Raw genomic sequence first — 54,632 nt, 5'->3', positions numbered from 1 at the left:
TTTTCCTGCCACTAAACTGTCGCAGACGTCGAGTCTCCAGTCTTCAGTTTTCAGTCTTCGCTGTTGGTCTTCAGTTTTTGGTCTTCCGTCTTGGCTGTTTTTCCCAATCCTCGAATGCGACATGCTAGATATGCGTTTGAGCCGCTTAATTGCCACTTTTATGGACAGTTAGAGTTGCAGGAGGAGGGATAATAACTTTAATGCATATTTGATGGATATTGGCTGTGTGCCGAGTGTAAACAGCATCGTAAATTCAGCAGAGTCCCGCCTAATGAATGAAAGTCTACCCAAATTGATAGCGAATTTGTCGCATAATGAAGCTGATCTCTGTCAAATCCTTAGGTCAAATCGGGCATAATCGCTTCGCTATCGACAGGCTGTCATTAAATAATGCCACGCAATAAAGGCCCCAAGAAACCCACTCACAGCTGTGTTCAAATTTCTAATAATGTGGTTAAAAATAGTTTACTGTAAAGGTATTAGAAAACATTTCATATCCGGCTATATGTGTGGGGGCATATCACCAGTTGTATAGCCGTGCAGTTATTGAAATGCTTGAACGGCATTAAAATCGGTTTCCTACATGAGAAAATATCCTTCGCTGGGCATTAAAACTTTGATTTATAGCCTCTAAAGTATGTTTTCATAGACATTATACAAGTTCCACAACTATTAATTTGAACACCATTGTACATATGAAAATGCAAAATGCTTTCAAAGCAATATTTCCACAATTTATTAAAAATTGATTGTATTGCCACGCTACAAAAATGGCAATTGCATCGGGCAAACACTTTGAGCTAGGCCAACTGCACTTGTTGAGCGGGCGAACATGGCGCGGTAAAAGAGACAAACAAAAAATATATGTGTCTAAAATATGGGAAAAATAAGAGAAAAACCGCCACTCGCTATGTGAAAATGGCATTTTAATAAATTCAGATCGGGCCTCTTTATCGGTGCCGCTTGTTCGTTGTTCGTGGCGTGCGATATGAGTTCCATAAATGATTTTAATGCGTGAGTGGGCCAATAAATTTGCGGCCAGGTCTTGAGATAAAGCCCCGATCCGACCCGATCCTCAGGCTTTAATTAAAACCCCTGCACTTGACCCGCTTGCGAACTTATGGGCGAGATTTATCTTTCGATTTACTGAACGTCTAGTGCGGCTTGTCAAAATACAGAAATAATTTCTCACGTTGCAGCACCGAAAATTATGACAAAATATTAATAAACATTGCTGTCTCTGGTCTCAAGTTTATTTATCTGGGCTCTATCGATTTGACCCGCTCTAGAAATGAGCTTAAATCCAAATTCAAATCAAAGTCCAACCTACAGTTGGCCGTTTGCATGTACGAATTTAATTAAAATCTGAGCTTGCGTGCATATTTCATAAATAATTATTATCGCCCGATTCGCTGGCTGATTTCGTTGTTTATATTATTTATGAGTCGGCGGCGGCGGACTGAGTCTAAATCATGTTCGGATGCTGGCCAAAAAATAATATTAATGAGAAACCGAGAGATTAAGGTTGTTAACACGGTCGCCGATAAACTTGATTCGGGCATTTCGGCTTGATCTATTCGAGCTGGAATCTGTGATTTAAGTCAATTAGATCTGATCTGATGCAGAGGAACAAAATCCCCACGTCTTGGGATGTAACTGCAATGTATGTAAAGCAAAAACAATTACATTTCATCTAAATAAATATCTAAGTCTAAAGGTTATCTCATAAAGCTAAAATATACATTAATTATAATAAGACTAGTTCACTTAAAGTTTTTTCTTCATGTGCTCAACTTCCAAGAACTATTTTTCAAGATTTACCAAGTTTTTGCAAGTGGCTTCATCGATACCTGGCAGTCATGCGATTCCAATGCATTTAATTAGCCATAAAAAATGTCTTCTGATATTTGGTAATCTTTCCGCTCGACTTCACTCCACTCAACTCCACTTCGATTTCGAGTCGGAGTCCGCTCCGCTGGTAAACTGGCAAATAAAAATGCCTCACTTGTTCAATGCGGACGCCCGATTAATTATGAACAGCTGAAAGCGCGCCATTAACATGAAAAGTCAAATCTATCTAAATATTTGCCATGGGCAACGAGTTGGCCCGGACTGTCCGACATTTTTTCTCGAGAGTTTAGAGGCTCCCCCGAATCCGAATCCGAATCCAAATCCGCGGAGAGCTCTTGGCCAAATGTGCAAGTTGGCAAGTCATTTTTATCGCCCCGCAGTAATCTGAGCTGCACGAATGTGCCGACGTTGGGGAAAAATGAAGGAGGACGGACGGAAAATATATAACATGGCATCATTTGCTGCCAGGCGCGCGTTTGCTTGTTGTACAATAGTTGGCTAACCTCCGGCCCCAACCCCCATCCCCTTCTTCATCCCTCACACCCCGCCGTCCAAGCTCTTTTATCGCGCCTCCTTCGCAATGATGATGCAACTTTTTTGGACCAACAAGTGCTGCGAAGACCAGTTCCCGTTCCCTCTTTGGATCTTAGCCTTTATCTGCCAGCTAGAACATGTTTGCCAAAACAAGTTGGCTCGGACCTTTAACTGGGTCACTAAGCCAGCCATGATCGGCGGTAAAGGTGTGCAGGAGGTGGCAGGAATGGATGGTGGTGCTGAAGGAGAAGCTGCCTAATTAGCACAAAAGACTTGGGCAACGAACTTGGTTGGGCGAAAAAGTCGAAGGGCAGACTGTTGAATACACTTTTGGCGAGGGTTCAACACATATTAAGTTATTTATTGAACCTAATCAAATTGAAAAAACTATATGATATATGATATATATTTTTGTATTAAAAAATCAATTATGTTTTTTTCGGTAACTCATGACCAATTTGAGTTAACGTCAAGAATTTCCTGTACATGACTGGTGAGGGTATTCGGCGGATACCCACCCTGCACTTAGACGTGTTTTATGGCGGTCCACGAGCATGATTGTCAATTGGCCAGCGGCACATCCTGTCCAGATCCATGAGATTCCATGTGCCAGATCCCAGATCCAAGATCCCAGGCCTCAGCACGAAGTCGAACGGCCGACGGCCTGCAGCTTGTTGTCTTTATTAGCGTTTTAGCAATAAATCAAAGCGCCAGCTCTCAGCGACTACGACTCACCTCCACCTCACATGTGGCCCTGGTGCTCGAGCTCATACTTGGCCAGCTTGCAGTGTGTATTTGTGTCCCCTAGAGATACCTTTCTACCCCCTTTGCGGCGAGAGGTTTCGTTTACTTTACATGCGCATAAACGACGTTTGACTGCCCGGCAATATTTCAAAATTAATCCAACTGCCAGCGATGACGAAGTGTGGCTCACTTTCCAAGCGTCGCGTATTTGTCTAGTTCCCCCGATAGAAGAGAAAATAAATCAATTGTGAATTGCGGTTTGCCGGTTAGTCGGTTAGGTTATTACTCAATCTTTGCGGTTCCATGGATTTCCGAGGGGCGATTGCAACCTCCAAGGAGGAGCATTGCTTGCCGTCACAGTACCCTTTTATGGCACACGGAAAAATTAATTGCCCGACTAATGAAGCAAAGCATTGATCGCACAATGAGATCTCCGATATCTGATATGGCTCCAAGCTGTCGAGATGGCTGAAATACGGAGATAAACGACAGCCAGGCCAATTGAAAGGCAGAATGACCGTCTTATCTGGCGAACTGAGGGAGTTAAGAGATTATCAGAAGCTAATCATTTCATGTGATTCTTTAATTCGAAAAAGAGTTAATAATTCGAAGGTTAACGATATCTGCTTTAATTTATGACGTATAAAACTTGCAAACATTTCCTCCATTTTCAGCACTGTCATTAAATTTTCCGCAAGTTATATATATAGTGGGTCATTCCTTGGCGATCCATCACGGCCCTACATATCGCCGTCAGTGCCCGACTTCATCTATCAGCATATTTGAAATGCCCCAGCATCAAAATCAAACTAATTGCAAGACTAGCTTCAACGTCATGCCTTAGTTAACTCAACATGGAACCTTTCCACATGAGGGGCATCTCTGGAGGGGGTTTTCCGAGGGGCACCCAACTGCGTTGGCCCATGTCAATGGGTCCGTTTGTCGTGCCTCGAGACATGAAAAGCGAATTCAAGTCAAACTCAAACCGAAACTCCGGGCTCAAATCCGAAAAGCAAACGCACGTGCCGCACAAGCGAAACAACTTCATTTTCTGATCATTTGTGGAGCTGCAGCGGAAAACCCAATCCCACACCCCGCACACCCCCACTCCTTCACCGGACCCAATACCTTCGGAGTGGAGCTTGTAGAGCACTATTTTTGACATTTCTGTGGCGCCAGCTGAACAACAACGGCCAAGATCCAGCTGACATGCGTCAAACAACAATCAAAATACATTCGTTGTTTGGGTTTTTTATTTCTATGTCCACTTCTCGGGGAACCTCAAAACGTGAGCTTGCTGGGCCGGCCATTCATTAGGAACTCGTTTTTATTCCATTTTCGAGGCCCGAGAATCCAAACGAATATACGAGTCGAAACTCACACTTGTGACAGAAAATCTTTGGGATGTTGTCGGCTGCCAATTAACCGAATGACCAAAAATGCGTACAACATTGTGGACAGCCGCATATGGCGCGTTGAATGTTGTTTTTTTTTTTTTTATCATCCGCCTTGAGATCTCACTTATGAAATCCCAGAAATCATTAGTCTCTTTATTTTACGTGACAATTTTTGGCCAAATGATAAGATCCTAAAGTTAAAAGTACATATGTTGCGTTTTCACTTTCAAGCTGATATCTTAGTAAATTAATTTTGGAATAGACTCCATTTTTCAACGATTTTGCGACTATTTAAGATAATAATTTCTGGTTGTAAGATTCAAATCAAGTCCGATTCGCAAGAGAAAAAATGCAGCTTGTGAATTATTAAGTTGTTTTCTCCGAAACCACGGGACCTAAGTTAATTAAAACATTTTTGATTTAAGTACGAGTTTCTCCCCTCGTTTTTTTGTGGCATTTTAGGCTTTTAGGCCTTTTGGCGCAACACTTTAGCCAAACAATTTCGGTCGAGTAATTTTCCTGAGCCGAAATCAACTGGCAAAAGGCCGCAACTCAAATGCAAAACAGGCAATTTTTCTATAAAATTGTTGGGAGGATTTCTCAGTACCCTGACGAAGAGTTAATCAAGTAACCGACGAATTTGGCGGCCTAGAGAAGTTCCTATCGTAGGAATCCCATAGATAGAGTATCTCCAGCTGGCGGACTTGATCCACTGATTTTGTTAATAGTTTCGATTTTCCTTTTTTTTCAGCAACCAAAGTTATTTGACTTTCAAATGAGCTGAATGCGCTGCCTGCGGCAGTTTTTCAGTATCTGTTTTTTTATGAGTTTTTCCGCAACATTTCCAACTGCCGCGATTTCTGTGGCAATTTGCAATGCAAAACTGCCGAAAACAAAGAAATGTTTTTCGGTCTGCCCAAACGGACGACAATAAAAAGCGACAGTTGACTCGTGTTGCAAGATATATTGTTGTTCCCATTGTTTGACAATGTGATGTGCAAAGAGCCACTGAAGTTAACTTGCGAATAGAGCTGGCAACCAATAGATAATGCTTTCGATTATATCGGCTAAGTAGTTTTAGAGTTCGCACAAAGGTACAATACTTCTAAAATTCTATTTAAAACATATTTTAAAGGCTCCATGTAAGTTAACAGCTTGTTTTCTTCAGGGTAGGCGCGTTTTAAAAGGCTCCGTTGCAACTTAGTGAGCAATCGATGTTGCCTCAACCTAAATACCATCTCTACCCAAAGACCTAGCCAGGAACTCAACTTAGTGGGTCAAAACGCATATGCCCAACAAAGGCGACCACAAAAATGAATAATTACGGGCGAGCATTGCCGGATAATGGCACATATTTATGGTCCCAACGATGGAGTTGTCTCCTCGCCAAGAAGTGAGGTAGCAAACTGGCAAAGTAGCAACTGGTAGCAGAAATATGTCCCGGTAATTTACCAAACATATTATCACAACAATGTTGACGGCATTAACGGTGCTTTCCATACGTGTAAGGCCGCTGTAAAAGCCGCCTGAGAAGCGCGATTGGCTGCCAAAAAAGCAGTAACCTGGCCGAATGAAATATTTGTAACACATTAGCGCAAAGCGATTTCTAATGGCCGCCACATTTGTTAGCCCGAAGTCGGGGATTTAGTCGGTGAACTGTGCAGTTTCGCCGAATGCCAGCCCATAACTCATCTGTTTTCGAGTTTGGATCTCTGCAGTAATTGATAGTTGGGTATCGCCGCTGTAATGGAGATATTTTCCTGAGAAATGTGTAAATTAAATGATTGCTATTTCTGGATCACAGCTGCGGTTGTTGGGCAAGCGGTATAGATAGCCGCAATCAAATCGATTTTTGGGGAGTGTAGAAACTATGAACACCATTACATCTTACATGGATAGATACAAATCTCAAAATTATAGACATTGTGTAAATTTTATTTGATCTCGAGGGATTTCTTGATATCAAGAAATGGAAATTTACATGCCTAGACTTCTGAATAAGTAGTATTTAATAATAAATACATTTTCTGAATTCACCTTTGATTGCAGAGTGAAAGCACGGCGTTTTCCCATGGAGTTGTTGCATTGCGTTTTAAGTGTCTCCAATTCGGTTGAATGCACACTGCACATTCCACATTCCACCGACCGACATCTCTGAAGCACTTCGAATGCCTTGCACTAACATGAGCATAATTAAACAAATATTTACACACTTTAGTTGCCCAGTCACTTACCATTTGGCTTCTGCAGATGTTGCTGCTGCGACATTTGTTTTCCTTTAACTGGCCAAGCTAACCAAGTTGACCAAGCTGTCCAAGTGGCTAACGAAGTCTCGATTGGAGGAGCCCTTTGGGGAAAATTTCCCTTTTACTTGGACGAAATATCAATATGCCACCGTGGAAAAGACAAACAAAATGCTTGTTTGTGGACACTGCTTAACTATGATTTTCCACTGATTTTAATGGTCTTATGAAGGTTTTTTTTTTAATGTTTTTTATTGGATCAATTAAAACGAGAAAAGAAAAGATTCGTGGCTGTGCTGTGAGTGATATTCATATCCGAAATTCCAGCACGCTTTATGACGTCGCCCGATTTCTGTCCAGATTATTCACGGTTCCCCGCGACACTTTTTATATGGATTTTACTTTTGATATTTTTTATGAACTTTTTTCTTATTGCTCTTTTCTCTGGAAATCGGCTTTCAGTTGATTTTTCATTGTGCCCGGCTCAGAAAATATTAAAATGAATCTCGTTGACGAAATCTTTATCGCGGGTAACCCTATATGGCATATGTATATGCAATGGTATGGTCGGTCGGTTGGTATGGGGCTACCGTTCGAAGTGCTTGACATCGTTTTGGGGACCGGGTGAAATCCATCCATCCATTGTGCCCATTAATTTGTCAATGATAATTCGCCGTCTCTTTATAATTGCTGAATGATATAACTCGCCGTCACAATCGATCAATTTGGCATACATAAATTTGCTTTGTCCGCACAGATCGGAGCGAGTGAGTTATATATCCCCGTGTTTATATATCTCCTACCCGGGCACGATCTGCGATCTTAACCACGTCGTGTTGCTGTTGCTGCTGCTGTTGCTGCTGCAACTTGAGTGCTGCACAAATTGCCTGTTGTTTGCTGCAGCCCGTCTTAAAGTAGCTTTAATTAAAGTGTGCGTTTTAAATGTCGACGTTTGGAATTTATTGGCTTTTTATGCTTGAATCTGGCCGGTCACTCTCTAATTTTATTTGCTTTTACGTGGCCACACAATTTGCATTGTCCGTGTTCAGTGGTCGCTGTTTCTCTCCGATCCTCCGATCCTCTGACCGTCCGATTTGCGATCTCCGATTTTCGATCTCTGATCCACATCCCATTCCTTGGCAATCGTTCTGTTTTTATGATATACTTAATTGAACAGCGCTGCTGTCGATGTTAAATTCGTCTTTAATTGTTCAATTGCAATCGCTGGCCACTTAGCCAATTCGCGTTTCCAATTAGCCGGAATGGATGCACGCAGCTGGTGGCCCATTAGCCGCCGGCTGGCCAACTGCCGATCGCCACTTCCCAGGGGCTAGGATTACCCCAAGCCATCCAATACTCACATCCATCTAAGCTTCTCAACCAGAGTGTCAAATGCCCATATTGCGCGCACTGATTTATTGTGTGTGTAAAGTGTCACGCCGGCGACAACAGCCACCGCTGTGAATGTGACTGCGATTGTGACAGTGACTGCCAATAAATACTGCTACAAAATCTTTTTAATAGATCTGTATTTCATGTTCCTGTAAGGTAAGAAAAATACATAGGTATTAACCCTGAATTCCTGAGTGATTTAGTCATGAAAGCTACCTTAGAAATAGTTAAAAGAAGCTTTCAGTCGTTTTTTCGGTAATTTAAACTAAAGTATAGCCAAACTGAAAGTATTTCACCTAGTTTTACAGTCTTTTTTTTTTTTAATAAAACAGAGTATTTTCTCTAAGTGTCGCTATGACATGACACAGAACGAGAAATGGTAGTGAGAAACAGCGAGTCAGACTGACAACTGGAAATGTCATATTGCAATGCATATTAAACGCTGGCTAATAGGAATCCAAAGCTGTGGCAATTATGGCCATGGCAAAAGGTTGGCCCAGACAAACGATTAAAATCGCCGGAGTTTCCATCTTCGGTGTTGGCGTATTTCTTCGCCAATGTGCGGGTGTGTGTCAGAGATTGCCAGCCGCATGATTTGTGGATGATTTCCCACGATTTGCGAATGCTCCTCCAAAAAATGAGTCATTTTTCAAAACAATAAATTGTAAGACCCACCGAAAAAAAGCAGCCAAAAATCTAGATGCCAAAGATTTGCGATTTGTAAACACTGGAGAGCCCGAAAATAACAACAATAACCGAAACTAAACCACAGAAATCAATAAGAGAAGCGCCCGAAAGGGAGCAACTGCAGCGCATATTGCGCAGGCGTAGCCTGTCTGGGGTTAAGGGGACCATCAGCGGGTTAAGGGGAGGGAAGTGTGACTAGCTCCACAATTGGGCAATTGAATTCGCACGCTTGCGCGCCTTTTTTTTTGCCAGCTCTTGCAATTTTTTTTGTTGCTCTTGCTGCTTCAACGGATGTCGCAGATGCATCTCGGAAGTTTGTTGTTGCAGTAAAAAGCCAAACAAAAATGAGTGCCAGCCAAGATATTACAAAAATCAATTACCAACACCTCAAAAAGCTGTTGCCATTGTAGCTCTTGCTGTTGCTGCCAGCACAGACACAGCAGCAACATTAACAACGACGACAACACCAGAGCGGAGGTACACGGGGAGAAATAGTGGTGACTTAATAAATCCTAGTGATGTTAGTTAAAGAAACAAAATTCTACCTTACGTTCTCATCACTTTACTTATGTTACACACCTTTAAATTTGGCATGCATAGTAAACCTGCAGTTGTAATAGTAATAAAAGATAAATATTATTTACTACATTACAGCTGCAAGTTATATTCCAGTGTACAATCAGACAATCGTAAAAGGTGCAAAGGGAACCTTAAATACCCTTATAAATCTAGTTCCTTGAGCAAGGAGACCTCTCCTTTGCCAGTTTGATCCCGCAATCCCTACCGTACCCAAGCTGCAGCCGATCAAACTCGTTTAAAAAACATCCATGCCCCGTGTCATTGGAGTTAATTCGAAAGACGGCGAAACGTGCGTGGTTGTTGGTAATAGACACAATCATAAAAATGAAATATATCTGAGAATCTGCCATGGGAGACGAGGCGAGGCGAGCCGCGTCTTGCGCAACTTTGTCTCCGACGCTAAAAAGACTATATCAAAAATAAAAAGAAATCATAAAAACTTGGCTGCCTCATCAGCAGCTGGGAAAGAAGCAGAAGAAGCTGGCAGGAGTGGTTAAGACTTGCAGCTCGAGAGCAAAAATCGAAGCTGGAGGCTGCCCGCCAGCGCTCGTCGATGTCGATAGCCAAAAATGGTAAATGGGATAAGCCAGATCCGAGAGAGAGCCACGCGTGGGCTGTCAGAGTAGGATCCCCCCTCAGCCCGCCCAAAGCCACCAAACCCCCATGAACCCCCCCGGAAAAGCCATTGCATAAGCCACTCTTGGGGGTGCTCACTGTAGCCTCCCGCTGCTGCCCGCAAATATTTAAATTATTTCATCGCATAACCAAAATGGCCAAAAGGCATGGCCAAATGGTGCGCTATGAGGGAGCAGGAGGATGGGGGATCGAAGATATATATCCTGATCTAAGCTTCCTTGCCTCGCAGACCCATAACTCATGCAAACGCCAAAAGCCTTGTGCTCCACTCGCTTCCAACTCGTTTAACAATTATTATTGGTGATTAACACGGCATGTACAAAGGCTACAGGTGTTTTCCAGGGGCTCTCCGAGGGGGAGGTGGTGCAGGTGGTGGTGCAGCGACAACCTTCGACACCTGCAGCCATGCCACCAAAAGCGGCGGCATGTGGAGCACTCGGTGGCTCCCAGTCGCGACTCACGTTCGCCTTTTAATTAAAATATTAAACGAAAATGCAACTGCAAAAATGAAATAGAAATAGAAATACTGCAAGTGGGACAAGAGTGTTGCACTGCCGGTGTCAGGGGGCTTAGGCGATGGGGTGGTGCACTCAGGGGGCGGTGTTTGTTGTTCTCTATATTGCCAACAAATAGAGAACCACTTCGATGAGATAGAGATAATGGGTTAGCTGTGTGGGAAAAAAGTCATGAATAAATCGGTGTAGCTCAATATTGGTAGTAAGTTGTGCATTTTATTTCGATTATAATAAAAGTAAAAAATTATACAAAAAAAGTAATGAAAACCTTCTTAGTTTTGTTAAAGGCTATTCTGCCCTTTTAGATATGGATTTACAACTGGTTCGATCAATATTTGATTTATGTTATGAGCCATCTTTCACCATGTACCTCTGCCGTTTAACACCCAGTCTTCACTAAAATTTCCCCCGTGATCTCATGGCCGAGTGTCTTAACTGTGTTAACTGATTAACCGGCGATGGCGATCAGGTTCATCGATCGCCCATAATTCTCACTCTGGGCCAAACATAAGCCGACACTCTCTCTGTGGCCTCCTGATCAAACTTGGCATATCGATCTTCGATTAACATGCGCCGACAACTCGACAACAAATTTCAGATGTCTGTGGCATGAATAATGCAGTGATCCGGCCAGATCGTGCCAGATATGCGAGGCATTAACCCAGGCGCACAGCACTATCTTAATTTCGATCATAATTTCGCTGACAACACTTGACTATTTCTGTTTCTATTTCTATTTCTCCTTAGGGGCGATTAGGGCCCACGCAACACCTTTTGTTCGCATACCGACTTAAGCTTCGATTCGGGTTCGGATCTGTGCCAGCATTATGCAAATCGAGGTTGAAAGAACTTGCCTCGGCGACCTCTGCGCCCATCGGCTCTTCTTCGCTGCTCAGCTCTTTTTGTTCTCTCGGGGATTCAATCAATAAAAATTATGCTAATTAAATGCCATTTCATTGAGGGAACATAAAAATCCACACGCCACGCCATCGACTCAGTGAAACTCGAGTTTCGGTTTGAGTTCATTCACAAAAATATACTAGAGGGAATGCACTGACAGAAAAAATTGATATACTTTTAGAGGGAGTAGGTTACAAAATATTAAGGTCGAAAAGACCTGCACAACAATTTAAAGACTCATAGCATTTCTTCTTTCTTCGATTCTTATGTAATCATGTTGTATTTTTTTTCGAGTGTCCCAATATAATTGGTTTCGATTTGGAATCCCGGCCGTTAACAAATTCTTACGCAGCCACAAAACACTTTTTAAACGTGCTGGGTTGCCTCGTTGTGCTTTTGGATCTTTCGGGTTCGATCTCCAGCTGTTATTGAACTTGGCCAACTTTGCGGAGTGACTCATCACGGAGGCAGAGTCAAGAGGTCTCCAGCTTTGGGCCTGAGTTCATCCATCCAGATGGAATGGGCTGGGGGAAAAGCAAAAGTGTGCCAAGTGGTCAGCAAGTCAGCCGGCAACGGAAGTTTACTTGCCCGCATTTTTGCCGGCCGTCGAAGGCCAAGCTTTTGCACTCTTGGCCAACTCAATCAATCAGCTGGTAATGAAGAGAGATATTTTTGCGGATGGGGGCAGTGGTTTCCCAACTCAGGTGCCAGGGGTTAGTCAGGGTTCGTCTGAGGAAACGACGGAGAAACCCATCAATGCTCTCGGTTTCTATCAGTTGCAGTTCCCTGTCTCATAATGATATTGAAATATTTCTATGATTTATGTTCTCTGATCTCTGCCGCTCGCTGCAATAAATCATCCGTCGCAGAAAACTGGTAGCCAATTGGGTGAGTCGCAATTGCTGGTCTTTCGACCAGTTTAACGCACAACTTTTGCCGAAAAATTTAAAGAAAATTGAAACTAAAGTTGTTCCATAGAAACACAAAAATGCTGCTAATAATGAAATACTCAATTATCAATATTATATTTTTCAAGTGGACCAAACTTGTTAAGATCTCTTTATCTACAAGTATAGGATCTTGAATTACGTTGGGAAGATAAAATGCAAAACTCTGCAGCAAACATCTCTTTCTCGCCACTTATCTCAGAGATAGCAATCTCCCGCAGAAGTCGCCTTTCCTCCGCCAGTTGGCCAATAAAATCGCTTCAAGGCTTCCACTTTTTTTTTTGTCCCAGTCCCAGTCGCAAGTCCAGGCCAAGTCGAAATCGAAATCGAGGTCCACCTTGGCCTGTCCCCAGTATTTTTGTATTTCTGCCTCGTTAATGTGTCACCTTTGAATTGTGTCTCCGCGGTGGAAAATCGGACGTGCACTAGTTTTCGCCTCGGTTTATTTTTATCTCTCCGTGTGTCAGCGACAACACAAAACGCCGACTCCTGGCGGCTCCCAGTAGTGGCCACTGTACAGTGTCCACTCACCGCATGCACTGCCCCCGTTGATCAAACGAAAATGTCAAGCCAACTGACAGTTTGACAAATATTGACGACGCAAGGCGAACCTCACGACGACTGGCTGCTCCACTTTGGAGGTGCTTGAGATGGTGATGGTGGCTCCGGCTCTGGATCTGGACTTGGCCACTGTTCCCGTTCCCCACAGGGTAATTAGTAGCCCCTGGTGGACATTTTGGACCCACTTCGTCGCCACTTGCCAACGATGCAGGGGCTTTGATCTCCGCCGGATAGCCGACCAGTTGGACTGCTTAAAGTCTGTTTTATTGGGGGAAAGGCCAAGGATTGCAGATTATGTGTGTTTTATTAGGTAATGCAAATGTGCTGCCAGCTCGGCCGACGAAACACTCACTTCGGGGGAAAATTCAGCTGCCTGCGATACAGTGGTCGGCCTTAGATTGTACTTAAAATGATTTATTCGCTAAAAAAGAAATGCATTTCGAAAGCAGTTTTGTTTTGTAAAGATATATGTTCGAAGAACATCTCATCACCCAGTTTCTTATGATTATAGATACACTGATTGCGAACTTTTACACCGTTCGATAATGTCATTACAAACTGCAATTTCGTACAGTCAGTCAGTCAGTCAGTCCGATTAGTCACTGTACTTGCTTGCCTGTTTGGCCCACTTTGCAAAGTGCGGCATTTGGCTTTCGGATTGGCGATCTGCGATTTGTATCTGCGAGATACAAACATGCTTTTAGCAGCATTATAAACATTTTGTTACCCAACATTTTTGCTACTATTTGTCATCGCTAACGCATTCCGCGAATCAAAATTTCGAGAAGGGGCATTTTCGGGGATCTTTAATTGCTTTTGATAAATCGCCGCTTAATCCGCTTAAGTATTTCGCCGGGACTTTATTTTCGACTAATTTTTCAGTGCACTAATTAAACAAAGGACACACATTTTAAGCCCACCATATGAATGTGTTTTTTATGCGCGGGCATCGAATAAATTGGAGTTTGTCTGATTGGATTTGGATTGGTGTGGGGACTCGTAGTCGGGGTCTGATTGGGCTATGGCTAATTAGCGTGGGGGGCAATCCATCATCAGGCAAAACACCGCATCATCACTTCCCCATAATAGACTTCACAACAAACTCCCCCATTAATTCGGCATTAAATTTCATTTTCAATTGTGGCCGCAACTGGAAACCAAGTCCAAATCGAATCGGATGAATCGATTATTGGGCAATTTCGAGTATGGAAAAAATTACAACGTGTCCATTAGATTATTAACTTGGCTCAGAAAGTCAGAAAACCTGCTGAGCGGCATACATATGTGCTCGGCCTTTTGGAATCGGAGTTGGCTCATTAAAGCGCTCCAAACTGAATTGGAGTCGGCCGTCGCGCCTCCTTAGTTCAATTATAAAGCAATTGAATTAGCCTACGAGTATCCAAATGGCTCTCTGTTCTCCGACCAATCCATCAATCAGGTAATCCAGCGATTACGCAACTCCAGACTGCCAATTTTGGCGCGTGAGTTTCTTGGGCTAATTGAAGGCGAAGTACGCGGCGGCGTGATGTGCAAATTTCGGTATTCGATTTTGGTGTTTTTGTGTGGAAACTGGGTTACCGTCTTAGTGGGTTAAATAGGCCGCACGGGTTAAAAGGTCCCGCAACGGGGAGGCCCCCGAAATTAAATTGCGCAAGTCCCATTATTTGCCATTTTGGGAACCACCGAATTGCAAGGCAATCAAAACACACATATATCTAAATAGCAGCTTCATTGTTTTTTTTTTTTTATAACTATCATTTACCCATTTAAACACATAATCCACTATAGAAAGTTCCAAATCCTCTTAAAATCACCTTTTGATTTCCTCCTAATTATTCAGATCTTCACAGTTTGTAAACTACCAGAAATACGTGTATTTTTTGTATCCCTCAGTTGGAATATTGCGTGTCCCTATGAAGTTACAATTTTGACCACCTTTCAAGTCCACCGGCACGTGCCTCATAAAAAAACATAAACTTCAGTGTCGACAAAATGCGGCGTAATCATTTTGCAGCGAAATCGGAGGTGGATGAGGATCCCAAGTTCCCTGTTTTTGTGTCCATGTGCCATCGGAAAGTCAGGCGGTCATAAAAACAACCCCAGAGGTCAAACAATTTTGTGGCACAATTTTAACACCTTTTAGACCGGGACATAAGCCAACTGTCCGAAACTGTAGCGAAGGATCCTTGAGATATTTATGGGAAATGGGTATGGTATCTACTAGGATAACATGAAGGACACTGAAAGAATAGAAGTTTTTGTGTACAAGTTGGCTGATATCAAATGGGAACAAGGATCTTTTAATTTAATTAAAATTAAACGCTTTTCTCAGAATGTTTCTTGGAAAACCTCTTTACTTGTCTCTGTAATTAAAAAAAAAAAACAGTATGAAAACCCAACAAGTTTATAATCTTACTAATCACATATATAAATACTAGCTAGCTTTTTTTCGCCAGTGTATTTATGTATGCATTTTAATGTATTTTTTGAGTCATCCGAAGTTGGTCAGAAATCGTGGCAGGACACGCGACCCCGAGCGCATAATTTAATTTTCAAGGATCCCCGGGACGAACTGAGGGTTGGAAAATGCGAGGGACGTGCGTGTGACATATGGTTAATGAAAACGTTAACTGATGATAAACTGGCGAACTGGCGGACGGAGGAGTTTTCCTATATTCCCTCTGCATATTAGTTCCTGACATTATCATTAATTAGCGACGAAAAGGGGCCACAAAAAGGCGATAGGCGTAGTGTGATAAATGTTGGTCGCTCTTGAGTTTAGCAACGTTTAGCATGCAACAGTCGCAGCCGACTACCAAATGGGGTTCTATGTTGCACTACCCAAACTGCGCCTGGCAATCCAACGTCCAACGCATCTTCCACGGTGAGTCAGTTCGTGGGCTTTAATGTGGCCCAGGTTTTCTTCTTTTTTCCCCCCTCTTTTTGTTTTGGCTAATGTTTTGGCCTGGCCGCCCATGTGCCATGTGTTTGGAGGTTTCTGCGACACTATATTGGTTGAGGTACTGTCACTTCATTACGTCGCATGTGTTCATCTGAGCTGCAAATAGTAATTAGACTTGCAATCGTTATATATCAATTAGAATAAAAATATATGAAAATATATATACGTTCAACTATTTATTCCAAAATTGGAAAAGGTTTATCTTGGAGTTTTTTAGAGAGTGTTAACCAGCTCGACTTCGCTGGGCAAATCTTGCCTGGTTGTCTTTATGTTTGTTTCTTCCATGTAATTGGTCTTTGTTTGCCATTTGATGTCATGTTCTCTGGGCTTTGGGTTCTCGATTCTGCGGGGTTGTGTAGGCTGCAGGTTGTCGTCTTTTTATTTTAATTTTTTTGTGTTTTTCTTTTTTTAGCTCACAACGATTGTGCAACACGCAATTGCGATTGCTTTCATGGGCGCTGATTTGCCGCTCGCTGGCTGCCATTTGCATGGAAATGGAAATGTTTGGCCAAATTACGCGTGCTCTTGGCTCAGTTTATGGCCAATAACCCCCTTCTTCCCCGCCCCTGGTCGCGTTTATTCGCGCTATATTGTTGTAAATTATTGCGGCTCCTTTGCCGCGCTCAAGCGGATGTGCGCAATTTAGAGAGCTGCTTGCGAGTGTTAGATTGTCACTTGAATTGTCACTGAGGTGTTGGTCTTACTTTGGGCCTAACTTATGGTACGATTCACATAATAAGCTAAACAAATTTTCAGGTCATTTGAGCTATTAACCCTATATTGGTAAACATATCTGCAGTCATAGGAAGAAACAGAGGCAGTATAGTTTTTAACCATTTTACGATGTAACAGGAGAATTATGAAACTTGCGAAAAAAGTATTAAACTTTACCTACTTGGCTTAAAAAGATCGAAACGAAACTGATTTACCTTTATGAATACGAATGCCATCATTACATGCCTTCGAGGAATAAGTGAGGCGAGTGAATAAGGCGACTCCTCCGCGCAGTAGCTATCAGTTTAATTGAGATTGATCGTGGCCAACTTCCGTTCCAGTGCCCATTGCGAGTACATTCCCCAGAAGACCCCGATACTTGCCCCCGATAAGGGACTCTGTGTGGGCACCAGTCGCCCCGTGACATCTGCGACTTCTGGGGTCGACCAAGATTTATGGCTCCTGTCAGCCGCGTCCCTTTTCGCTTCTGTGCCACACTTGCTCTTCTCACACATTTGCAGTTGCATTGATTTTTGTCACTTGGGGCAGCCGATTGGCATCGCATCGTCGCGTGCCCCACAATTAATCACGAGTATCCGCGGGCATCGAACGGCTCCTCCGCCTCCGGGACAAGTATTGAGTATCTGAATCGAGCTCATAAACGACAATCCGCCTGACATATGAAGAGTGATGTCCAAGTCGCCGGCTGTAGGAATCACGGTGCCACCGCACTCAAAGATATCGAAAAATATTAAAATTGGTTAAACTTTCAAAAAAAAAGATTGCATTACAGTTGCATTTATATAAGAAAAACACATTCGCAAAGATGTCTTCCAATCATTAATCAGTTTTTATTTACAGCAAAACTGCAAAAATAAAAGCAATAATAACTAGTAAATTTACAATTCAAATGCGTATTTTTCTGGTACAATCCCGACTCAGTGGAGAAAGTAGTTTGCAATACGCAGGATCAGGGACATGGCTTTAATGGGATCGAGGCGCATTAGTGTGTCTAATTCTGGGTTCACCATCATTGCCGTCAGTATCTCTCCTCCAATGTCCTCCGGAAAAATCTCGTTCCGTCCCATTCGTGTACGCATTGGAGGACTCCACTGAGACACGGAAGTGTAGCGAACTCGACGAGGATAAGCAGGGCGAACTATTGGACTTTGCAATAGAACAGAGTACACCCACGAGTTCGCATTGGACAGATTCAGCGGCATGAAAGACCCGCCTAACAAATTTGGTATTGCAGGTCCGGAAAATATGTGAATGTCAGGCCTCACACGGTTGGCGGTCGTCAGTTCTTCAGGGATAAATCTTGAATCCAATATTAATATAATTCGCTGGGGCTTATTTGATGGGTTTCTAAGAAGCTGCACTACTTCGTCACGTTCGTAGCGCCTAGTTCTGGCGCTCATATTGCAGAAATTAAATTATATCTTTTATAAAAAAAAATTCCGAGATTAAAGGAGCTTACTGTCACAATCTCTCACTAAACAACACTAGATCACAACGAATCAGAGTTGTCAAAATTGTACACAGCGTTAGTGACCCCTGTTTCTTTAAATTTGTAATTTATTTAAAATTCAGTCAGTCCTTTAACACCATGAATGTTTCCATGAACTATACATAGTCATATATATCAAACTCGTATCTTCAATGTCAGAGGACAACCTTATTACTTCTGACCAAATCGTAATCCCATCTCCATTGACCGATATAAACGGGCGATATGGGCTAGGGTTGCCAGCCCAAGTGTCAGATCCACTCACTATGCCACACTTGAGCTGCCAAGGCTGCCACCGAAGGATAGGATTGCCAGCTTTCGGCGCTAAATATGGTAAATATGGTCATTAGTTTTGGCCGAGCACGACTTGGCTTATTCGCCCGTTGGCCACTTTTTGGCCATTGAGCCTGTTTGCGCCTGATTATTATTATGCTTATGCTTATTATTGCGAAAAAGCGATTCCGCGCAGCTGCAGCTCATTTATTGTTGTTGTAGGTGTTCAATTAAATATGCAAACAGTTTCGCAAATGTGTCTCGACTTGACCGAGTTCAAAGTCAGCTTGCCAGCGCATTTCCAGCGGAGTCTAGACTTTTGTCTTTTTTCGCTGCGAAAAGTTCATTGCCAAATGCAACCGTTTTCAGTTTCAGTTTTCTGTTTGCAGTTCGAATCGATCGGTCGATCAACTGCAGCTGCATTGAGTCACAAGCCGGGCTGCAGAGCCCAGAAACGGACGGCAGGGACCGGCAGACGGCGGCCAAGTTCCCAACCTCCAACTTCCCAACTGCCAACCGCTAACAACGCTTTTTTGTGGGCGGACACTGGCCAAATGGCTTTGGATACCCTTTTCGAAGGGGTGTCTTGCACGGGCTGTTTGTTAGGGGTGAATTGTAAAAGGTTCAAGATTTATGAGCTCATCGATTAATACTTATTATTGAACATAATCATAGGTTGCATCACTCGTAGTTTATACCGGTTTTACAAATATTTTAAACACATTTGCATGGGCTAGTCAGGAATAATATGTTTTTTTTTCTACCTAGGGCATTTGCCCTGTCGGTTTCTCCCCACCTTGGTATCCCCCTTTTTGTATTTTCGATTTCACTGTGTTTCTGGCTCTTATTTTCGTTATAAATTCTGGGCATAAGACCATATCGTTTTCATTCTGATTTTGATTTAATTTACGGTTCTCGGTCCACCGTCTCTCGCTCGGACACATTGAATAATGTTTGTCTATTTATAAATATGAATTATTTTGCAGCAGATTAGAGAGAACCGGGCTTTGCTGTTTGTGGGTCTGTAGCATTTAACCACCGATCGCTGTGCGCTGCATTTTTAATTGCTAATTAATTTCCCCGACACACGAAAAACAATGAGAGTGAGCGATAAGTGCGCTTTAAGTTTTCAATTACCCAGATATCTGGGGCCACACCCCCCGTGCGCCCCGAAAAACACCTGGTTAGGCTTATTTATCGCGTTGAAATTCGCATTATAAATTTAATTTAATTATACGTGAAGTGGTGCGTGGGCGTCTGTCTCCGTCTCCGTTGCTGTTTATTTATTTTTCTCCTGCGGGGGAACAACTGCGAAAAGTTGCCCATACTCGCACTAAACAGCAATTAAGCTTAATTATAGTTGTCGCCGTTTTTAGCCAGCTTGTCTTGTGTTCGGCTGTCTTGTCTTGTCGCATATTGTTGTATGCAAAGCAGGCGCACGTCTGGCCAAAAGTATTGCCATTTTACCATTACACCATTTTGCCGTGGAGTGGATCGTACTCGAAGACCAGGCCAACATCTCAGACTAGTTAGCCTAGCCACGGTTCCTGTTTCGCGGTTTTCCGTTTTTTCGGTTTTCGATTTCGGTGGTTTCGGTGGAGGTGCACGCAGAGAAAAATTGGTTCACTTTGGATACGGTGGGAAGGATCCAAGCACAAGCATTCGTTCTAGTTGTCTAAATGTTACAAAATAGATACAAATGGCATTTCCCAACTGAGGCATTTCATTTACTATAACCATAATAGAACACGATAGGTGCTTAAATTACAAATTTCTTGCGGTGCACGGAGGTGGATGGCCATATCCCCCTGTCCGCCTTTTTGCCAAATGTCTGTCACGATTACCAGACGGGCACGAGTGATGGCGTCTGCTGCCTCCTTTTGCGCCCCTACGCCCATGAAAAAAGCATCACCCCGGGGGGGTCCTCCCCCATTTGGCTAATGGGCGCTTTTATGTTATGGCCTGGCTTAAAATGGATGAGCCTGCTCAGGAGTTGCAGCATATGTATATATCTGCACGTATCCGAATGTGGGTTTTGAGTCACTGTGGGTGTTGCGGCAGCTGGACTCGTGGCCCGAACGAAAGTAAAAGGTGTTGCCAAATTGATGTTAGTGGTAGAGGAAGTAGGAAATGCTAACAACCATGAAAAAGGGGACATCTTGTAGGTTTTTAAAACATTGTGTGCGGTAGTAATGTGTTAATATCATTTGGATGCTGCTTTACTGTAATTGAATGAGAATACAAATCCGTTCACAGCTTGCAACTTGGGGCAAGCTATTGAATATTAAAGATAGAGGAATCCGCCCACAAGGAAGAGAAGTTCTTAATGATTGAATCACCTTTCGAATTGCTGAACATCTCATTCGATTCCATTCATTTGTTATTCACTACTCACAAATACCTCAAGTCCCAAATCAATCAGTGTTCCGAGCCGGGCTTAATTAACTGCAAATTAAAACATATTTTTCGTATATCATTATAAACTCCACTGATAAATTAACAAAGCTGGCATAATGAGTGCACTTCCTCTCGCCTTTCGCACACAAATTAATTGAAATCATGCGATTTATCACATCTGCGATCTGACTGAAATCGAATCAATTTCATGTGGCTTTGTTGCCATCGAACAATATCGTATCCCATGTGGCCAAGTGGGTGCTGTAGACAATACCTTTGTGCGACGTACTATATGCATAATATCCAGTTGTGAGGTCCCATTCCTACACGTACTTTAAGTTTATCCGCCGATCTTAAGCCAATTTAATAAGCGTTGTGGCCGCAAAGTTGAGCTGTCAGTCGGCCAATGATTAATCAGCAGGCAACGCACCACAATTGAAGAGTGGTGCTGGAATGGAATGGCACTGGATGGATATGGATGTGGATGTGGATGCGGATGGATGTGGTTGGGGATGTGCCCGTGGATGCCGAGATGCTGGGATGAATGAAAGGGGCATGCCAATGTCTCAACGCCCACGGAAACGGCATAATCGAGTACCCACAACATAAGTAACATTACACAACGGAAAAATAACATAATAAAACACATATTTAGCATAATACTTGTGACATTGTGAATTGTGACATCAAGGCAATGTATAACTTTTGGATAATAACTTGAATAATTCATTTATTTTCATCTAATGTTTCTCGTTAAGAATCATATAATCATATAATCCCCTAACTAATTGCTCTAAGAGTTTTATTAATTTCTGAGTTTTCAAACGGGTTTTCTTACTTGTATAAAATATATTTAGCTCGGTTTCTGAACCCTACTCTATAAACGAATACACTATCGGAGGGGCAAGAGCGAAATTACTTTTATCATCGTCCCAATCAAAACAACATGACGCGTTCGAATCGAAATGCAGGCAGACAATTGAAATTATTATTGTTATTTTTAACAATTTTTTCGGGTCGCTTTCGAGGTTTGGGGAAGGGGGCCAAGACATTTGCTTGACATGTTTGTTTCGCGTACAAAATATTTTGATAATGATCGCTAGCCCAGTACAACAAAACCCAATTGAGTTCCAAGACATTTCGTTTGGCATGGGGTCACACTTATCGGGCTTACATTCTCATCTAAATGAAATTATTGTCTTTTTAGTCGATAGAAAAACTTATGAAGCTCTTTGTGACGTGTGGAGCGTTTCGAATAGATCTCGAATGGGGAAAAATTTTCAGTGATTTGTGTTTGTTTTGCCAGGCACGTATTGGGGAAATGTTAATAATTGTTTAAAGTCCAGGCGATGGCCATAAATTAGTGACAAGCAAATCTGGCCGTGAATTGCAAATAGATTAAGCTTTTAATGAAAGTACAGTCATGGGACTGTACCAGATGTTAAATGTTTACCATATATGAAGTTATATTATTACATATATAAAAGTGTTGCTCCTTTTCATTTTGAGCCTGATAAAATACTTAGTGCTCGTAAGCACTATATATCGATATAAAGCAGCACTGCTGAGAGTATCGAGTGACTCATGACATTACCATTCTGGCGAAAGTCGAAAAAGCATATATTTTTTTTCCTGTGATATTCTGTTTCGTGAAAGCGGATTCTTTCTAAATTGGTTGGTGGTGAAGTATATTTCTGTAATAATATTGCTTTATTCGCTGTGCTCAACTACAGATAATGCCAGCACGACGAAGTGAAAGGATTGCGGCACGTGGGGATGCTAATGGTAGCCCAACAAACGAGTCCAACACGGGACCTGTGGGAAGAGTTCGCCGTGGTACGAACTCAAGGGACCAGTCCGATAGACCACGTGGTGGCCGTGCAGCCCCCAGGGGCAGGCGAACTATTGTTCGTCCTGAAATTCGTTTTTCGACACCGGTGAGTTGCAGGCAAAGACACTTGAATATTCTTGTGTCTTTGTTGTAGGGCATGCATATTTGTAATGCATATACATATTTCATTTGATACCTTGCTTTATTTTGAAGACAATGGACGAAAGACAACGTGCGAGAATCGAGGCTATGGCTGCGATAGCTGCTGGTACAGATTCTGAGGATACTGAAGGATCTGCCGAAGAAGTCCGCTCTCAATCATTCTTTGCTGTTTCTGTTTTTTTGACTGCCCGACTGGGAACTCCTGGTCGTCGAGCAACTAGTACACCAGCCGCTGTCCCGTCACGTCGTGGCCGCAGGACGGTTTCAATTTCAGTAGCTACACCTTCGAATCCGCCTGTTCGGGCCACTGTAATACGCCAAGGTTCACAGATGCACCTAACCAGAGGTCTACCAACTGTGACTGAAAATGTGCCAATGGACGAAACTTTTGACACTGAGTCGTTGCAAAGCAACTCTCTGGTGCTAAGACTTTTTCGCATCGAATCCGGAATACCCACCCAAGGTGATCCCCTCACCATCACTAGGCTCCGTCGAGAGATCTCAGAGTTCTCAACCGATCAAACGGAAGGGTGTAAGGCGGAGATGGTGGGCGACAATCTGTTCCACTGGGTAGCCACGATCCCAGGTCCCTCGGAAACAGTTTACGAAGGTGGGCGTTTTAGAGTGGAGATAGTCTTTCCCAGGAACTATCCATTTTATCCCCCCTATCTTGCGTTTTTAACCAAGACTTACCACTGCAACATCGCTTTATCTGGGCGCATTTGCCTGGATATTCTCGGCTCGAAGTGGTCGCCAGCTTTGTCGGTTTCCAAGGTACTTATATCCATAATGTCATTGCTGGCAGACCCGAATCCACACGATCCTATGGAGGTATCCGTAGCAGATGTTTTCAAGGGAAACCGTGCCCTCCACGACAAGAATGCACGCGAATGGACCAAAAAATATGCCAAGTGAAGAATGAAATCTAATTGAATATATTCTTCAAATAAATTTATTGGATGTTTTTGTGCCAGCACTTTTTGGTGGTTTTTAAACGGTTTACGACACTAAGATACATACAATAGTGATATACAAATAGAATATATGGGACTACTGCTACTTAACCCGCCTAGGATGCGAACTCTGATTAAACGTCTATGTAGATCTAATGTTCTATATGCAAAGAAGTATGTTTATACACAGTAACGTAATCCTAGTTTATTCTAGTTTAATTTGTGATTGTGGTGCCGAGGGTATAATTGCCTTATTAGCGCGGGTTAGTTGGTATAGTAAGATGTTCGTCAAGCAGGTGGTAATTTCATTTACTTAGTCTACTTCGCGTTTGAGTTAATCGAGTGGGCAATAAACAGTGTACTCCCCAGCCCCAATTGGTTAGCTGTTCCTACAGTAGAGTGCGTACCATCTAGTAGTTAACCTTTTAACTAAACGAATACATTTTATCTACGCTAAAGTCCTTTGGATTGTGGTATAGTTCAATTTGCAAATTTGCAGCTGGGCCCCCGACCCTGCGCCTTCCTCATTTATTCTTGGGCAAGTGGCGCTTCATGTGGAGCGCCAGGTGATCACTCCTCGCAAAGCTCCTCTCGCACACGATGCATTTGAAGGGTTTGGCCCCCGTGTGCTTCCGGTAGTGCCTCGTTAGCTCGTCCGACCTGGCGAATCTCCACTCGCATTCCGGCCACTGGCAGGTGTATGGCTTCTCACCTAGAATACGGAAATAGTGGATCCTGAATTAGTAAGGTCAACTTTTTTTTATAAATTATTTAATTTTCTACGATTTTAAAGATTAACTAGGCTTAGGGCAAATTAAATTCCCTACACCGACATATTGCCCTATTGAAATCGATCTACGAAGTAATTGAAATACAATTGATACTTGATTGTTTTGGCCATTGCAGAATGACAACAACAGAACGGCAGCTGCAGTAGTTTGATACACAAGTTTGCATGTTGTCTGTTTTGTACCCTGTGAAATATATTACCATTTGTGTTACAAGCCACAGACATTCGAAAAAAAAAATTCCACCGGCCGGTGAGCGAAACTCTTTGTTATTGGCAGTTTTGTATGACTAATTCATACCCTCCGAAAACCCCTCAAAACATTCCTGTTCAAACAGAGACTGAAATCGAATGAAATAATTATTGCGGCCGGAGATTTCTGCGCGAACTTGACATTTTTGGTTGCCAAGCTGTGGACTTGTAATTTGTGGAGCGAACCGAATGGCTTATCCATGGGCATAATCCAATTGGATTGGTTGGGGTGTGCAGAATTGGGATTTCGGCGCCGAAAGACAGCGATTTGAAGGGGTCTTAAAGAAAAGGTATGGGGAAATATGCTCGAAGATTTAAGTTGGGTAGTAAAGTTGAATTACTTATGTGACTTCTTTACCATTCCTGCGTTTGAAAATTTTTTGAAACTTAATCGGGAGTAGATTGTTCTTTTCGAACTTTCCGCCATTCATGCAGCTTTCTTAATCATCTCAATATCGAGATCTCAGCCAACATCAAAGAGCGTAGACTTGTTTATTATTATTTTTTTACATCGAAGAAACGCACAAATTTTGTTAAGTTTGGGGGCCCCTTGAGACCAAGAGATCTCGAGTGGCACTCAGCTGACACTTTGCTGGGGATTTTGGGATAGAAACCCAATGCCCCTCGACTCGTGGCGTGACTTATTGGTTTATTTAGATCTCTTATAATGAACTTAAGTGCCCCGAGATGCGAACATAATCGCGGCGATCGCGGGCTTAGATGGACACGTGGGGAATTTGTTATTCGAAAATGGCCAGACGGGTACGGGTGAGTCACCTGGCCCAGAATGGGACATTAAAGACCTCCCCGTCCGTGGGAATTTAATTTGGCAATGATCACGGCAGCCATTCAGCCGCAAACCAAACAAAACCGACTGGCGAACAAACAAAAGTTATGTAAATGTTGTTTTGTAATGTGCGATGAACGCAATGCGATAAGCGCAGCGGAATTACTTCATAATTTTACTTACAGCCGCGATAAGGCCAACGCGGCAATATAAATAAATTCAGGCTACATCGGGGATTGAAACTTCGAACTACGAACCAAAGCCCCGGGCTCTGGACCATAAAAGACCTCCTCCAGTCTCTGGGCATAAAATCAAACTAATTTATGGCAGCGCGAACGTATTAGCAAACAAATCAGTACAAAACAAGCCAGTTCCAGCCCGAATCCCACCACGAATCTGTATCCGAGACCGAATCCTAGGGCCAGGCTGCGGATACTGGTCCGCAGACTAGAGACTGGTTGTGAGATATGGGAAATTTATGCGTTCGCCTCCTGCATAAAGATTAGTTACCAAGTGATTTTCTAATCGACGCAGCCCGATAAAAACAAAAAGCCCAAATAAAAATGACAAATTTACGAGCTATGAGATTTTATGAGAAGATGAGAGAGAAGTGGGGATGGTAGAAGTAAAGAGTTTTGGACAGGAACAAAGAATAACCGATTTTAAGGCATAGGATATTAATTAAGTATATTTTTCAACTTATAAATAAGAATGATAGAAGTTGCTCATTCCGATCGCCAAGAGATTTGAGACCCTTGACAGAGTTGACCAATAGTTTTCCTCTTGCTAATGGACCTCTTCACTTTGCGCAAACGAAAGACTTAGGAAACGAACTGCCGCGGAGAGCTCGATGACTGGTAAATATTTGCAGTGGAAATCTGTCGATCTCGTCACCTTTCTTCCCCCTTTAACATCGAAAACTCTCGAATTCTCAGCCCGGCGTTGCTAATCAGCAGAGACAACAGCCTGGTGGCGCCTCAAAAATGGCATGAAAAATGTGTGCCGAGGGGAAAATAAACGAAATCTATGAATGGAATGGGCTGGGCTTCGACGGAACACAGCTAACTAACTCGAAAGCCAAACAAACCGACAGCCATCAGACGGTAGCAAAGCGTTTCTGCATCTCGAACTGCCACTCGAGGAGTTGCAAAAGTCAGCTCAAATCCAATAAGCCTGGTCCGGAATTCGTGTTGGCCCGAAGCTGGGTGGTTACGATCTGAACCAAATCGGAACGAGAACTATTAGCATTTTCAAGGGAACCCACTTGAGTCCGGGGTTAACCCAAAGCTGCCGACCTCTCGTTGATGGGGCGTTAACTTTATCAGCCAAGTGAAAATCAGCGCTGCGCACAAAATCATAATAATAAAAATGTTTTTAAGCCAGCGCTTTAAGTTGCGCATAAATCAGCTGGTCATGTGCGATTAATAAAACGTCGGAGAGATGGGATTCTGCCATTTTGTTCCTCCTTATTTAAGTATTATTTTTCCCTCTGCTTTTGTGGAGGCATTAAACGTGCGGCCCATAAAATGAAGACAGGTGATCTCGGTGATCGGTGGGCAACGGCAACGGATCGTCAAGTGTAATCCGAGCAAGGAGGAAATGCAGGCCAAACGTGCGCCCAGCTGATGGCGTTGGCGATTGGCGATTGCTGATGTTGCAACTGCCAACTTGCAACTGCAACTGACCACAAAAGCAGAAAAAACGGAAAAAAGCGAAGCCAAAGCCGCAAAAACAAACCGTACAAATCACGATTTTCGCTGCGGTTGCCTCCGTGGCGCAAAAATTGAAAATGAACAGCACACAGGGAAAAATTTTGGTTCCTAATAATGAAGAGCGTTACAAAACTACAAATATTTAAATGGTTTGTCCTGTTTTTTTTTACTCTTTTCTATTTAAGCTCACATACAAAATTATTTTTATCTATATTTTTCTAAGTGCATAGCACTCAAAAAAAGGCGCTCGAAGCTCTCTGGGCCGTGGCAAATTATGTGCTGGCAACTACAAATATGAGCGCGCGAATTAATCAAAAGGCGACTGTTGCCCAACGTCCAAAAAACCAAGCGGCGCAGCTGTTCGCCGGTGGCTCATCGGTGGTTCAGTGGTGCAGTTGGGTCAGCTTTTTGCTCAGTGGTGCACAGCCCACATGCGAGCTGAAGGATGGCAGTGGACCAATCTGAGGCAGGAGGTCAATTGAGGGGTCATCAAGTGGGCGGTTGGGTTGGGTTGGGTTTTTAGTAGGATATCTAGTTAAGGGAAACTCACCCGTGTGTATCCTTTGATGGGCCTTCAGATGAGAGCTTTTTGTGTACACCTTGGAGCAGCCTGAAATTAGGTAAGAAGGAGAGAAGCAAATCAGTTTTAGAAACTATTTACCAAACTCAAAATTGCAACAAATTTTTAGCATTTAAAGTTGCAAGATTTCGTAAACAATATAATTACAAATTTGGCGCATTGAAACCTAGTCTTTGAAAAGTAATGTGTAGGGGTTTTGAAATTTTATAATTGACACCTTCGTTAAAATTATACCTTCTTAAATAGAATTTATTGCCTGTAATTATTTATAGCTTCGAGCATCCGAAGACTATAACGTTTTTTGAGTGCACTTGGCTGTCTATGGCGTTCACCAAAACCGTATCAGATGAGCAGTACATTGGAGGAGGAGCCTCGAGTATCAAATTCCGATAGAGAAGCCATTCCCACAAAGTGGGTCAGTGGGCGTGGGCTTTTAATTAGCGGGTGAAAGTTGCACGAGATTCACTTGGAACCTGCAACAAGCTGGTAGCGAGTGACATTTATGAGGCATTTACCGGCAGCGTTATTAGTGCCCCTTTCCCAAAAAAGGATTTCCCGTGGATCCCCGCACGTACGGCTCTAATTGAAAGCTGCCCAAGCAACGTGCCACGAAACACAATGCCTCGCTGCCAGCGAAGAATGTTGCTGACAACCACCAAGTTGCAGCAGCAACATGCAACCTGCAACTTGCAGCGATCGTCGACAGTTAGACAGTTAGAGATACTGCAAAAGCACTGCCGAATCGGAGGAACTCCTCCAGCCCAGACATATCTCACTGTCTGATGCGTGCGCTTATGGCATAATAACTTCATTTGGACAGCGTTTCGGCCGGAGTTGCCTCAAAATGGCCATGGCCAACGTGTCAGACAATTGTCAATTATTTATTAGTGGCAACGCACGTAGTCAGTTTCGTACAAGCGACATTGGGACACGGACGGAATGCGTCTGGCTTGGAGTTTGGATTTTTAGATTGAGTCAGACAGCGTCGCCTTAAAAGCTTTTTGGCTCGTAATAGTGATCGATAGCTAATGGATAGTATTTGAAGCGGTCGTTCTTGGGAGACTGCGGGTGATGTCGTGATCTCATCTTTGCTTATCGCCGATCTCGACGAGATTAGGTACCTGCGAGTAATCGAAGCACTAAGCAAGCTATTATAGATATTAAAGTGATTCCAAGCAAAACTAAATTTGGATTCTGTATCTAAAAAATACTTTAAACTTTTTGCTTTTCATATTCTTTCAACTTCGACTTCAATTAACTTAGTTCCTACGCCACACTGTGTCGTATCTTTGCCATTGATCATTGCTGACTCAACGATATCTCGCCCACCTCTGACATTGAAAACGCATTTGACCAGGCTGAAGCGAAACAGCATGCAACTGTAACAAAAGCCCAGGAAAGGTGGCTCGAAGCTCTTACATAAATATGGCAATTGGCTAATTAGAATTACAAAGAAGGCAATTGAAAAGCGCCACAACAGCGACTGCGACACCAGAAACCTGGCAGTCACACAGCAAGAAAACAGAAACCCAAAAGATAATAAATAAATGTATAGATAAATAGAGAATAAATAAATGCCGATTGGAAAAACGCAGCACGCATGCGCAATGAGGATCGCACGTGGAGTGGAGTTAGGTAGCCACAAAGTGGGCGGAAAACGGGGGGCGGCAGGTGAGTTTGTTACGAAAAGTGTCGCAAAGCGCGCCAAATGATAAACGATACGGAGGCATGCTGCGACTAATAACGAGATATGAGGAAGCGCATCTCTAGAGATCTCTAAAGATGGGTCTTCTAAGGTGGAGGTATTTTAGTATTCCTATATGAGGCTCATCATATGAAATCCTATTGCCAAGTTGATTATAGTTCATCATTTAGTTTCTCTACTCACCGACGAAATCACAGTGGTGGATGCGTCGCTTTTCCAGCTCGGGATTATTTCGGCGGTTGTAACGCACCGTTCGTACGCTCATCAAACTGGCGATGTGGGCCGCCGTTCCCGGTTGGTGGTGCGAGTGCCGACCACGCCTCCCGCCCCCCGAAGAGCGGGGGGTGGGCGGTGGCTGTTGCTGTGGCACCTGTTGCTGCTGTGGTTGTTGCTGCTGCTGCTGAATGGCACTGGCGGGTGTTAAGGTGGTTAGGGTGGTGGTGCAACTGTTGTTGCTGCCTGTGGCTGCACCACCCAGAAGTTGCAGCGTTGGCGGTGGGTTAATTAGGCCCATCACATGACCTTGCTGGTAGGGCGGTGGTGGGGTGGTGCGTCGTTGGGCGGCTGCAGCAGCTGCTGCTGCCACCATCGAGCTGCCAGGGCTTCCGGGATCCGAACTTGGCGGGGTCAAAGGTGGCACGAACATATGGCGACTGGCAGAGGAGGCGGAGGAAGAGGAAATGGACGAGGAGGAGGTCGAGGGAGTGCTGGGCGCCGCAGGGGGGCACAGTTGCTGCAGCTGTTGCTGCTGCTGTTGCTGTTGCTGCTGTTGAGCACCGAGTTGAGCTGTGGGCGTGGCAGTGGCGGAGGCGGTGGCTGAAGCAGCGGCTGATGGCGGGTGTATTTGGTATTTGGTGTGGAAGGACTGTGGGTTAGAAAGGCAAAAATTTTAATTTTGAAGTATTGTAAATTCACTAAAAGTTTAAAAAGTTTGTTGTCAAGATATGTATAATTGCAATTTTTGTAAATTCAGTGAGAGGCGTGTAGACTACCAATCACAGATGTTGCAAATGCAACACCCCGTCACTCACCTGACTGCTGTGCCAGCTGTAGCCGTAGGAGTTGCTGCTGCTACCGTTGAGATAGCCGCCTCCCGATCCGGAGACCAATTGAGATGCGTACTGTTGCTGATAGGAGGAGGTGTTGCCGCTGTTGTCGCCGGGGGTCGCCAGCTTGGGGCTGCTGCTGCTACTGTTGTTGTGCTGCAGATGTTGCTGCTGTTGATGCTGCTGCTGCAGTTGCAACTCTACCACGTCGACAGCGGGTGGCAAGCCAGGCAGCGCCAGGCTGGGATGATGCTGGTACAAGTGCTGCTGCTGATAATGTTGCTGATAGTGTTGCTGCTGGTATTGTTGCTGATGTTGTTGCTGGTGTTGCTGCTGCTGCTGCTGCTGCTGTTGCTGCTGCTGTTGGTGCTGGTGCTGCTGTTGTCGCTGCTGTTTCTCGGTCTTTATCTCCAGGGGACTGAGCAATGGGGTCGAAAATGTCTCGAGCAGGCTCTCATCGATCGCCTCCATCTTGACCTGCGGCAGCTGCGATGTTGCAGACTCGCCCGTGTTGCTGCTGCTGTTGCTGCTGCCGTTGTTGTTGCTGCTACCGCTGCTGCTCAGCATGAGCGCGTTCTCCGGATCGATATTTTGGATTGAGGTAGTAATATCATCCCAGAGCACGGGTCGCTGGTAGGGATCGTCCAGCGGATCGGCGTAGAGAGCCTCTTTGTTTTTGGTTTCTGTGCAATCGAAACGGACAGAAAATCGCCTTATAATCGCCTGCTAACACTTTATGCAAATCGCGGCATCGTGGGGAATTATTAATGTACACAATGAAATCTCGCATATGCATGAAATTTCTAAACAGCTGCTCATTTGTTTGACTATTTTTAGAGCTACTATTTAGCGGGGGCCCACAATCAGAATTGAAACTTTTCGTCTAGGGTTGAGGTGTTTATTGATAGGCTTTGGTTCAGTGATTGATGGGAAGAAAAACTCCATGAGAGAAGCTTAAAAAAGTTCAAGAAATGGTAACCTATGGCGCCAGAAGCCATTACGTTGATCAATGAACTAAAACTTTTTAACATTTTTTGGCACAAACCTTAAACCTAAACCTTTCAGTACATTTCAAAATCTTATTCGAAATGTTCTTTAATAATTTTTTGTAAAAACTACAGCTCATTGTCACTTCGTGGCGACCTCAATCACTTTTCTGAGCAGGGTCTCCCGCTTGCCTGCGTTTTTTTTTGTTTCTTTTAGGAGGTTTCAGATTTCACATTTCGGCAACAAGCCGCAAACACGTTGCCATCGCTTGTTTTTCTCTACTTTGCTATTGACTTGCGAGATTTCACTGTGCGTGTAATTTTGTGTGCCATCAAAGTTCCCATTCCCAATCCGATATACACACCATATAAATACTCCTTGTCGCTGGAAGTCGCACCACCCGTTGACGCAACCACCGCACCACCGTAGCCGAGTGCCACTTCGTAGGGCGCTCCATCGTAGAGTGGTGCACAGCCGTAGGCTCCGTTTGAGTTGGAATTCGGCGATCCGGCGGGCTGAAGTTGCTGCTGCTGCGCATGTGGAACATCGCTGGCGTACGAGGGGGCGGGAAGGTGGGGCCACGCCTCCGATGCACCACTTTCGCCACTTTGAAGGCTGTGCGAATGATGCTGGTGCAAATGATGGTGCTGGTGGTGGTGCTGATGGGAGTGGTGGTGGTGCAGGTGGTGGTGGAACTGATGATGCTGATGGCCTCCGGTTGCCAAACTGCTGTTGTTGTTGCCGTTTGGTGTTTGGCTGCCGTTGCTGTTGTTGCTGCTGCTGTTGCTGCTGTGGTTGTTATTGCTGCTGGTGTTGTTGTTGTTGTTTGCGGCTGCCGCGGCCGCTGCCAGAACCTCAAGCTCAACATCGGCGGGCTCGATTTTATGCAGACGACCCATCAGCTCGTGCCGATAGTCTAGTTCCGGGGACTGAAAAAGAGGAAAAGCACGGAGAGAAAATATGTTAGCAATCAAAAATAAAATACGAAAATAAAATAACAATTTATTTAAATGTTATGATATATAAAAGAACAGAATGTGTATTTCTGCAGCTTTTGAGGTTCTGTGTTATGGCCAAGAATGACTTATATTTTAGTTAATTCATTTTAAGACTTTTTCCCTTGTGCAGCTACAGTAGATAGTCGTGTGTTATATGGCCCATTGGGCAATCAGAGCTCCAAGCCTTCGTCTCTCCGGCATCTGACTCTATCTGCGCCCCTTCCCTGCCATAAATTTTGATTAAACTTTTATCGCCCTGCAACACTTTCTGCTGCCACTTGAGCAATCTCGTGCCCACTGCCCCCTGTCCGAATCATCCGAGCCTTATCTTTACGTCCATTTCTTTTCTCTGGCTTTATTTTTATAGCATTCTTCGCTTCAATTTCGTTTTGCTCGGCACCGAAATTTGTTGTTTGTAGATTTGTCGTCTGATTTTTATTTTTATTTCGATTTGGATTTTTATTTTTATTGCCCGTCTCGGGATCTTAATGCTCATGCGCTTTTAGGGGAATGCAAGTTCGTTGTCTAAGTCATTCGTTTCGAGTGGGGTATTTGTCGAATTTGAATATCTCTCAGCAAGCTGTGCAAACGAGAACAAATAGAAACTCGCTAAATTTGTGGCTTTTGTCATGCTAAGACTGCTTTTGTTTTTCTTTGCGGACTTGAGGCCTACAAATTGCTAATTCTGGAGATGATTTGCACATTAATTTTATCTTCCCTTACAACGGTGTTTTAAGAAATTTTCTTTGCGCTGAAATAAGTTGAATAAAGTTCTTTTAATTGTGCTGTTACCTTGTTTCTCCCACTTTATTGTTTCATTCAATTTTTAGAGAACGGAAGACAGCTTATTTATGGCAACACTTTAGGTGGTTTAGGCAAACATAATAATCATTTGGCAAATTAGTGAAATTTTTATACACGAACGAGCCAGGCTTTTCACATGCAAATGATGCGGCCAAGGGCCCATATATCAAACAAACTGTCGATCGGCGAAGGCTGGCCATAAAAAATAGCAGAAACCAACGAAAATCTGACTCAAATTCGAGAAATGCCCGACACTGACTCATTCCCCCGTGAAACTTTGAAACTTCGAAACTCCGACAACAAATGTTGCCTCGTTTCTGTTTTATGAGCTGAAAATTTACGAGCATGGCAAATTATTTTAGCTGCAATATTTTTGCGCCAGCATTTTTCATTTTATTGGCTGCGGTCGCTTTATTTTCTTTCTTATTTTCGGGCTATGGATTTTTGCCAGACCCACACGGTACTATTTTCGTTTTTTTTGGGTTTTTGAGTAATGTTTGTTCGCCGCTGAGGTCAACATGGCGTGTGATAATTTTAATAGATTTTTGTGTTTCATTGCGGGTTGTGTGAGTAATGTCTGGAGCTGCCATTTTCCACCGCGAAGTGGCGAGTTGCGGTTTTCCACGAATCGAGTTTTCCACTTGGCAAATGTTCAGCGTTCTGATTGGGGCTTTTCATGAAGTGCGTTGGCTAGTTAGTTGGGAGCTAGGGCGCATTTAGTGGGCTCTCCACGCAAATGACCTCATAAGAATGCGTGAAGCGTCGTGTTTGGAGGCCCGCGGAATCTTTAAGTGGATTCGATTGGACTTTGGGGCACCACCACCAGCAAAACGGTAATTGTGTGACAGCCAGCAGAACCACAAACATGAATTTCAATTATGAACTTTTTGTTCTTTTGGACATTTCTTTGGCCGAGGTAAAATTATGCTCAGGTACTTATAATTTCAGTTTTTTTACACCGACTGGCACGCCAAAGTATTTTTATTTATTTATGTTTTTTTTTTACATTAAAATGCCGTTGTCAATAATCACTTCTGGCGGCAGCGTCAATAAATGGGTATTATGTACATATAAAAATTTGCATAAATTGTACTGGAGAAGGGAGTTCAAATGGCTTGTGTGTCCCGCTTTTAGTCTGTGAGTTATTTGCCCGATTGTGTTGAAGTATTGGACATTTTATGTTATTGTTTATTGATTTGACCCATTTGGAGTGTTGATGAATTGGGTTTAGTGTCTAGTTTTTCGTTGGTTGCAGCTGCAGTTTATAGGATCATTCATTGCAAGCATAAATTATTCAATACGAGAACTTATAATTGTTAAGAGGGTCAATTGATTTTACATTTGCTTGAGTAGGAAATGGAAATGTGTTTAACGAAACATTTTAAAACTATAATTGTTTATGAGTCAGTTAACTATAAATAATGCGTAAAAGGCATAGTTCACACCTTAATATAGCGGATTTTAACCCCAAAATATACAATTGACACTTTTAATTTTCTTTGGATTTGGAACCACCACCGTTCCACTTTCCCTGCAGTTCCACCTGTCGGCAATCTTATGGGGCATGCAAAGGCTTTGTTTTCGCCAGTAAACTTGGATAATTTGAATGGATTCGCTCATATTCCGCGACTCATATTCAAGTGCATTTTGCGGTTGTTTAGCGATTCGTTTTGGTGATTTTTCATAGCCATCTCTGACTTTTATGTGGACTGACAGGCAATGGCGATGACTGGTGGCGGCTTCTGCCGCAGATGCTGCAACTGTAACCTGCAACAGGCAAGCAGCAACATTGCAAGTGCAACTGAAACTGAGTTTGCTGCTTTGGCATTTCTCAGGTGAATGGCAGCCGAAACGTGAGGAGTTGCTTGGCTCTTAATGGCCAAGATCGTTAAGTGCACAAATAAAGTTGTTAACTATTGTTTAACGCCACCGCCATGGAAAAAAAGACATTGCTGTACCTACACATGTAGTGTGGCTCCCAAAACAAGACACAAAGAGGTAATATTTATATGAAAAACAAGCAAAAAGCATAAAAAATAATGACAAACATAAATATCAACTTTACGAGTGCAACGTGACTTCATTTAAAATCGAACAAAATATGCAAAATAAAGCACTGCCAGTCGGATACGCACGCACACACACACACACACGAACGCCTTCCTACACATGCAAACCTCTCGCACGTGCGTATTCGTGGTCAAGAACCTCAGACCAAATTTGGCACTTGTTGTGAGAAATGGAAACAAACGAGGAAGCAACCAAATACCCCTCCAAACGAAAAAATAAAGCCCATAAAAATTAATAAATTTGATGTTCCATTATATTCGTTGTTACTTTTATTGTTTCTCTCCTGTGTCGTCTACCAACTTCGGCAGCCGTTTTGCATTTTAAAGAGCCGTCCAGCGAGGGCCCCGTTCACCATTCAGTCGGCTGACATTTCTTTTCAATTTAACTCTATCTATTAACGACCATCAATATGCCAAAAATTACTATATAAAAAAGATGTCAAATTGCCAACTGTTTATTTGATATTTTTACCTCTATTAATGCGAAGCATTTTCTTAGCCTGACTTCATATTGAGCCATAAAATTGGCCATTTTGCGTTCGATCTCGGCGGCTGCGACAGCTGCGCATAAAGTCGCTCATAAATGTCGCTCCATAAAACTCGTAAGAAATGGGTCCAAATCATATCAATAACAAAAGCATTTGAACTGCGGGAAGCGATAAATTAAATGCCTAAATGGTTCGACCAGAATGGGGTTATAAAATGTCAAGAGATGGTGCCCACACAAAAGGCCCCGCAGATAGCGATCTAATTGGTGCTGTAATTCCCAAAAACATCCAAAATATCATAGTCTTTACAAGATCGGGCTTTCTAAAGCGATTGCCCGACTTCATTAACGGCACGTGCCAAATATCAGTTCATCATCTGTGCGAGTGCTTCCCCCCACACACCCAGTGCGCAAAAAAAAAGCAGAAACAATGAAAGCCTCGCTTTTGTGATAAGGCCAACAAAAGGCTGCTTAGAGCAAAGTCTGATTTATCTGGCGGATAAGCAGAAGCGGCCTTCAAAGTTGGCCAACAGTAATTGCTAGGCCAAGACAAAAAGGCAGAAAGAAAGGCAAGAAAGCAATAGTAGAAATGCTATTAAATAATCGATGGTGTATTGTTCGCGAATCCAATTGCCAATCGCGCCCCAGGGCCAAACTTGAATTGAGTGCAAAAAAAGAGAGATACTCGTGTATATAAAAACATATTTCCTGAAATTTGTTTAATGAAACGACGGCTAATGTTTATTATCGCGCGCCAGTGAAAGTTTCCATTAAGGCAGGAAATAATAGACTTGACACATTCAAACGGCCGATCGCTCTGGGCCAGAACAAGTTCGCTGCCTGAGTCTTTCGTTTGGCAAAAGTGGCGAGTGGGACGAGAGCCAGTTCGTTGCCTAAGTCTTTAGTTTTTTAGCGTTGAAACCAATGTCAAACCCCAGGGCTGACCCTCTTCAAAAAGCTCACGGATCACCGATAAGTCCCGCCAGCGAATTAACCTCAAACATCGGGCGCCATAAAATCTAAACGCTGGACCATAAAAAAACGAGTCGGGTCCAGAAGATCGTAAAAATAGTTTAGTCCAAGCATATATGCATATAGACGATTTGTTTTGGACATGACTCAGCCAAGGAGCGAAAAGATATTTGCATAAAAAATCGCTGGCAATTATTTTATTGGACCAACCGCACATAAATCTTGGCCAACGAGAGAGAGGCCGTCAGTGAGAGGGTAAAACTATGCCAACTATGTTTTTCCGCATTTTCCGCCGGCCAAATCAGCATGCCAAATCAAATTTGGAACAGTAGTTGAATCGCTCTTTTCCTCGGAGGCCAACGACAAGTGCTGCCCATGCTCGACATGCGTTTTGCATCGTTCCGTTTGGTTACGAAATGGCCAACTCCCTGCTCCTACCTCTTTCCCTCTTTTTTTTTTTTTTGGCCAACTTAAATGTCACCAGGGGACTTGAGGCCTGTGTGTCTCCTCCGCGCGACTTGCAGTCATTTTCTGGGAATTGAATTTTCCATCCACTTTACATTTGCTTAGAGGAGGCTTTTCCCCTGGCTGCTCTAGTGATTTGCATCGACTATCAAATGGCCAGTGCCCTGTGGGATGTGGGCTCACAAATTTAAGTTTATTTTCCCGTTACATGAGAAGAGAGAGATTTAAAAACGCGAACTTCTTCAAAATGTAAATGCCTTTGATAACTTAATAGTAATACCAAAGCTTTCAAAAAACACATTGTATTTTTTCCAAATATTTTTTGTCTTAAGGGAGATAGTAAAATTTGTTCAGTGTATTCCCATTTTTGTATAGCCTGGGCTCCATGCTCGTGGCAGACAGGCGTGTAGGTATTGACAAGCCATGCGCTACCTGCTACTCTATGTTGCCAAGAGTTACCACTGCCACACCGCCTCTTGGAAAACTAGGAACTCTTTACATGGACATTCCCCGGCGAGAATCATTTACACGCGAGCAAATCGCGGGAGGGGAAACTCTGCGGGTTTTGAATCTGTTTATTTGCTTGTCGCCAGCCACAATTTGTCGGCACAGCTGGACGCGTCTCCTTCGCTTTGCTTTGGCACCTGCAAAAGCAAACAGAGAACAGCCAACAGCCAACAGCCAACGGCAACCCAGTCTTCAGACTTGAGATATAGGGAAACTGTGTTCGGTCCACCGAAGGCCGAACCGACTTTAACACCTTTATCTGAGGCGAACTCGAACTCATCAATTAGGTAAAAGAGCGCAAGACGGGCTCATAAATATTTAAAGTATATTAGGCTGGAGCAAACGAAAGGGCGCGAGAAGGGAAATTTCAAAAACTCAAGAGAGTATTGGCACACTGGAAAAAAATAAGCGTAAATAAAGAGGTTTAAGCCTTTTAAATTTGATTTCCACTTTTCTTATTTTATGGCCGATATAAATATTATTTTTTTCAATTTATACATACATTTGCAGCACAGAAGACAGGTATTTTGAGAATGGGTACTTTCGAGAATTTTTCCGTGTGTAAATAAGGTATGGAGAAACTGTTTGGGGGACACACAAGGAGTCAATTTGACATAAATAGGTCTCGTATCTTCTACACCAGCCACGCTCGTGTCGTTTACATAATTAAACGAGGTCTACCCCTTACCTTTTTTTCTCCCACTTTTTTCTAATCGTAAAAGAGGCGCTAAGTGGCAGGGCAAACAGCACAGTACAGCACAAATCTCTCGAAAAGGTGTTAAAAGAAAAGCATGAAGCGTTTATCTTGCGTGGCTGCCCCCTCTCTATTTTCGATTTCTCAAAAGTCCATTAAAAAAATCAAATGTTGCTGGTCATCTTCAATAGGGGCAGCTGCAAATAACGAATAACTACAGCTCATCCATCAGCTGCGATCAAATTTGAGATCATCATCATAAATTTAGCTCAGCTCGCCCACATATCATTTTAAGGATCCCCGAGACCTTAACCCTCCGTTGAGTTCGTTTTCGGTATTAACACCCTCTGCTCCGCGCTGCTCTTCAGCTTTGACGTCATTCGCTGTCAGTGTCTCTTTCATTAGCGTTCGGGTTATTAACCACCTTAACCCCTGGCACCCCTTGTCCTTAAACAGGCATTCTGCCCTTTAGAGCCGGCATTTTAACACCTTTCGCAAAGGTGTTCCGTTGGCATTGGCGTGTGCTGTTGACGACGCGTGCGCGTCTTTAAAAAACTTAACTCGCAATGTCCGAGTGCTTAGTGCTTAAGTGCTTAGTGCGAAGGAGATATATTACAAGTAAAAAGGAGGGGGTAAAACTTTACTAGGCCCTTCTCACTGACTCTTAACAGCGACCCCATATATAAGATATAAAAGAAAGCTTCCAAATGTTTGTCCATCGCAATACAAATCAATTAGTGCTTAAAGTGCTTTTTAAAGCGCATAAAACCAAAAATAAAGTCAATTATACAAAATTTTCATATTTAAATGCACAATAAAGTGGCAATGAAGCTTATTGCTTTTTATATTAGGAGTAATAAATGGAATCACATAGTAATTAAAGGCACAGATCAATTAACTTTTGATTGGATAATTTTTGTGTGGGCTTAATCTGAGTTTTACAACAACGATGATTATTAAAAAGCAAAATAAGCAAATTTAAGCTCGCGTTTTTATTGTTCTAGTAACTGTCCAATCTGGTGGATACCAGAATATAAGGCAGTTAGCTTTTGCACAGTTTAATCAATACTCAATTTAATTGTTATTATATTTATCTATTTATAACTTTCTCAACAGATTGCCTCTTAAGAAGGAATTAAATAGTTGGATTCACTCCGAATCACTTAAGTTTCTCATTTTTCAATCTACCACCAAATATGCCAAACTTTGCTCCTGGTGACCCAGATTTTATTGGCGTGATTCATTTGAAATGCTGCCACATGTTGCAATGCCCCAGCCATATAGACTGTATATTCTCAATTGGCGATTCAATGGACCTTTTCAAATGCCATTCATTATGCCACTAAACTTATTAGCTACAAATGTGTCTCCGCAATGTGTCAGTTGCTGTTCCCCAACGGCGGCATAAATCACTTGCCAAATCGGCAGCTCCACCAGAAAAACAGAAACAGAAGCAACAACAATGGTGACCACAACAAAAACACAATGCCGGTCGGCCAAAGAAATGCGTTAATCAATGCAAGACCCAAAAAAAAAAAAGAAGGAGGTTGCCCAAAAATGGTCAAAAGACCAGCCCACAAAAGTCAGCCGCACGTGAGTCCCAGATGATTTGTGAATTTGTGGAGCTTTTGAGGGGGTATTTCACTTGCTGAAACTTTTCAACTTCCTCATTTGGCGAGACCACAAAAATAAACTTAATACACATTTGCCGATCTCCTACACCCGCCTGCGAATCTGAATCGCACTTCATTAAGTCTCCGAATATTTGTAAAAATAACAAAACCAAAAAAAGGAAACAAAACAAAATGTAAGCTTAAAATATTTGCGCTTTTGTTAACGAGTCGCAAAAAGGCACTCACAATGCGGCAGCAACAGGCATTTTGCGTTAATGATGCACATTGTTCAGTGAAAATGAGAGGCTCACACTGAAAATCCGAGGCTGACACCTGCGAAATGAAGGATTTCAGATGTGAGGGCTGATTTGGGCTTTTGTAAACAAGAATTTGGTTAAAAAAATAAAATAAATAATATGAAGGGAGTATTTCAACACAGTTGTACAATAATGCGTGCATCTGGATTTATAAGCATATCAATTCAATGACATCAGATTTTAGGCATTTTTTAATTTTCAGTACTTCAGATCTTGAACAGATTATAAGTTTCAAAATCTGTGCGTAAAAATATACATGAAAATATGTGGTATTTGTTATTTTACTGCCCGGACACTTAATTCTCACTTTGATTTATGCACATCTCAGCCCACTTTGACGTCAGATCGTTTTTTCCAGCAGGTGGGCGTCAATTGGAGCAGCTGCATCCAAAATATAAAGCCCAAAAGCCGAACGACAAACCACAAAACAAGCCACGTTGATTGCCCGCTTCCTGCTCAGCAAAAAATGTACTGCAAAAGGGGGCGGGAAGCGAATTATGCACTAAGCGATTGTCATTACAATAAATTTCGCATATTGTGCGCATAAATTTCGCAAATGCTTCAAAGGAGCCCAGGCAGCTGGGACATCCAAAACTGGAGTTGCCATGACTCATGGGTTCTTATTGTAGCAGAAACTGGGTCAAATTGCGGCATATGCGAGTGCTTAGAAGACAATGAGTCAACGCCGCGTATACGCAATGTGGGCCAGGCAGTAACTTCTTCGAAGTGACATTTCCAGTTGGGTCTCTGGGCTTATTCGCATTTCGGCGTTTCGACTCTTTGGTCTTACCTCGATTTGGATTTTAGGCAGCTGTCAAGTTGTCAAAACGTTTGCCTTATCGACATTTCAATTAGGTTTGCAGCAGGGAGAAGTTTGCCACATTAACGATATGAATTGATAGTTGGCCTGTCAAAATCTTTTGGCACATATCTATTTCGTCTGACTGCCGTTCAAATATCAGCCGCATGTGTGCCGAGTTGGCAGTCGCATATGCAGATTGTGTGGCAAGTTAAAATGCCAGCAGACATCAACTGTTTAACATTTCTCGACTTCTGTTTGGATCGGTTACCCCATCCAGAAAACTCGGCTATATCACCTGCTCATTCAGCAGTCTATCTGTCCAATTAAGCATTTATTTTGCGACATTTAATTAGGCGAGATAGAGCGCTTAGTAGCTGACTGTAGTTGAGTGGAAATATGACAAGGTTTGAGGAGTGAGAAACTGATTTAATGGAAATATTTCAATACTGAAAATCTAAAATTGAATTGAAATTGAAACCTATTGAAAATTTATTAAACAACTCTATGCTTGTTTGCTAGTTAAATTTCAATCTCCCCATCTCATCAACTCACTCACTTTCATTTTCGGCAGCGACTTATAATTTACATTTAGCACTAACTAAGCTTGGTTTATGGCTCATTTAGCTAATTTCACTTATTACCCCTTACAGCATCCCGCCTTCAATTTGATTTATTTTAACGATCCACCCAAATGAGTTTAATTAGCAACGGAGGAATATAAACAAAGCAAGAAATTCGCTTCCAATTATTCGAGTCTGCTGTTTATTTGCTTAATTCTCGTGTTAAATGCATTTAATTTAACTGTGACATATAAATTATCGGCAACCTTGGGCGATCCGAGTTCTATGCAATTAAATAAATTGCGGGGCGATAGCAGCGGGCTGGAGAGATTGTGGTGGTTTTTAAAAACAAATAAACTAAAATAAGGATCGCCCGGGGGCGCAAATATTTTGACGATCGGCTTGCACAATTAATAAACAAAAATCGCGCAGAATACAGGGGCATAAATTATAAGGCTAACATATGTCTGGCCTGGACATTATAGCCCCGTTCCCCGCCAACAGCCAATTGCAATCACGACTCGCAGAATCGGTTGGTAAGAAATCATAGCTCTCTAGCCTGAGACAAATGCGGCATGATGGCCCAAGGGGACGGGCCAGGCAATTACCCACAACTGGGAAATTAAAATGCATGTGCAGTGATTTTGAAGGGGGGCTTATTCGAGGGGAATCTGGATGCGTGTGGGGCTCTCTGACCCCTTGAACCCCCGACTCCGTCGCATAAAATATGTGACAGCTTTGACACCAACAAACAAATAACCGCAGCAGCCCATGGAGAGCCCCTCATCCCAACTCGAAATCTTTCGTATTCACTCCACCCGAGGGGAACATCATGTCCGACAAGATTTTCGTTTAAAACGCGAACAGGTTTCGCTTTTATTTTCCCTCTGCGTGTGCCGCCTAACAGAGAACACTGTACTACAAGAAAGTCTTTCGAAGTAATTTTAAGTGTTTTCATAGTTTCCACTATATATACTATTCTGCCGTTGATATAAGCTTTACTTCGTATATACATTAGATATATATATTACATATAAAGTATTCAAGATCCTGTAGTATTTTTAGATATTTTTCTATTATCAGAAATTATTTTGTTGCCTAGTGTAAGCCCAGCGAGAAAGGCTGGCGCGGATTATGCTAATTTTCGGCATTTCATTGAGGAAAAAGTCTTCGTATCTATGAGTCTGTTTATCGGGCTGCGAGTGTGTGAAGGCATTTCATTGAGGCCAAGCGATATTTACGCAACCATTTAACAGAAAACTCGAATCCCAAATGGACATGGCCGGCAGAAGTTCCTAGGCAAAGGGGCTTCAGGGGGGAGCAGGTGGGAGAGACTTGGACAAAGAGTTGAAACAAAACTCCCAAAATAGATACAAGTCCAAGAGGCAAAATGAAATAAATCAACGGCCAGACGACGAGGGAATAAACAATAATTTGGTTAAATTAGAAAATCGGTAACAAAAATCAATGATGCTGAAAATTTTCATAATAATAGCGTTAATAGCCATCATAACAACGGTCGAAGACCAAACAATAGGCCAAGATCTTCGGCTGGCAGGGAAAGGTGGGAACAGATACTCCGCTGGAGTTTGGTATCGAATTGTTTTTGGACTTAAAATGGTCGACAAATTGCTCAATGAAATTGATATGGGAATGGATACGGTGCTGAATTCTTCAAAAAATCCACTAAGCAAATATATGTGCATTAAAATTGGCGAAATACCTAAAATATAAATAGTTTCATAGTCGAAATTTCATAAAATAACCGATGCTCAATTTCATCCAAATTACAGATATATTGAAAATTAAAAGCATTTAAGATGAATTTAACGACTGACTAGTGACTCACCTACTAATAAATGACTAGATGTGCCTTTGTATTTTAAATTATTTGGCCCTAAAACTAGTGGGCATTTAAATAAATGTTATTGTAGCTATAAACCGTTTTCAAAAGCGTCTTTTATTTAATTGCGTTTAAATTCCTTTTAAGCGTTGTGGCTTAGCCAAAATGGCGTTTTCCTCGTTCTAACGGTTTCAGCGCAATTGTCTTCCTAGGTACTCACCGATACACACTCAGATAGCCATTTTATATAGCTACTATGTACAGATACAGATACTTCCCGTTGAGCGGTACATGCGCAGTGTCACGCATTCGCTCAGTTGTTCAGCTTTTCAGTCCGCTCCGCTCGACGGCTGTTAAGCACCATTAAGCAGCAAAAGTCAGCGTCGCCATGTTGAGACGGCCACCTCGCCACTGAACCCCTGCCCACCCCACTGCCAGTGCCACCCACCGCCCCGCTCCCCCCGCTCGATAACACCCGCTGGAAGCGTCCAACCAAAAGTCGGCAGAGCTATAGCCTAAGCCCCGCAAGCGCAGCAAATCAAAACACATTTCATAGCTTGAAACAAAGCAAAAACTTAGGTGGAGAGAAAAACAGCAGCTAGAGCTGGGAGAGAAGGGCCAGAGGCGGCGAAAAGGGGGATTATTAATTTTCGTATAAACATTATTTTTATGTAGTAAGTTGATAAAAATTTAAAAAAAAATTAAAATCCCAAAAGAAACTTCATAACATTTAAATATGCTTATTGAAGAGTGAGCAAATATATGTTAATATGTGGCACGTTGCTGCTGTACCGCTTCGGTACACCCCCCCTCCCCCCTCTTAGACGGCTGCGGCCCCCTATTAAAATCCGCCCACCCCTGCACTGGCTCGCCGCCATTTGCCGAGCGTTTTGCCACACAGTTGCTGCCGTGCCGTCGATGTTGCTGACGTCGTTCTGCTCATGTGCGCATGACGAATGACCGCAATTTGCGACAGTTTTTTTCCCCGGCTCTTAAGTATTTTATTTATTTTTTTTTTTAGTTATTTTACTTTACATATCTGCCCGGCTGACTGATGTTGTTGACTATTAGCTGTCGATTGTGCTGGCCGCTGGTGTGTGTATCTATTTTCATTATTGGCTGACTTTAAATGTGATTCGTATTTGCCTTTGCCTATATATAAGTTTATTTATTCTAATGACAAGTCACTCGAAACTGACTGATATTGATATGGTTATATGGTTATTGTAGTCGCTATTTGCTATTTACTATTTACTATTCAGTGTTCCTGTCTAGCGCGCCATTTTGCTATTGAGAGCGATTTGGTTTAGTGGGTTCTAGCGATCGTTATTTGAAAGCGGATTTAATAGAGTCTGTATGTGATATTGAATTTGTTTACGTGAAAATTCTGCCACAGAGAATTTAGAGGTTTTGTCATCTCTTCATTTACGGCAGTTAAACACCAACGTTTATTCTGCTTTCAAAGGAAGGAAAACAGCAGTTTTCCACCACATTTTGACACTTCCCTAGAGTCTTCTAAATGTAGTTTCCCCACTATACATACTAGTTTTCCACCCCCGCTCACTCTCATTTGCATAAAACCATTCGCACAGCTATTACATATCACCGGGATATTGAATATCCCTGGATATCCTTGAGGGGCAAACAGGAATGCATAATAAAACATTAATTGATGTCGCTGACGCGTCGTTTTGGAAATATTCTCACAATTTCACGCTAGGCAATCATAATATTCGGATATATTGGGGTGGCCAGTGAAGCTATGAACAGAACACTACAAATAACATAGCACAGGAAGTGCCCTGAAACCCAGGGCCTACAAAACCAATTTCCGATCAGAGCTGGAAAAGCGTTCAGCCATGTCGAGGGGCTCTTAACCCATTGGTGGCCGAACTCAACTGGCATGCGCAACATGTAGATTGTGTGGAATCAATAAATATTTGAAATGAAACTGTTGAATAAACGCTGATCGGTCGGACACAGGATTTGCGGGCAATTAATTTGTGTTATTCAGGAAATTTGTAGTAGGGGCCAGAGTCGAAAGTTCAATGGCCAAAAGGCGATTATTGACAGGCCCTATTAGTGGGTCAATTGCCCAGAAGAGATCTCAATGCTGTCCACTCGTACCTGGCGCTTCTTCTTGACTTATAGCCATTTCGAGTACCTTTCTGTACTCTGGCAATTAGCGATCGATCATAGAAATCTCGGCCGGGTGATAAAAGTTAAGTAAGCACATAACGTGAATTGAAGTGTTTTTAGACGCATATGCGGCTGGGATGGGATATCGCCCATCGGTCCACGGATTATATACAATAGTGCCTTACGAAATGTGCTGTGATTTCGATTTCAATTTAAATTTGCAATTTGATTTCGTGTCGGACTGGTTTGTTTGAACCTTTGTTGGGGCCTTACGACCGATCGAGCTGATCGAGCGATGGAGACCATCCGATGATGGCTTTATCATCGCACCCCGATCAAATGTGTTTTTTTTTTCTCACCTTGTTGTGGAAATGAATTCGATGCGAAATTGAAATTTACAGCGCCGGCATTTGACATCGGCTTGGGTCAACTATTCGAAGATTTCACGCAGATTTTGTTTCATAATCAAATAATTGATCTTAATGCGGCATCGGAGCTTTAAATGAAATTTATTTCATTTCATTCGCTGTCATCCGCTGAGCTTTTGATCCCATCAAACCTGAAACGAATTGCGCTTCAATGTTGTGGGGGTTTTAGCACCTCTGTGAGCATAAAAGCCTTTTTTCTTATTTTTGGGCAAACTAGTTTTCGCAATAATTCGCCGAAGTCAAACATGTTTCTCCTTTTTTTTTTGGGCCTTAGGCCCGGCAATCTATCAAAGATTTAAGGTGATACTTTTTCTGAGTCGAAAAAAAATGTTGAAATTAGCCGGTCAAAAGGGTTGCCTTTGGTCAATAAATGCTCACTCACGTGCCATAAACATTGGGTAAGAAAGAAGGGAACAAGAGCTTGGATTGGGTTAAATCAATAGTGAGGATTCTATTGAAAAGCTTTTAAAAAATCCAAATTGATGGATAGTCGATATTATGATTTCAGACATTGGTTTTTAAAGCTCAGCACAAGGGGTATGCGAAGAAATTAAAGATGGTGGCTTAATACTGCTAAAGGATAATACAGTTCTTCTTTCAACTATAATTCCTTAATTCTCAATAATAGGCTATCCAGAAAACCGCAAATTCTATGTGCACCCAGTGGCTTGTGAGTGATTGATTCTCGCGGCACGATTGACCTCCAACTTGGCCAGGCGGCAAATCAATCAAAACTGGCTGCAAATGAATGATATTTTTTTCCCGACTTTTTTGTGCCATTTTTGGCGCATTTGTGTGCTAGTTTTCGTTTTCATTTGCATGAATTGGCGAAATCAAAATATGGCAAAGACTAGACACTAAAAACTTGGCATTGTTATGGTGGAAACAGAAATTACTGGCGAGATTTGCATAGGAATCGATCGATTGATGGGCGATCTCCCACTGGGCCTTAATGAGATTTTGGCCAACTGTTTTCATGGCTTACTCCAGTTATTATTTAACTGCCATTGTCTGGACGGTGTGTAATTGGCAATCGGTGTTTTGTTCGGGGGCTCGATCCAATCTTGAACTCATTTCGAAATGGAAAGTCTACTAGGGATATCATTATCTTATCGGGCCATTATTCGGCTGTTTTCTATCTAATTTGCCACGATTTTTTATGGCTCAGATGAGCAGACGGCAAGGCAATTGCCGTAATTCTTGTTAAATTTCAGCACCGATTTTGATTCTTTGAAGGCGGCCGCCTTTGTCTGATTCCGATTCGCAAATGCAAATATTTCCTATTGATTCAGATAGGCTATAAACTCATATACGTTTCATTTGGTATATTTGTAAATGTCTTTTATTGACAAATCACTGGAGCGACTGCAAGTTTCGTTTAGTCTTAAATAATTTGCATAATTCTTCGGCCCGTTTAGTTTAAACACCCCCCCCCCCCCTTTTTTTTTTCAAAAGCTCAAACTTAGAGTTATCTGATTTTTATCTATATTTAATTATTTACGATTGAAGCACAATGGTTCAGGGTCATTAATCAGAGCCGCAAAAGTCGGCGCTATAACCGCCTGGCTACGTGCTGGATTACTTCCATTATTCACTGAATGTATTCGATACGCAGATACTCGGATACTTGGATACTTCTATACTCAGTGCAGCTAATTCCCTGTAAGCGATCGTAAACTAATTTCGTTTAGAGCCATAAAATACGAAAGTTTTTCGTCATAATCGCCGTGAGTCGTGGGAATTACCTTACCATATCTCATCATATCTGTTAAATCAGTGGAAAACGGAAGAAGTCCACCCCCTCACCCAAAAGCTTACACTATCTGGAGGAAGTGGATGGGGCTTCCAGGGGGCCAAAGGGGGCCAACAGCGCTTTGTACTTTTGCGACTGTGTGTAAATATTTGACAACACATGCCTAATTAGTGCAGCTATTGATGGTGACAGGCGGAACAAGCACAACACACTTGTCGAACACCCAGCTCTTTTACGATGCCTTTTTACCCGGAATCGCCAATGTCTCGGGTTTCTTCGTCTGTACCTATGTATGTATATCTGTTTCGCTGAGGTTCCCGGAGTTCGATCCTTATCTCTGGGGGAAGGAAGTGTTCTGAGGAGGGCAGCTGGAGGCACTTAACACAGAGCTTTTGTTGAGCAAGGCTAGACTTTCTGCGGGAAACTGAACTTATCAATGGGCGTAAGGCTGGTAGACCAACGGTTGTAAAATGTTGAGATAAGGCAATAAGACAGGGAATGATAGGAAAATTTAGGAAGATAGCCTACACATCATAAAATTTATAAGAAAGATAATCAAGGCTCAAGATTATTGGTAATAAAAAAGTACGTATACTTTGAAAAATTAATTCATGGTAAATGAGTATGGCCTAAAAACTTAACCTATACTCGATAACTTTAATAACCACAATCTGTGCGATCAGTTTCACTCTAAAGTATTTATTGACATTCAGCAATAAACAGGATAAACAGTTCCTCGGAAAGACATATTACTCATACGTATGTACCCTTGCCGTTTGTAATTATGTTCTCATACTATCCAATACCATCGATCAATGCCACCCAGTCGATGATCAGGCTATAGCTATATGTATATATTCCCGGGTAGGAACCGTGTTGAAACCATCTCGTCAGTCAGTTGGGGACACTTGGCACATTGGCAAAGTGTTGGGGGCAAATATTTACCCAGAGCTTCGCAAGTAAGCGCGAGTCAAACAATTGAGGCAAACAAGCCGGGAAAACAGAAAAACAGGCTGCAAACATGGATATCGAAAGGAGGAGTGCGGATCGGATCGCATCGGATGGACTGTGATCGCCACAGTTTCCCTGCGGAACGCGTGAAAAGTGTGGATGAGTTCAAAAGAGTTAACCGACCGTGTATTTGAGAACGGCTTTAAGAGCCGAGAGTTCCTGCAGGTGATAACAAGATTTACAAATCGATTGTCGCATTTGACAAACAAAAAAAAACAAAAATGGGGAAAAAACGGCGAAGGAACCGAAGGAACACCTGAGGAAATCCAAGGTGTTAATCTCTGTCGAAACACACTCGAGAACACTCAAAAATTACGCAGTCCAACTCCTCATCTCAATCGATAATTGAGCTAATTTGTTTTCGGTTTTATTGTAATTTGTGATTGCCGCGTGCGTTTTATTTATACTCGTACTCGAATTCGTACAAAAATCGTCAAAAATCTGGTCTGTTCAAGATTTGCATTTTGATAAGCGGAAGTTGTTGGGCTTAAGGTGTTTTTCATGTGATTTGTAAGCTCTCGTATTTGTTGTGTGCTCGCTTATTGTTGTCAAATTTGGCTAAAATTAATTTGCAATAAAAGCGGCTTAATTAGCGCACTTTGGTACGTAAAGTTTTTTTTGTTTCATTTGAATTGGGTTTGACAAGGAACCTGTGATTGCAAATTAATTGGCTAATGATTACGATATTTAAACGCTTTGTGATGTGTTCATCCTTGTTTAAAGACACACATATTCTTTCTATAATAGTTGGATATATTTCCATTTGAATGTTGATCAAGCTAGGGAATTTTATTTAAGTGATTGATATTTGAAATTTCGACACTGCCTTTTATTTGATAGAAAATATCTATCTGCTATTTGGATTTTATTTATTACAAAAGATCAAGTTTTCTAGATCTTTTCGCTGGAATTTCCAGAATGTCTTAAGTAGCCTTTAATTAAATATTCTAGTAACCGAACTCACCTGCATCACCCAGTAGTTATTGTTGGCGGCAAACTGATCACCAATTATGATATCCGTATGCATTTAAGCGGCGTTTTTCGCATGAAGCTCCTTCACTCGACTGTTGGCCAGGTGGAATGCCTGGCGGGGGAGGGGATGCCACCGATTCTACCGATATTCTACCAATATTTAACCCGACAATTTGCAACTGGGCTCCGTACTTTTGTGTTTGCGGACAATTAAATGGCGCTGCTCTGACTCACGAGTCACGATCAGTTCAAGGCACAGTGATTAATCAATTTCGGATGCGAATTCAAAATCGTATTCGGAATCGAATTTCGGGATTATTATTGAATACTTCAGCTTGACATGGCACTGCGAGCAACAGACATTGCGGCACGTTTTCTTATTATTCAATTGCTTTTTGTTATTTGTTGTTAAATTAATTTAATTTGCAAGGATATGCAAATGAAGGCACTCGATCACTTTCTCTCACTCTTTTGTTTCCCTTTGTTTGCACACTGATTTTTTGTATCCTTTGCGTTAATTGCACAAAATTAATAAAAGCCGGCGGCTTTCGCTCACTTCCGCATTCGATGATGAGCTTCGGCTTGTATCTTATTTGTATCTGTATCTCTTGTTCCTCTCGATATGCTGTATATATGGGCAGTAAATTCGTTGCAATATTCTACAGATAATGGTAAGGCACTTGCGGGTTTCAATTTATAACTTATTTTCTGTGTTGCTTGAGTGGATATTTAGGCGATTCACGCGCTCGTCGGCGAAGTTGTTACTGCGCTGGCGGGAACCGAGTTCGTACTGATTGGACGAGCGCGGGTTTCGCGCAGACGAGCCTCGAAAGTCAGAAAGCCAGTCAGCTAGCTGCCGCTTAACCCCCGCCGCTTAACCCTCCACTGCCCGCTCTGTGCCGCTCTCGCTCACCTTTCGTATCTGTATCTGTCGGATACTCTGCTCACCAGGTGTTCCGCTCACCTGGTCCGCTCTCCGCCACTTTCGGCCCAGGTGATCTGTCGCTCTTATATCCGACTCTCAGGTGTGTTCCAGCCAGCTGATCTTATTGGAGACACTGGAGTATAAGAGCTGCGATCGATTTTAATTGAATGAACCGCCTGGGATTCGCCATTTTAGATTTGACCTGCGGTAGAGGTGGTAATGGGTGAAAAAGTAAGTAACCACGCTTCAGAAAAGATCTCGAAATAGGGCAAGGAGGTTAGAAATTAAAGTTTATAAGTCCCTTATGGAGTATTCAGTAACAAATAAATAAAAATTATTAATTTTAGAGTAATAATTTTATTATAATCCGATCAATTAGAATATCATTTAAATTTACAAAACTTTACAATTAAATGTTTATATAAATAAAATCTACATATATGGCTTCGATTTGATTTAATTGATTTCCGTAAAGAACTTTTATACGACAGAGTGTTTTTTAAGGACCTCGTTCTTTTTTTATAAGTTTTATAACTTAAGGTATAAAATTGGTAGCCTTTAAGGAGTAATAAATCAAAAACATACAAAGCATAATCCCCGAACAGAACCTCCCCCATTAAAACCGCTTTACTACACCGTTCATTAAGTTTGACACATTTTAGATAGAGCCTAAACAAAATAAAAACTGTCCAGCTAACACGCGAATCTTTCATAGACCTCATGCAGTTTTAGATGGTAAAAAAAAAACATAATTAAATAGAATTAAAGCATAAATTAAGTCAGCTTATGTGCTTTCTTTGGGGGAAATCAATAGAGCGACAATTAAAAGGTATCTGTATCTACATATTCCAGGTGGAAAGCAAAAGAAGAACGAGGACTGTCATTTCCCTGTGTAATTCCCTGAATCATAAAATTACCCCAACGCACGCCACACATAAAAGCCATTTTCATTTCGACTCATCCCCCTGGTTTCCTTATTTTTGGCCATTAGGGAGCCACAAGTTTATGTTTTCCGCGCGCGGGGGGGTAAAATGGTTGGTGCAGGGGGGCCAAAAGTATCTGAAATAACACGCAAACGTGGTTTTCTAAGGGGGTTTTTAGAGGTGTGGCCTCTCCGGATAGCGGCGCAGACTCAAAAGTCAGCCAATCGGCGGTCGACAAAAAGAGCGAGAAACACGAGATACAAGATACAACGAGTGAGCGGGACGGGGCATGCGGTTAGAAAGAGAGAGCGAGACACTTTTGCGTACACGGTGGCAGTAAGTGGAAAAAACAACAACAACGCTACACGCAGGTGGAAAAACAAAAACATCAACATACATGGTCAGATACGAAAGTATCTACACTCGCAGATACATTCGTCCATATTCGACGCCACCGATAATTGACTGTAGTATTCCCCGGCTTTCGCTATTGACTTCGTGCAAATTTGCCATTAATGCCACCGCAGACGTCTGCAGATACAAGCCGAGATACTCAGATACATTCGAATTTGTTTGTCTTCGCGCTTTTGTTTGCTCTCGAGCTGCTTGTCTTACGTTTGGCATCCGTGAGATATGCCAAAGACACATTTCCAAGCCCGTACTTGACTCCGTTCGCCGGTTGACAAATGCCAGCCAATTTATAACGCTTTTGGCCTAGAATGAAGCGGTTGAGTACGAAGATATGCGCGCTCTGGGGATTTAAATATGCATATTATGATTAAGGGGCTTTAGAATATCTATGGCACTGTAAATTAAATTATTAATTGAAGGGTACAACGAAAATGCGTGTTTTTCAGTTATTATGTTATAACTAAGTCAAAATAAGACACATCGCTATAAGAAGCACTGTTTTTTACACCCGACAACCTAAGAAGAAAACCCAAATCACTTTTTAAGAGTTTTTGAAAAAAAAAAAATTTACCCATTTTTCGACTTTTTTGTAAGGGGTACCATCATCAAAATTTTCGAAAATGGTCAAAAAAATTTTTTTTACACATTTTAATGGCAGTTGTTTTGTGTTTGTAAAGGATAAAGATCTGAGCACAACGAGGTATAACTTTCCAAATTTGGACAATTTTTTCGATTTTTATGCACAAAAAACTAAATTTTGTTTAATAATGACTTGTCTATGAGTATATACCATCCTTAGATCCTTCTGTAATCATTTTAAACTCTATTTACTTCTCTTTATAAATGACATATTTATATCCTCTTTACTCACGTTTTTACCGAAATCCCCGTAAAAAAAAAGCCTGTAATGTATCAATTTTGGCGCTTTTATGTCGAGATCCGATCAGTTAACCATAAATATTCAAATTGGAGGCGCACATCCTTGTAGAGTAATTGATTTTCCCGCCAGCGATATCTGCGGGATTTATGGAAGCCCCTGTTTCAGCTCTTACCTCACACAAAGATCGATGTCGATGGGTACTACCTGTTATGAGACTGGAGATTCGAGGACTCTCCCCCCAGAAATTCACTGCACTCGACCGAGCAGAACTTATCGGCCAGCTCGACATGATTAATTGCCCACCGAAGACCCTCGAGATCAGTTCGTTTGAATTGTGGCCAAAATATTGTCACGCTTCGAAATCGGAATCGAAATAATATGAAAAACACGATCTGAGAGCCTCCAAGGAAATGGTTCTCCGCTTGATTGATTCCACTTGGCGGCACTTGCCGATAAAGAAGGACAAGTTCCCAAATGATTTCGATTTATTCGGGCCGTGCATTGTCAACCTGGAGTTGTTATTTCTTCCAAGAGCAAGGGTCCCAGAGATTACGCGGCAATTTGTTTTGTCTGCGCATTTTCTGGGAAATATTTTCATAATTTCTTCGGCTTAACCTTATCGCTCGAATTTATTTGTTTGCATAATATGCGAGGGTAATTGAAATCTCAGCCAGGGGAATTGGAATTGGGGCCACCTCGAATTCCATCTAACAGCTCAGGCGATCAAGATCAGAAGACTTTTAGTTACCCCGAATAATTGGGTCCCCGAAATGTGCATTCTATGCAAATGCGGCCAAGATGCAACTGCGAATGCGAATTTATACGAATGCTAATCAAGTTAACACCAAGGCATAGTCACTGTTGTCTGACAATTTTTAAGTGCGTATCTGTGTCGCTGCAGCGGCGGCAACAATTATTAATGATTTTGCTAAATGTTACAGAAAATAATGACAGCGCAATGCTGTGTGCAGCTCCACAAATTACAAATGCACACAAAATGCCTTTTAGATTTCGGATTTTGTATTTCGGTTTTCGCCTCTCGCCTTTCAACACCTCGCAGCCCACATTTCGTTGCGTTGAATGAATGATTCGACATGTTCCAAGTGGGCGGCCCGCCTGAGGGCGTGTCACTTTCAGGTGAGGGCGGGGGGCGTGGCATGGCGGAAAGCGGAGCTGCGGCGGCGAACAGCAGGCGGCTGATTCTTCCCGAGCTTCATGGGCACTTTTTTGACATTTAGCGCGTGCGCAAGCGCAGAAAGAAAGAGTCATGATCTAAGCATCTAACGATCTACGACACAGCGAGAAAAAACTATATCAATCGGAAATCATTTTAAACCTGTAAAGAAAAAGATTCATTATATTATTATATTATCGAAAATAAACAAATGAACAATGCTTGTCACAAATTTTATTCT

General features: G+C 42.4%; 3 protein-coding genes across 3 annotated transcripts; 1 reads left to right on the top strand and 2 right to left on the bottom strand.

The window, feature by feature from the left end:
- Nucleotides 1–17,490: 17,490 nt before the first annotated feature.
- Nucleotides 17,491–18,147, bottom strand: CG43098 (uncharacterized protein). Its single transcript, NM_001259676.2, has one exon. The coding sequence runs from the start codon at nt 18,081–18,083 to the stop codon at nt 17,601–17,603; it is 483 nt and encodes a 160-aa protein (NP_001246605.1). The 5' UTR covers nt 18,084–18,147; the 3' UTR covers nt 17,491–17,600.
- Nucleotides 18,148–22,443: 4,296 nt separating this feature from the next.
- On the top strand, nt 22,444–23,810 carry CG10862 (uncharacterized protein). Its single transcript, NM_139566.2, has 3 exons — nt 22,444–22,516; nt 22,576–22,779; nt 22,887–23,810. Exons 2-3 carry the CDS (start codon nt 22,579–22,581, stop codon nt 23,748–23,750), a joined length of 1,065 nt encoding a protein of 354 aa, NP_647823.1. The 5' UTR covers nt 22,444–22,516; nt 22,576–22,578; the 3' UTR covers nt 23,751–23,810.
- Nucleotides 23,773–50,863, bottom strand: dar1 (dendritic arbor reduction 1). The gene is made up of 6 exons (NM_001104023.2): nt 50,071–50,863; nt 32,009–32,573; nt 30,643–31,340; nt 29,795–30,476; nt 27,877–27,936; nt 23,773–24,500 (listed from the first exon to the last, which is right to left on the bottom strand). Exons 1-6 carry the CDS (start codon nt 50,131–50,133, stop codon nt 24,313–24,315), a joined length of 2,256 nt encoding a protein of 751 aa, NP_001097493.1. The 5' UTR covers nt 50,134–50,863; the 3' UTR covers nt 23,773–24,312.
- Between the last annotated feature and the right edge of the window lie 3,769 nt (nt 50,864–54,632).

Source organism: Drosophila melanogaster, chromosome 3L (genome assembly GCF_000001215.4).
Source record: "Drosophila melanogaster chromosome 3L".
Lineage (NCBI taxonomy): Eukaryota > Metazoa > Arthropoda > Insecta > Diptera > Drosophilidae > Drosophila > Drosophila melanogaster.
The sequence above is the reverse complement of the archived record's forward strand: the minus strand, read 5'-3'. Positions and strand labels throughout refer to the sequence as shown.

What these genes read in the sequence shown, in the direction of transcription:
- CG10862 (NM_139566.2), top strand. Translation starts at nt 22,579, where the DNA reads ATGCCAGCACGACGAAGTGAAAGGATTGCGGCACGTGGGGATGCTAAT. An exon ending in AAATTCGTTTTTCGACACCG is followed by an intron (nt 22,780 to 22,886) that starts GTGAGTTGCAGG and finishes TTTATTTTGAAG; the next exon opens with ACAATGGACGAAAGACAACG.
- CG43098 (NM_001259676.2), bottom strand. Translation starts at nt 18,083, where the DNA reads ATGAGCGCCAGAACTAGGCGCTACGAACGTGACGAAGTAGTGCAGCTT.
- dar1 (NM_001104023.2), bottom strand. Translation starts at nt 50,133, where the DNA reads ATGCATACGGATATCATAATTGGTGATCAGTTTGCCGCCAACAATAAC. An exon ending in ATAACTACTGGGTGATGCAG is followed by an intron (nt 32,574 to 50,070) that starts GTGAGTTCGGTT and finishes CCTCTTTTTCAG; the next exon opens with TCCCCGGAACTAGACTATCG. An exon ending in CCATCAAAGGATACACACGG is followed by an intron (nt 24,501 to 27,876) that starts GTGAGTTTCCCT and finishes TCCGTATTCTAG; the next exon opens with GTGAGAAGCCATACACCTGC.